This window comes from Trachymyrmex cornetzi, unplaced genomic scaffold (genome assembly GCF_001594075.2).
Source record: "Trachymyrmex cornetzi isolate Tcor2-1 unplaced genomic scaffold, Tcor1.1 scaffold73, whole genome shotgun sequence".
NCBI classification, from domain to species: Eukaryota; Metazoa; Arthropoda; class Insecta; order Hymenoptera; family Formicidae; genus Trachymyrmex; species Trachymyrmex cornetzi.
The window spans coordinates 1215927-1280446 of NW_017300059.1; the positions used below are offsets into that span (position 1 = coordinate 1215927).

At 33.3% G+C, this 64520-nt stretch overlaps 2 protein-coding genes across 3 annotated transcripts; both read right to left on the reverse strand.

Annotated features, from left to right (window-relative positions):
* Window positions 1-2133: 2133 nt before the first annotated feature.
* On the reverse strand, window positions 2134-9415 carry LOC108767829 (choline transporter-like protein 1). Its single transcript, XM_018517897.1, has 15 exons — window positions 9341-9415; window positions 8357-8470; window positions 8144-8286; window positions 7587-7671; window positions 6135-6204; window positions 5652-5760; window positions 5188-5296; window positions 4875-4994; window positions 4637-4791; window positions 4065-4163; window positions 3008-3303; window positions 2684-2844; window positions 2522-2614; window positions 2351-2443; window positions 2134-2261 (listed from the first exon to the last, which is right to left on the reverse strand). Exons 1-15 carry the CDS (start codon window positions 9404-9406, stop codon window positions 2214-2216), a joined length of 1761 nt encoding a protein of 586 aa, XP_018373399.1. The 5' UTR covers window positions 9407-9415; the 3' UTR covers window positions 2134-2213.
* A 5683-nt stretch (window positions 9416-15098) lies between these two features.
* On the reverse strand, window positions 15099-59824 carry LOC108767888 (A disintegrin and metalloproteinase with thrombospondin motifs 9). Of its 2 annotated transcripts, XM_018518020.1 has the most exons (28): window positions 59308-59823; window positions 45978-46109; window positions 45417-45577; window positions 45036-45161; window positions 31772-31970; window positions 30350-30560; window positions 29271-29481; window positions 27526-27740; window positions 26955-27107; window positions 26268-26417; window positions 25172-25323; window positions 24570-24909; window positions 24042-24130; window positions 23565-23912; window positions 23106-23272; window positions 22759-23009; window positions 22050-22428; window positions 21513-21671; window positions 21289-21429; window positions 20952-21077; window positions 20653-20820; window positions 20260-20475; window positions 19640-19831; window positions 18217-18405; window positions 17500-17828; window positions 17233-17369; window positions 16845-17038; window positions 15099-16417 (listed from the first exon to the last, which is right to left on the reverse strand). In XM_018518020.1, the coding sequence occupies exons 1-28, from the start codon at window positions 59561-59563 to the stop codon at window positions 16328-16330; spliced, it is 5481 nt and encodes a 1826-aa protein (XP_018373522.1). In that variant the 5' UTR covers window positions 59564-59823; the 3' UTR covers window positions 15099-16327. The 2 variants fall into 2 exon arrangements, with proteins under 2 accessions (XP_018373522.1, XP_018373523.1); XM_018518021.1 differs by lacking the exon at window positions 19640-19831 and having other exon boundaries at window positions 59308-59824.
* Between the last annotated feature and the right edge of the window lie 4696 nt (window positions 59825-64520).

Genomic DNA, 64520 nt, shown 5'->3' on the forward strand with positions numbered 1-64520 from the left:
GAAGATGAATTGCGTTCGCGAAGACGTCCGAAATTTAATTAACGTCAATCAGAACACTTATGACATTTAATGTACATTATATACGTGATACGTTGTCGGCGATGGAAATGTAAAACAACGAATTCTCACATGTGAGTTTAATTATCGATCAACAACCGACCAATTAGCTGCCTTATACGATATTAGATATGTAAGTTTGCGGCACAGCGTGCCTTTCACGCTCATAAATTGGCCCTGCAGCAGTTATATTGTCTGCAAAGTTGAGGGTGCCGTGAGTTGTGTACTGTTTTACAGTAGGCGTCAATATACTCAGTACGTGCCTCATATAAAATTTGGCACATTCGAAACATATTTAAGGCACAAGCGACATAACGTCGCTATAATAATGCCTCCGCCTTGACAACATACAGTGCTATCTGTAGAACATGTCGCAGTCGATCTGTTAATCGGTGGTAACACCACTAGCTTTGCTAAAGTTAATACAACAATTAAATAAATATCGCGTTCGTTTACACATCGAATTTTTACATTATTGAGACTGTCGCGACTAACGTCGTTAATTCGGCACTTCGGAAATGCTTATCTTAAAAAAAAAAATGCGTGCATCCTCGCGCTTACATATGAGATAGATCGCGCTATCTCTGTCAAATCTTATATTATGCTACAACGTGGCCAAGATTGGCAGGTTATATATTATACTTACAATTACGTATACATATACCATATAATAATATTATGGCAGTCTGTCGAATACGCGTATTTATATATAGTTAACAGGCGTCTGAGTTGTACAGCGTCCAGTAAACTGGTTATAACCTGGGAATATTAACGTCCCACCGTCCCTGATAGCGAGTTTCCATAATTTTAATTTCCTGGTGAAAACGTTCGCCCTGCTCTTCACTAAAGTCTCCATTCAGTGAAGAGCAGGGCGAACGTTTTCACCAGGAAATTAAAATTATGGAAACTCGCTATCAGGGACGGTGGGACGTTAATATGCTGGCAGATTTTTACTGAATGCTCAAAAGAGAAACTCTTGAACAAGACAATAAGCGTAAAAGAAATCCATTGCATAGATCTTTTGAAGAGAAAAGAACTAGATACAGCTCGAAAATAGAGAACAATTGAAGTAATATATTCCTTTTATCCCCAGCTTTCCAAACAGCCCTTTTAAAGGCTACATGATGTACAAAACCCGATCGTGCAACCTCCCCGCGATGTACATCCAAATCCGGTAACGCCAATGCCGACAGTACAATGTTTGAAAAACTCACATTACATGAGTAAACGTAAAAATAGACACTTTTCGGGTGAAAATGTTTCTAGGACACAACAGTATGTTTCAGGTGCTTGAGACAAAAGAAAAATTGTTGCAATGAAAGGTGCAATGACCAGAGTTACGCGGTTATAAATTAAAATAACGTACTTATCAAGATAAAAGTCTGACATACGTGATTATTGGAGTTGACTTACATTATGGCAAAATCCTGATGTGATGGGGTTAAATAGACCTCGGATTCGGATTCAGCGACCCCAAAAACATACAGTAAACATGGTCAGACCCCAAGATCAGAAAAAAAGTTTTTTTTGTGTGGCTGTGTAATTATTGAAATTGAAAATTACTTTAGAGTATATATAATTATTTTATAGGATATATAATTATTTAAATTATTTTATTTAACAATGATTAAAAAATAATCATTTTTAAATCACTGTCAAATAAAATGACTTAAAAACAAGTAAAAAAAGGTTAATTTTACATAAATAAAAAATAATATTTACCACAAGGTTGCTCCATCGGTGCCTGATGTCTCCCAGACCTCCTCCTCTCAGAATATGATGTATGATTCTTATGTGAATTTATATACTACGTATGTAGTCCCCAGAAACGCGCGCCGTTAACTTGATTAGTTAAGATTGTAGGGTTTTAATTTTTCATTTGATACATTAATTTTTTTCAAAGAATAATAATTTTTGACAGAGAATCAAAGTTACCATTACTTGAGTTGTAATAAAAAGTATATGTTACAACAGACCTATCCAAACTTAACTCAATAACTAAATGATTACAATACCATCCGTTAACATTGTATGAAGAACTCCAACGTACATTGTTTATCGCTTATTATACTGACCGATCATCGAATTTTTTAAATTGATATATTTAAAAAAAATCTATTCTTAATGTCTAATGCTTGTTATGTAGCTGCAGCACCTCATTGTTCCAAATGTCTTACAGATTTTTTTCTGTTCTTCACGAATTCCTGAAGACAAGATTTTTGTCTATATACAAATAACTTCATAACGATTAAGAAGTAATAAAGCTGATGCATTTATTATAGCTAATACAAACCATCAAACCACGGCTCATAAAATAAGGTCGGTTGATGCCGTCATTCTTCTCGCAATCCTCGCAGAAGCAAATAAATATTGTGTCAATAATAACCTGCAAAAAATAAACATGTCTATGAAGATTATATTATTTATTTAACATTGAAATTTTTTTACTTTTTATATCACTTACTTCATAGATTGATATAAAACAATGCGAAACCAGGAATGCGAATATCCCCGCGAGAATGATTGGTATCCAAGGTTGATTAAGCCCCTTCTTTTTCTGAAAAGGGATAAAATTAAAATTAGTAAAACATTTGAAATATAAAAATGAATATAGTAATTAATTTACCTGTATCAAGTATACCCCCGAAACGACCGTAAGAATGACAACGAGGATTTTACCCAAAAAAAGGACGAAAACGCCAACGCTGTCAATCGCCGCTTCTCGCAAATTGTTGGTTACCTGCAACTTCTTTTTTCCAGCGGTGTTAAAGTTGCATCCGTATATGGCTGAAAAACATCGATTTTTAGTACATTAATCAATAAAAAAATATTTTTAATTTTTGTTTTTAATTGTTATATATCATATTCAAGGTAGAAAGATGTCAAGGATCAATGAAAAATTAAAATTAAAATATTTATATCATCATAAAAATGTCCTGTTTCGAATTACCTGTTTCGACATAAATATTTTTATTAGCAAGTTTTACAGCGCGATCAGGACACCAAAGACAACATTGACAACAGCATAAGATTCTTTTCACGCATGAGTTGTCATACCCTTTCAGAAACTTTTGGATGAAAGCTATCATGGCTGTGATAACTTTAATTATACCTAATATTAATCTATAAAATTGTAAAATTTCGGTGATAAAATATATTAAAGCTCCGAAAGCCACGGTACCCAAGTGATATCTTATAACATATCCGAAGCTTTTTGCTACTGGTGAAGAGAGACGTCTTTTATCCCTGTTAAAATACAATGCAGTCCTCTATAAAATTCATGCAATACTGTGAAAAAGTATAACATATTTTGAAATATCATGTAAGTATACAAGGTGTTTGACATTAGGTCGAACACCACTTATGAATAGATAATGCAGACTAAATTGACAATTAATAAAAAAATTCAGTATTATTTTACAATTTTCGCAATAATTAATGAGATTTAATTTTTTTTAATTTTCGAATAAGCACGTATTGTCAGTTTAGTCCGCTTTATCTGCTTATAAGCGGTGTTCCTTCTAACGTCAAATACTCTGTATAAACAGAAGATCATTAGCAAGAAATCTAATAGCGCCTCGTGAAAATTTTCTCGATATGTATGTTGACAAACAGTATTTTCGAGTACGTAAAAAAACATACATTTTATTTTTCTATACATAGCTATAATTTGATCAACTAATGACGTACAGATTAAACTTTTCATACTGATTAACTTTTCATTACGCTATTTTTTCTATTAGGTGTTAAACTTAATTCCTGCCGTTTATCGTCTCCAAAATTGATTTGTTTCAAAGGGAAGATGAATGAATACCTTAATCAAAGTAATTGTCTCCATTTTTTACTTTATAATACTTTATTACTTTATAATACATATTCTACTTAATAATACTTTATTAATAATATTTTGATTAAGGTATTTCCCTTCGAAACAAATCAATTTTGGAGACGAAAAATGGCAGGACTATTTTTTATATTTAACTTCGTATATCTAATAAAGATCTCACCTTGTAAAGAACCATTGGGCAACAGCACAAGCAACGATCATATGTTGGCAACCCAAATAGAATGAACACACCACGATGAATAAACATTGATTGTACCATCTTTCCTAAATTAATTCCATTTATTATAAAGATAAACATAAAATAAATATAGTTTAATAAATTAATTAAATAACAATTAATACATATATAATACAAAACAAAAAATAATATTACCATTTTCAGTACTTGATTTATGATTATAATGATTTGTTTAACATTACAATTTTGTAGTTTAAATAAAAATTTTCGTATTTTATCTTAATTACTTTTTATAAATCTGTCATCTCTTCTCGTGAAAATAATTTTTAATCTAACTTCAAATCGCCGTCAAACATTTTATGTCATTTTCAAATACAATATAAAAAAATTTATAACTTTTTTAATTTTTCATTTTATTATTATATTCTTAGGGCAAAATGTATGAAATTCACAAAAACATTATTGGATAACAGATCCCACTTTATAACTGAAAATGTGAATATGTATTTATTCTATGAAATATAATTTTTATCACAGTTGATAAAAAAATATGCTCCCATACAATAAAAAATGCATCTTCCTTGGAATTAACTATCTCGATTTCATTTTCCCAAATCAACTCAATGTTACCACCGTCGTTTTCGGCGCTGCTTATCCATAGCCTACAGTATAACCATGCTATTGCCGTAGATCCAATCAGCAAATAGGTCTGAAATAAAGAATTTCCACGTTCGCGAGATCAGTTCATATGAAATAAACAGAACTTATATAAATGGAACGAGATATACTTACGTAAATAGGCTGAAATAGCAACGCCGGCATTGAATACACAGCTTTACTCGCCTCTCGGAAAAGCTGTATGACTAGTTTGATTCTTTTTCTCATCACTAGAACCACTGGAAAAACAATCACCTGCGGAACATATTAGAGTGTGTTCGAATTCTCACGCGAGTGCTTTCCGGGCGTCATGTCATCCTTTTTTAACGTTCGGTAAATAACAAGGATGGAGTGAAATCTGAACATAGCCTTATATGTTAATATATATGTATATATATATCCGCAAAATTTGTGTAAACATAATGTTGAATATAACGATTTTTCTTACAGAAACAGCAGACATGATAGTAGCGTAGATAAAGTAGGGTTCCACGCTGGAATACTCCTCATAGATCTCGCATCTTTCCACGCTCTCTTTTTCCTGGTACCACGCTAGCCTTTGCATAAAAGATTAAACTTATTTTACTAAATATAAATAATAAATACACGACAAGAATGGTTTCACTGAATTATTTAAAAATGTAGCTAGATATGCATCTAAAAATAATTTTGTCGAAACATAAAAACAATCGTGTAGGATGCTCGTGCTGGAGAATTTAACATAGCTGCTTGGATGGTCGAACAAAATTATTTTTAAATTTGTATCTATTTAAAATTTTAAATACTCTTCAGCGAAAAATTGTTCTTTCTATATAGATATTTTATTCATGCAGAAATTTTTAAATTGAACAATTTAAAATGTGGATTTGCTACATCATTTTAATTATTAAAAATTGAGAGAATTCTCTTTACCAGAGGTACGTTGTGCCACCGTTGCAAGTCAAAACTGTGCCGATCAATATGACATAAATGATATATTGTATCATATAGCGGAAGGCTACCAGGATACCGACGGAAAGTGCTGAAAAATCGTCAGTCGCAATCAATCACGTAAAGCTCCTGTTTTGTATCGCGGAGAGAGAGAGAGAGAGAGAGAGAGAGAGATAGTGTAAGAATTTAAAATTGAAATTTAATATTCAAGAATCAATTGTCGATAAAATAAAAAGGTTATTCTGTTAACATAAAAAAAATACTATTTTTTCAAATTCCAATTACATTTGGCAAACTGTTTGGAATATCATCGAATTTCTTAAATGCTTGAGATTTTATATGTATAGATAAACTGATAAATATGAGGAAGAGAAATTATATTTAAACGTACAGCAAGAAATTGAAAGTTTTAAATGGTATGATATTAAAATAACATATGATAGATATTTATTTCTGAATACCTACTTAAAGCTATAAGCAAAAGGAAAATCAATTCACGCCATACGATTATCACATCAGTAACTGCGTTCTGAAATAATAATACGTTTTATCGATTAATTACTTATTTAATCCAATTGAGAAGATACTGCACACTTAACATATATTGCTTGCAAATTATTGTATTTGAATATCTTAAAATGAATTGATCTGTTTATCTCAAATTTTAATGGACACGTCATGGCAAATCGCGCTATACATATATATAAGAATAAATAAATTTTAAGAAAGAAATTTAAAATAATTTAATTTGAAGCTTAATTTAAAATGTAATATGTTATTAAGTAATATGTTATTAATCATAAATTGTTCAAATTAAGACAGACTATTTCCGAGCTAATTTTAAAATAAATGATTGCCCAGTTTAGTGTACACATAATTTGTCTTTTCAGAATGGATATTTTCTCTTACTATTTCGAATATTGAAAACAATTAGACTCTTTTCCGTTATAAGAACAAGGAACAAGATGACATGAAATTCTCGGAAATTGGAATAAAAACTATTTAAACAAAGTGTCTTAAGACAAATGTGAATATATAACTGAGTAATGAAAACCTCAACAGTCTAAGTTGGATCTTAGTGCTCAAATATTATTTAAGCACTAAATATGAATGTATATACACATCCAGCACTTCTGTAAACTGCGCACTGAAATCATTTTCACTCTTAAAATGCAATCATAAACCGAACTGAAGTATAGTAATACGGTAATATCATAAATTAAATTGAAAAGAAATTTATTAATATTGATGTGTGCTAATATTAGAAGTTTGGCTTATGATTGCGTTTCAAGAAAATAATTTCGGCGTTCAATTTACAGAACTGGAAACGTATATAAGTAAATTCATACTGAAAATATTATTTAAATATTATTTATATACTAAAATCCAGCCCAGACCGTTGAGACTTTCGTTACTCAGTTGTAAAATAACATATTCTAGATTTATTTATAATTGATGTAAACGGAAACATGCACAAAATGGAAAACACCAATAGAAAATAATCTAATGACACTTTTTTTAAATTTAAGATCAGATTCTAACAAAACAATAGGCTAGCAATTTTTACACAAAAGATAATCTCAAAAAATATGCTCACAAACAGAATCACTTACACCGAAAAGACTAGTGTCGAAACTTGTGGAGTTGTCGATTGTCTTATTAATACAGCGCTTTAGGAATAATATTCTACGAGACAGAGAAACGGAAATTGTTGTTAGAAAAAACAATTGGAAGAAAAAATAATTAAGTTTATATTTACTGCATGAAACTTTCTACGATTGCAACTCTAGCAGTCATGACTCTAGCAGTCATTTAGATTAATGTGAAAAGCACAAACAGAAAAGCAAAACATATAACGAGACTCAATTTTACAAACTCGTCCTGTGCACACCACCTCACGCATGTACGGTTTTTTACGTGCACCGATAATCGAGTCATATTGAAATTATTTTCTTCTTTCTCGTACGTGAATACAGTTACATTCAAATCCATCTTGAGATACCTAATAGATACAGAATAGAATTTATCAATGAAGACAATGAGCAATATGATCAATTCTCAAGATCTTTTAGTATATAAAGTAGTACAAATAGTCAATATCAAATCGAGAATTGAATATCATTTTATATTATGATGTTAGCCGTTTTATTGATCCTAGACTACATTAATTTTTTTTAAAGGTACTACTACACAGTGTACACACACAGTTTTTAATTATTTAATTAATTTAATAATAATTTCCTTAATTTATGTAATTTAATTCATAAATTAGTAAAAATAATAGGGCTACGAGTCAGACTCGTAGCCCTATTACTTTTACTAATTTATAATTTATTGAGTCTTATTAATATTGTCAATCATTTAATTCAGGAAAATTATAAAATTTTTACATAAATCCCGTCTTTGATACATGAACTGTACGACTGAATCGCAAAGAAATTTGATTTAATACAATTTCTTCAAAGTGCACTTACGGTTTGTGGGTGTAATCAGCACCCTTACCCTCATGTTCCGGATCGTCTGGAGTTACACGACCACAAACATTTCCATAATCGTCGTATCCATTTATCACGCGGTATATGTCACCCTTTTTCATCACATTCGTCATCATGAAGACCTGCATGTGCAAATTACATTTAGCGAACATATTGGCATTATGACGCGGATAACAGAATAATATTACTTACAAAACCACCCACCAGCATGAATAGGATAATTATAACAAAAAAATCGGTGCATGATCGGTCCTTTACGAATACCTGCTCTGAATTATTCGATAGCGACTTTTGACTATCAGGTGTCTAGAAAGGCAGAATTATATACAATGTTAAAGCTGTTAAAATAAATAAACAGATTTTGAAGAGACTTTATATTGCTTACAAATGAAAAATTTAAAATCAAATACTTTAAAGAAACAAAAGGGTACTAGTCAATACGGAAAAAAACAGTTTTGTTGAACTTATCTAAAAATTTAGTTAATTATAGATCTAAATATTTTGTTAGACTATCAAAATAATTATGTAAGATGCTCAAGTTGATTGTTAGAATGTCAAAATTTTTTGTAACATACTCATCAGCCTGAACTTCCTATATAATTATTTTAATGGACCAACAGAATTATTTTCAAATTTGAATATTTAGTAAAATTTATAAATATTTCAGCAAAACCGTTTTTTCTATGAAGATGTGTAGCTGCAAATCAATTACATTTATTACTGAAAAAATTAGATCGATTAATTTAATGAATAAAACTAATGATATTTCAGTAAAATCGTTGAAAGGACGGTTTTGCTGAAACATCTAAAAACTAGACAAATCTGAAATTAAGTTTGTTGAATCACCAAAATAATTATATAGGATGCTCAAACTGACTGCTAGAATGTCAAAAGTTTTTGCAGCATTGCTCATAGAGCTTGAATTTCCTACGATTTCCTATGATAATTATTGATAATTAGATAAGCCAACGAAATTTTTTCAGATCTATGTCTATCTAAATTTTTAGTTGGACACAGATTTTTATTCCAGCAAAACGTTCTTCTTTTCATGTAAGAATTAATTTGAATTGCGTGTTTGAGAAATATAAACACTTTATGAATGTTATTATTTTTAGGCACGCTACATTCATAAATATGTGGATCCTTTTTTAACTAGCATATAGTGAAAACGTTTACCGTGGAGTCTGTGGGGTCCATAGGCTCCATTTTGGGCGAAGGCTCCACTTTGGACGAAGGCTCCATTTTGGACGAAGACTCCGCTTTGGACGAAGGCTCCATTTTGGACGAATGCTCCACTTTGGATGAAGGCTCCACTTTGGACGAAGGCTCCATTTTGGACGAAGGCTCCACTTTGGACGAAGGCTCCACTTTGGACGAAAGCTTCAGTTTGGACGAAGGCTCGTCCGTTCAACCTATCTCTAAACTAACTGGAGCGACTGACTCTTCCAAACGATCATGCTCGTACTCCTGATCTGATCGCCCTTTGACAAGCCTACCGTTTCCAAACACATACAATTATCAATTCGCTCCTGTCACTATATTTATCGAACCTGCACAAATAATCATCATTACATAATTATACTTCAATACATGTGAGGTTCATGACAACGAACGAGATAATCATGCTTTTTATACATGATATTAATGATTTTATCGCGGAATGTATTAACATTTTTAACGGAATTGATTAAAATACTTCAAGCTATAGATTAAAAATATATAGTGTTTCATAATGTTTATAAACTGCGAATGTACCAATATACAAATCGCTATATTGAATTATTATCAAAATTCAGCCGAGAATATTGAAAGTGACAGAAATTTCCAAATTTAAATTTAATGTGTCAAATTAATTCTTTCTTGATAGTTGACGACTGAATTTTGAACGTGCAGTTTGACGTGTGCGTAAAATGTATTAAAACAATATTTTGATGTAAATGCAACGCGATGGCGATTGCTTTTCCGGAACGCGTTCCTTGAATGAAACCTCTGGATTACGTCGATATCAGTCAATTAATACACTTGAGAAAAGAGTTGCTTGGATAATGTTGTTGCAACGCCGATTAGAATTACGAATCATCCATGATAACACACGTGAAATATAATTGTTCAGAAGTGGAACTTGAGAGAGTTAATTGAAATACAAGTGAAATAATGATTTTATTTGAAATATCTCCAATAAAAAATACACAATATACACATATAATCTAAAATATTAATATTAACGTTTGTATAAAATAATACGTATTTTTAATTTATATTACACTTTTTTTATATATAATATTAACGTATTATATAAATTTAATAGAACATATAAATTTATTTATTATTATTTCTGCAAAAGACACTTTAATTAATTCTTTTGTATCTGTTTTTTGTACTATTTATACTCCTATTACTTTATATAGCAATTACATGAAAGTTTCATCCGCAGCATTTTACCTCGTTGAATTAACCATCATCGGCAAGATGGCATCAATTAAAAATTGACACGGTCTCAATCAAAATTAAACTTTAATATCGCGATAATCAAATTACCTTCCCGTGTCTACTTGCCGAATCGTAGGGAATTCTCTTAGAACATAGATGTAAGACGGATTAACGCTTCCTTGAACCGATCGATATCGAAAGTAGGCGGCATCGTCTTGTGAACACACGGTCCGTAACTACGTTTCGTACATTCAAAAAGGGGACTAAACATGATAACATTCGGCCCAAACAATATGGATGCTTTTCAATTAGTGACACAAGCATCATTTTTCACATCTACGAGCAGGGGTGGGCAAAATACTCAAACAATTGCATTTAAATACAAAATACAAAATACTCTAAAAAAAATATTCAAATTTGAAATACAAAATACTCTTAATAAAATAAAAATGTATTTAAAATACATATTGTATCTAAATACATATTGCATTTCAAATACGCCCACTTCTGGCAGAGATACGACGCTAGAAATCGTTTACCAAATGTAAACAAGGATAAATGATGCATTATGCACATTATGCGTGAAATAGAACTTTAGATTGAGTCAACAATGGCGATTTTAACTTTCATAAAAAAAATTTTTTTGAAAAATATGAAACTCGAATTTAAACTTTGATTTTATTCGTTATTTTTAAATCTAACAGTGCTTAAATTATGCCAATTGAAGCGCATCCGCACTTCGAGGAAAATCGAGTTTTTCAGGGTGATTACCTTTGGATTCATTGCGGCACATATGGCAAATCGTGGTTGTTCAAAACTCATACGGGTTCCATCAGTACGTGTCGGAAATAATGCAACCAAAGTTAAAAACGTGATTATTCGAATGTGACAGATAGAAAATTGAGCTTGAAGGTTCAACTGCTTACTCGTGTCGGCCCTGCACATGGTATCGTCGCATTACTCTCGTTTAAGGTCGTTATCACGTATGGGAACATGCGGGAACGCATTATTGATGCAATTTAACTTGAAGATTCTTAGAATCGGGGAGATGGGAATGTAACGCAGTTGTTGGGGCGTGATCAAATTATAATGTTAATCAGTGCGGATCTTGATAGCGTCTATTTCCATAAAGACGTCTTAACATTATTATTCGATTTCTTAGGATTTTTTATGATTTGGAGAGTCATAGGGAAATTATAAGATTTCCGTTATTTTTTTTTAACTTGAAGAGTATACATATATTTGAAGAATAAGTAGAACAACAAATGTTAATAGTAATTGTTTGAGTTATATTGTATATATAATTTCAGATTTGGTCATTTGTAGATTATTTATATAACATCAAAAAGTACATGTGTTAGAAAAACACAAAATTATTATTTTCATTTGGATTTGTATATGTGATATTCGAGATATGAATGTATGTGCATGTTATATATATATAAAATGTAGATATATTTTTAAAATTATTCCTTTATATTATTTAAGGAAATGAGAGAGAGTGAAGGGGAGAGGGAAGATAATTTGTTTTGGAAAAAGAAACTCTTTATTTCCAAAAAATGTTTTATTGTTAGATAAAAGTTATTTATTTCCAAAAAAAGATGTCAATAGAGATATACATGATTTTATTCTAAATAAACAGGAGAGTTCTGAAGTTTTAAAAATCACTCTTAGTTTTTAAATAAAATATTCTTGTTTTCATAAATGAATTGTTCTTGTATTATTCCGCATATAAAAGTAGGATAAAGAAATTTTAAAAATCAATAGTTTGCGAGATATTTCTTATTTTATTCGGACATATACACTGGTTCACATAAAATCTTTACGATCACACGTCACATATTGCAAAAAGCCGGTATTATATTGGCTTTCTTAAAAATTAACTTTGCTGGAACTACTTTTGCGTTATAAAATAAACAAAAATATATTTCGTGGTTTATTTAAAATTTATATAAAATGTATATACAATTGCCATGTATGTAAAGAAATACTTGGGGAGGGGGAGAGTTGGCAGTAAAGAATTATAATTACTGAAAGGCTAGCAAAGTCGTATGCATACTTACACCATAGACGTTATGTGTCATACGAATATCTATATAATTCACTAAGCGAGTACTTTCTGGATTGTTTCTTGGCATTATACATCAGAAATCATTTAAATATAATGAGTCATTTCCAGATATTTATGTGTGGATGAATTTTCATTGTACCAGGTTTTGTCCCAACTGACAATTAAAATAACTTTTACATTGAAGGGAGTCTTTGAAATTATGCCTTATAAAACGATTCTATTATATATCGATCTACATCTATAGGTTATAATAAAAAACATATAAAAGACGGATGTCAATAATTATATTCTTATTATATCTGATATTTTTATTGCTTTAATACAAACTATCATGATATACAGAAGCGTCACATGTTTTTCCAATAATTCTTCAAGCTAATTCAAGGAAATTGTTGAGATATCAAAAATATTAAATATCTAATAATATGTAGTATCTAATAATATATATCAAATATTGTCGATTATCTCTTTCAATTTTTAATCGTATATATTTGTATACGATTAAATAAAAAAAAAATATCGATTAAGATAAAACACATTAAAACAACTAAAATATTATGACTTTATCATCTATTTTCTCTCGAATGTGAAGTTTATTTTGCTATAAATCTTTTATCTTTAGTCATTAATTATTCAAAAATTGTACGTGTTTTGAAGTTGAAAAGATAAAGTAACAGCAAATTAATCATAAAATCTGTAATAAAAATGATATGGTTCTCTGTATATCATAATAGTGAAGATGAATTGCGTTCGCGAAGACGTCCGAAATTTAATTAACGTCAATCAGAACACTTATGACATTTAATGTACATTATATACGTGATACGTTGTCGGCGATGGAAATGTAAAACAACGAATTCTCACATGTGAGTTTAATTATCGATCAACAACCGACCAATTAGCTGCCTTATACGATATTAGATATGTAAGTTTGCGGCACAGCGTGCCTTTCACGCTGATAAATTGGCCCTGCAGCAGTTATATTGTTTGCAAAGTTGTGGGTGCCGTGAGTTGTGTACTGTTTTACAGTAGGCGTCAATATACTCAGTACGTGCCTCGTATAAAATTTGGCACATTCGAAACGTATTTAGGGCACAAGCGAGATAACGTCGCTATAATAATGCCTCCGCCTTGACAACATACAGTGCAATCTGTAGAACATGTCGCAGTCGATCTGCTAATCGGTGGTAACACCACTCGCTACTAGCTTTGCTAAAGTTAAGACAACAATTAAATAAATATCGCGTTCGTTTACACATCGAATTTTTACATTATCGAGACTGTCGCGACTAATCGTTAATTCGGCACTTCGGAAATGCTTATCTTAAAAAAAAAATGCGTGCATCCTCGCGCTTACATATGAGATAGATCGCGCTATCTCTGTCAAATCTTATATTATGCTACAACGTGGCCAAGATTGGCAGGTTATATACTTACAATTACGTATACATATACCACATAATAATATTAACTATGGCAGTCTGTCGAATACGCGTATTTATATATAGCTAACAGGCGTCTGAGTTGTAAAGCGTCCAGTAAACTGGGCACTTTAACATACACATCTAATAACGCGAGTGTCGCAATCGTTAGAGAAAGGCGTTTTGTTGTACTGACCGTTGGTACAATCTTGTTGGTTGTTTAATAAAAAGACTAATCGACACCGTTCATGACATCGTTCCTAAGTGGTGTGGTGCGATAAAATACAATAAGTTTCCTTAGACTTTATTTACTCTACTACTTTATAGTATAAATATTATTAGTTTTTGTACAAATTTCGCGGATCTACTTCAGTAACATAATACGATATACGATTGTACGTAATAAGTAGATAGAAAACGAATTTTGCGCTTAATCTTCATCCAGATTGCGGATAAGTGCGGAATGTCATAAGTTTCACAAACTTCATATATTTTTTATATATTTTAAGGTCTTGACAAATGTTAATATTTTTATCTCATAAAAGAAGGAGTCGTCCCTGATGAAAATCAGTTCTAATAAATCGTATAAATTTTTTTCAACATTTTTTATATGAATAATTAGAACACTTTTCAGAAATACTGAGAATCTTAGAATTTTTCATATATGTGAATTTTTGTAATATTCTAAGTTTTATCATTCTATAATTTCTGAAAAACTACCTTAAACTTTTTCAGATTTTATAAAATTTTATTTTAATAGAAATTATAGAATAAGAAATCTTTAAATATAATATTTCAGAATTTACATGTATAAATAATTCTAGAAAAGTGCAGATTTTCTTCTGAAAAGTGTTCCAATTTGGATAACATAATGTGAGAAACTTTCTAAAAAATTATAAAAATATTTAGGAAACTGTAAAATTCTGAAAAATTGTATGGAAAACTCCGAAAAAGGATTGAATTTCACCAAGGATTGAATTTCAGTAAATGCATTATCAAGAAATATGTTTGCTAAGCGACAATAAATAAGTTGTGAGATAATCTTTATTAAGGAAGAAATAGAATCGATGCATCCCCTAATTATAAGTAGAAACAGTTTGTGAAACTTCCCGTAGCATCCTACATGATATTCCTTTTTTAGCAATAAGATGAAATTATGTGTGTTAGATATTAACAGACACAGTGTATACTATTTTCAAAGTACTTTACACGCGTACGCTATGAATCTTACTAGTAGATTTATTCATTTTACGCGTGCACGTCTACGCTATGAATGTTACCGCGATATCCTCGAAATAAAACGGACGATATTTTCCTATGCGCGCGCGATGCAAGCAAAAAGGAAAAATTATATCCTACAGAGCTTGTTTAAGAAATTTTAAGTTTGTTTCTACTGTTCACTGCAAGTAAAAAAATGTACAAAATATTCATCATTGTGTAAAAACCATAAACTCGAGTATATTTTTTTCTTTTTATCTGGAAGCTACAAATATTATTAATTGTACTAGTGCCAAGATGTTAATCAAGTTATTCATCTCAGTTACACTTATACATTCTATATGTATAGATACTTTACTATTAAAGTAAAAATAAAGCATCAATCGTTCTTAACGTCTCTTCTTTTTAAAATCGATGGAGCATTGTAGAAAACGGCAGTGTATCACGATAAGAGCAAACTGTAGGATCATAAGATCATCGAGAGAGCATAATATTAATCACGAGGTGAATTCATATATTAGATGTCATTATCGATTACTTTAAGTTTGTACATAAAATGCATGTAACAATTACTATGATATCGTTACATCTGCTGGAAATTCGATTTGTGGCGAGAAAATATCTCTTATATTAATATTTATTTTAGACTAATAAAAATTGCTTTCTTTTTCTTTTTTTCTAGTTGCAAACTTTCTAGTTTTGCATAGAGACACGTTTTCTACAAACACATAATCGTAACTCGTTATTTTTATCTGTATAATAATCGCACATGTGTGACGGCAGTGATAGATTGTACATCGTGTCATGTGCATTCCGCTATATCGATCGCTGGAGTCCATTAGTTTCGATATCGCTATCTTCAATATATACGTATATTGAAAAAATATATATATACTTCTTTCCGGCAGCTACTAAAAAAACTAATCGAATTTAAAGCAAATCGGTGGTTATGATACCGTGGCTTGTAGTCGCGGGATCATAGGACAGATAGATGAAGTACCAAAAAAAAGTTGATGGCTGTGACTAGGGAGGTAATACGTCCAGCTTTAGGCCCGTCGTCGGCTTGCAGAAGCCGCAATAACCGCCGCATTTACCGACGATTCGTTGATTATTCTAGTTCCAAGTAACATGAAAAATATGTATTAGAACATATTTTCAAAAATTAACATAGAAACAAAAACAAAATCTGTCATCATCTTAAAATTTGTCATTTTCCGATTGTCTAAATTAGTCTAAAAGAAATTTGGAATCGGTCTTCTAAGAAAAAAATTGGTAAATTTCTTGCTGAATAAAAAAATACATCAAAACTAAGTGATTGCGTTGATTAATAATTACTTTTCAGAATTTTATTGATTTCATTTTTGATTTTATATATTATATGTGTGCGTGAGATATAAATATAAAATAATAAATAAAGCAATATAAAACAAACGAAAAATGTGTTAAATTTGCAATATAAGTATGTATATAATTTGCAATCTTGAATAAATCGATAACCACTTTCTCTTTTCAATTAACTGATTCTTACAATTCTACTTACAATTCTATTGATTGCGAGAGAAGAGATCGAGGTTTCCTTAACCCAAGTAATTTCTGGCGATAGTCCCAAAGCAGTTCCTCTCAAATCAATACTGAAACGTCCTTGTGGACATTCGACGAGGCTGTAACAATCACCGGCTTTGCCATACTCCACGCGTTGCATTCCTTTTGTCCACGAAAACGTGTAATCATTCGCTAAACATAAAACATTTCCAGAGTATTAAGTGTACAGAACTGCATGGAATGTATATAAAAATGTATAATTAAAAATTAAATGTATATTTCCTCCACTTCTCCCCTTCCCCGTGAAATACAATCGTCTCTGTAAACGTAACTTCTAAGCTTTAATTAAAAATCAAATTCAAAGTATGTATAAACATTGTGCTCACCTATAATAAAAAGTTTCGCTGGATCTATGCGTACCCGCTTAAACATCGTTCTGCCAGACACCGTTCCCAATTCGGACACGCAGTTGCAACTGTCATTTCTTTGACCATTGAACGGACACGTGTGTGGGTTCCTTAATCTGATATATCAAAATCAAATTATTACAAGATATCACACGAAATTATTAAAAAAAAATAAAATTAAAAAAATAAAAAATTGTTGTAAAACTAATGCTGTAAACATCGAGGGTAAAATGATAGTTGGCCAACCTTTTGTCGTAAATTTCCGCGTAGTTCTCGCTATCGCCAGCTGGCAAAGTCAGATATTCTCGCGGCTCGGCGCTCGACATTCCGTGACAATAAATAGTCATATTTCTACCACCGATTAACAACGGATATTCGCCATCCGTAGTAGCTTTGAGTCGTTTCTGGATTTCGAGACAGGTGACCGGACCGCATTTTCTTTGGTTGCACTTGCGCTTTCGTAATGGTTTGTATTCAGCTGGACAATGGAACCGCGCTACTTTCTTGCCAATAATTGCATCGTGGCAATAAAGCCTGCGGATCTGCCGACCTTTGCGTCCGCAAGGATGACTACACTATAGAAACAGAAAAAAAAATAGATATAAAGAGATTTATAGGAGAAGAAATAGAAAATAAAAGCTAGTTAATGCTACAAATAACAATATTATTTATTAAATTAATATTAATTATTATTAATATTAAAAATTAAAGAATCAGACCGGTATAAAATTTTCAAAAAATTGAAAAAAATGTTTTGCTTTAAAAAATAATTAATCCAACTTTTTAAATTGAACTTTATAATCGATTATAAACCATAATTTTTTCTTAAGATATAATTCTTAAGTTACAAGAAATGTTGCAAGTTTTTTTATTTTCATTTAAAATTAATATATTGCTATAATTGCGGATTAGTGATTAGTATGATATATATTGAATTCAATAATATTTCAAAGAGGCACTCACTTTTCTCCAAGGGCCAGTAGTCCAATAATATTTATCGTTACATTCGCGTAGTTTACAAATCTGCTCGCCGACTGGCCTTTGATCCATCGGACAACCTACCGTTGGAGTTGGATCGATCCATCCGTAGCGGTTTACTCGATGACAAGTGATAGCACGACGTTGTATTCCCTTGCCACAGTCCGGCGTACACTTGTGGAAAAATAAACATCTATAAATCTTGATTATGTCAAAAGAAGTAAAAAAGCTCAAGTACGCAGAAATTATTACAATATTTCTATTGATAATCGTGTCTTGATAAAGTTGATTAGAGTCATAAATGAAAGTCATAATAAATTTCATAATGAAAGAACGTATCGGAGAATCAGTATCGCAAATTATTACAAATAATTATTATAACCGCAGTTGCAAAAATTTCATGTCTCTCGACAATTTAATATTCGTTAAAATTACATTTTTATTCATAGTTAAACATTGCAAAAATAGTCTATTTCATTAAAATAGAATATACAATTTCGTTTAACTCTTCTTCTATTGACATTTGCTTAAAGTTCACTTGATACGATAAGATACATTCTCTCATTAAAATATAAAATTATGCAATCAATTAAAAATAAATATATACATGCTCATGCGTAATCTGAAACAAAACTATAATCTGTGATATATTCCAGGCTATTATCATTTTATTAAGACCATGTGGTTGTACGATATTATCTGTACAGTGCATAACGGTTGTATAATATGTGGCGGTTTAATTTCCCAGGATATTTTATATATATTGATATTAGTGTTATGCATAAATATTACAAATCAATAATATTTCCTAAATCTGCTAGATATAGTGCAAGTTATACACACGTTAGTGATTAAACATCTATAATTATCTAATATCTAAATATATATAATTTTACACTCGTTAAGTGGAAAACACTCTGTGTATATACATATTTCTGAATAAATGTGAGATTAATAACATGCAGAAAAGTCCACTGTTTGAAAAAGAAACATTAAATTGTGCAAACATCTCGCACGGATCTCACAATGATCCTATGAGTTATCAAAGGTATCATGCATTTTCCATAATTCACCATGTATTTATGGAAGCCATTTTTCATATGCGATTAATTAGGATTAGTTATTTGTGCCATCGTTGTCAATAATCGTTATTCCCCTTTGCTGTATAGTGTATATACACCAACATTTGCGTGCGTGTAAAACTCAATTTGACTTTCATGTTTTTTTTTTACTTAAGGTTGTGAAATTTTCGTAAAATTTGGGCCTAGTAGCAACCCAGTCAGAAATGATAATGGAATCGACACCGAATCGATATCGATTCGATGTCGAAAGCTTCGAATCGACGTCGATTATCATTTCTGACTGGGAAGATTGTAGCATTGGCGTAAGGTTTGAGGTATAAAGATACCTCCGACCAGGTGCCTTCTTGCCAGATAAAATCGCAGGCAATGCGTTGGCATAATCTCTGCGATTTTGGTTTGCGTGATTTCGATCTTATGCACTGCTCGTCCTTAACGGGTACTTCCGGCCCATGATTGCCTCTTCTCATCATACATTCCACTCTTCGCGTCTGAATCCCGGTGCCGCATGATTTCGAGCACTGCAAAATATTTCGATTCGGTGCAAACTGGCCACACATCCGTAACGATCAAATTTAGCGTTCAACGTCGCTATTGTCAAAATTGGCCCGTTAAAATATCGATTCCGTTGAATTGTTTTAACTGTTTTATTACGTTTATGATTCACTAAAATAAAATGGGGATTAAGAGAAGTTCCGTTCAAGATATTTCGCTTAATAAAAATAGTTTTCCTAAAACGATGTTTCGTTAATATTTTTAAAATGCCTATATATTTCTTTTTCCATTGATTTTCATATAGAGATAAATTCCGATAAAACTTCAACTTTTATTGTTGCCTTCAATTACTATTCAAAAATTAAAGGATAAAAATACAATCTCGTTAATCAATAAACGTTGCTCCATATATCTTTATATTATAATTTTACTAGATAATATACGGTTTACTTACCGGAGTCCAATTAGACATTTTCCATTTACGAATGATGTTAGACTCCAGACTGTTCTCTCTGCTGTTTTTAGGATTATTTCTGCAAGATTCCATCTGACATCTTCGCACATGTTTTGGTTGTTCTTCGCTACACTCCTTGTGCGGCAAAATTTCACCGTCATGCCTTTGGCAGCGGACTTGACGATGTTGGAATCCGTTATCGCACGTTACGTCACACTAAAATCATTAAAATCATCGAAAGCATATCATTAATCAGAAGAATCACTGCATATTTTCGAAACATATTCTAAAAAAAATATTTAATATAATTTTATATCATAATTAATTCTGTACACAAAAAATAGTGTTCATACAAAACATATTAATTTTGTATAACAAAAAATGTTTCAATACCTCACTCCAGTCGCCCGTATTCCAAGCCGGACATGGGTGATGATTGCACGTCGTTCTGACTATCGGTTGTTGATTAGAATCGCAATAATAGTCGGGTACAACCATCCCGATTTTCGATATACATCTCACTATTCTACTTTTGAATCCGATATTGCACTTTTCCGAGCACTATACATAAATGATAAAATAATATGAATTATTCCGAATTATAAATTGCAAAGAATTTGTGGAAGCTGTAAACTATAATGCAAATAAAGCACATTCTAATAAACAATATTGACTATAGTAAATAAACCTACCTCTTCATAAGGTCCTACGTGCCACTTGTGGTGAAATGTAATACCGTTGTTATCAATTTCGTTTTCTTGTGGAGATGAATCTTCACGTGAAGGATTCGTTGAATACGTGGTCGGCGGTACGCTTACCTAAAAAGAAAGCAAGACTTTCTTTTACAAATGTTGTATTATAGAAAAAAAATAAAGATGGAAATGATTTAAAATAACTAATCTCTTTTTTTATGTAAATGCTGAAGAGAATAAATTCTATTCTATTCTATTCGATCTATATTCGAGTCTTGTAATTTTGTATTATTAGCTTCAAAAATTGTTTTTGTCGATAAATATAATGAAAACTTACTACATTGAGACATGGTTTTAGCGTGCAAATAACCGAAGTTTCTGGTTTCTCAGCAATGGAGCATCCGTCACTTGGAGCACCGTCTGCATTCTTGCAAACGACTTTTCTTCGCGACGTCCCCTCGCCACACGTCACTGAACACTGTACAACAAGAGACTAGATTCAACCTGATAACTCTCTCTCTCTTATTAAACGTGTACAAAAAATTGTCCAATGTACTGTACCGGACTCCAATCGCCAGCATGCCATTGATGACAAGGACCAGCATCGCAGGCCTCCGTTACGACCGGCGTACCGCTGCAGAACGTGCGCGATACCACGCGATTCTCGACCTGGCACCAGGAAGCTCTATGTCGTTTTCCCATGCCACAAGTCACGGAACACTAATATTTCATGACATCCATTAATCCAAATTATTAATGAATATTATCCAATAAAATATTTAAAGCATAACAGCTGATCAATTATATTTCGTTATCAGAAAGTACTGATCTTAAGAGAAAGATATTTAAAGTACAAATATGTTTTGTGTTCTGTATAACATATTAAAATGTTTCTATATAGCTAATTTAATAAAAATTTTTTTTAGATTTTTTATTTTTTTCTAAAAAATTATAAAATTATTAAGAAATTTTGAAAAATTCTGAAATTCATATAAAAATTTTGAAAAATTATAATGACAAATTCTAAGAAAAACTATCAACAAGCTAATCTGATTTTAACATCACGTTTTACGTATCTCTGTATAGCGTATATCTTACCTGACTCCACTCTCCCAAATCCCATTTAGGACAAGCCTCTTGATTGCACGTCCGCTTAAGGTGTTTCTCCTGTCTGGCGCAATTCTCATCTCGTACCTGCCTCTCATTTGGACCAACGCATATCGCGCTTCTCAATTGCACACCGCCGCCGCACGAGACACTGCAGACATTCCATTCGCTGTAACTCCAATGAGCATCGTCGCAAGGACCAACACACGGTTGGTGCTCGCTCGGTTTCTCGATGTGCAAGCATGCGTGCGCCGGTATCGGTCGCGGAGGATGCGATGAGTCTAGCAAGATTTGAACGCATCGCGAGGTGACAGTTCGCACGCCTGGACCACAGTGATTCGAGCATTCAGACATGGAAGTCGTTTGCCATCTGAAAGCGATTTAAATATGTAGATTCAGTAATTAGAGTCATCATGAATGCAGAAATACCATTTAAATTTTGCTACACTATGCGCATAAAATCGTGCATATATCCCATTAAACATAAACTAACATTATATCAATATTTGCTATTCAATATGAATATAATATAACTACATATTGTACATAACAGTTACATTATTGAATAGAAAATTGCAATAGTGATATAATGTTACTATTAGTTTGTGTTCAGCAAAATTCCTTTATGTTCTTATTTCATTAATTTTTAATTTTTCCAAGTGGTACATTACTGATCCTTTCGCACGCGTTTCTCACTTACTGCAGCGTACAATGCGCATTGCACATCTGACTCTCCTCTTGCGGTTTTTCCTCGTTTCTGCAATAAGCATCGGGCACCGCTTCCTTGTGCTCAGTACTTCTACATTCAGCTTTACGATACTTCATACCCTGACACATTCGATTGCAGGTTGACCAATCGCTGAGCAACCATGTGTAGCTATTTAGAATTCTTTTGGGTACAGTGTACTCATACGTAATTTGTGGTGGATAAACGTTTCCTACGGATAATACCTGGAATTCCGTATTCTTAGTTGAGCGGAGTCACATAACCAGAGAAACTACTTTTAGCTAAGTGACGTAATTGTAAAATGTAAACGATGAACCTGCCTCCAAAATTAAATCGATGGCAGTAGGCCGGGAACTGTTCAGTCGTTCCACAACCGATTCCGGTCCGCTGTATTCGATAGTGACGCCCGGATGCACGATCACCTTACGATGCATTACCATAAAGTTCCCGTTTAAAATATATTCTCCGTTTTCTCCAATCCGTAGCGCTATATAACAATATGTTCAAATGGTTTAAAAAATAATAAATTAAAAAAACTTTAATAAAAAAGCTGAGATATAAGCTCACATGTACATATTACATTTGATTCACAATAAATCTTTATGTGTAATTTTCTTTACATTAACATGACAATATTTTTATATAAATATCGAACAGAATAGCTTTATATTATCTTCAATTTACTAATTTTATATGATAATATCCTAATTAATTGTTTAGATATAGTACGTTTCTGATTCATTAATTTAAAAAATCTAAACAAGGCAGGAAAATCTTACCGAGATAATTACTATCGTTGTGAGAGTTCAGCCATCCGTGTTGTTTAATATCAATATAGCTGCTGCCTGCAGGAATTTTAGCTACCCTAGTATAACCGTACACGCTAGTGTTGTAGGCGCCCGCGATTCTCTGGCAAGTGGCGTTGTCACCTCTGCAGACCCCGCAGGTATCAAGATCGGCTGTCGAATTCAAGATGTGATCGCATCCAGCGGGCTTACATTGGCCATTAACGCATGTGTGAAAAGTGTCGGGGCCGCAGGGTGTCCCATCGATTACTTTGTCGCGTAACATGTAATACTGATTGCTTTCCACTTGGCAGTATAGTTTGCAACGATCTTGTGGCAATACTATAAAAAAAAGTTCCAAAAATCATATCTTCCTCACATAAATTCCTCCGGAAATTGGGTCAAATCTATCGCATAGATTAAGAAAAAGATGAATTTAGAAATGATAAAAAAATTAATCATTTTGCTTACTTCTTGTATACTTTGCATGCCACTTAACATCTCTAGCAAGATTCTGAATGTTGAAGTTATTATTATCGAATTTCGAGCACTGCTGTTCTCTGTAAATGAAAGAAAAATATAAATACTAATGCATTGAAATGGGTGAATAATCCACTACTAATTAATATATACTAAAGGAACGATGTTGCTGGACCTAAAAATTTAGATGCAGTTAGCGATATAGATCTGAAAATAATTTTGTTATACCATCAAAACAATTATATAGGACGCTCAAGTATAATAAACACTGTAAAAATTCTAACAACCAACTTGAGCATCCATAATTATTTTGGTAGTTCAACAAAATTATTTTTAGATCTGTATTTAACTAGATTTTCAGATACTTTAACAAAAACGTTCTTTCTTCCGTATACATTTTAACGTCGAAGCAATTATATTAACGCTTTATCAGTCGTCTTGCCATTAGAATGCCAGTTAATGGATAAAACTATGTTCTAGCGGATTATGCAGTACATTTTCTTCATACAAGACACGTACCTAAAATCTGGGCTACCTGATGGGCACTCTCTGGTGCCGCAACTGCGGTATTTTACGCGCTCGCCGATACAGTAATTGCCGCCGTTGTTCGGCGCCGGATTATCGCACTCGCGATACTTCCTCTTGACGCCACCACCGCAGGTCCGCGAACATTCGCCGTATCTTCCCCACTCGCCCCATTGACCGTGCACCGGCTCGAGGTTTCTACGCGAGACGCATTCACCGCGATGACACCATTTATCGACGCCGCAAGGTGTACCATCAGCCCAGGGCATGTGCTGAGTGTGACACTGCTGATGATGATCCCACAGTGGCGCGGTGCACCACAGTCTCCTACACACTGCCTGGCCGGTAACCGACCAAGCCCTCAATTTACTTCAATTCTTAAGCGAATTCCGTCGTAATAACGCTACGGAGTAGACAAGTCAAAAGCAAGCTTGAACGTGTATTCCAATAGATAATATCTCCAGTCATTAATAATATTATATAAAGACACAGGCTAAACATAAAATTAAAATAAGCGAGAGGATAGAATGTATTTTGTCTGATACGAACGCAAATACGTCTCCATCAAACGCGTGAAGAGAACGTTTTCGACTTACCATCACTCACCATATGAGGACAGATTCTGGATCCTTGCCCGAAGACGAGTTCGCACTGTTTGTTCTCCGAATAGTCTTCACCGGGTAACCGACCGTTTTGTCTCTCCATCATTTTACTGGGCTCATCAAGCAAACAGTTAGCATATCCGGCTCTGGAACAAAAAATCATTACGAATTAATAACAATTCTCGATCTCATTAATTAAGAGAAAGTTGTCCATTCACCCGAATAGCTTTGAGGATTATATTTCTCGTGACAATGCGTGAAATATATTACGAGCGTATAACAGTCACTTAGAATCTCGTTAAACCGGATTTCTAAGCGACGGCGATGACTCGTTCCGGCCCCTTCGGTGTCATAGAAAAACTCGCGACATTGCCTTTCTCGATCGAAATGAATTTGTCTGGCCGACATCCGTTCCCTGGAAATCGACGTGTTTGACGCAAACGGTTTATTCTCGGCTTTCCTATTTGTGCTTGAATCGTGATTCAAAACGCAATTTTAGAACGCGTTACACTTAAGCCTACAAATGACAATTAATTAATTGCCTTAACTAATTAAGAGAACACGATGTAATTAAATTATTCTGATAGTAAAAACAGAAATAAACCTAATTAACCTGATTAAACCTATTTAAACGCAATACACGCGCCATTAACTTGAGACATATGAAGTGCCTTTCGCTAAATATAGACACAAGAGACATCAAGAGACATTAAAGAGATATCTTTTAAAGAACACGAGAGAACTTTCAAATTAAATACGATTATTTATTTAGAAAAGTTGTAACATATTTACAGAAAGTTAAATGCCAAAAGAACAGAGAAAGAGTTATTTATTTATTAAAAATCAACTTAATAAATCTCTTATTTTAAAGACGGAACATTGCCAATAACTATTAATGAATTAAAGATCCCACGAATTGTACCGCTATGAACAGAAAGGCAAATCAACGCGGTCAACAGACGAAACCTGACATCGCATTGCGTACTGTCTCAAGTAGAGGTCACGAGTCAATTAGTAACGATCTCTTTCCAGAATGCTCCCCGGCACATCGTTTATAACCGAGTCATTCGCCAATTAATGACTGACTCACTCGAGAAATTCGGTGACATAGTGTCGGGAACACTTGGACCACTCCCAGGGAAAAGTATTATCGTCCAACATGCGGGACATTACGTTGTGCACACCCGAACGATTCCTGAAACCAGCGCACTTGGAGTCGTCGTCGTGCGGCATGTTAAGCCTGTAATGCATTTTGAATATTTTCTCTGAGTGGTATGAATGTTTAAAAAAAATCATAGTCATAATATACGCATAAACAAGAAAAGCGAAACAGGATTGGAAAATTAGAGATTTAAAGATTAATTAAAAATGCTTCAAAAAGAAATAGTATGAAATATAAGCCCAGTAAACACAAAGTAACATATAATCAATGCTATAATTTTATACTCAACAATGTAATTTATAACATATGTTATGTTACATTTATACTGTTGAGTATAAAATTATGACATTGATTATTGTTAGTTGGTGTTTACTGGGAAATGTATAATACAAGATCTGTAAAAAGAACAGAGAAAAGAATAAGATTGGAAAATCAAAGATTTGATTATGAAGACACACATCTCATGGCAAATAGATATATATAGCACAGTAACAATCTCATGAAAAAGATACGGCGTATCTTTCAAGAAAGATTTAAATGATCTTATTACATAAATTATGTAACATAAGTTATAAAGAACGCATTGTATACTTTATGACCGATAAATATACTTACACGTGACCAATCTCGTGTGCGATGGTAAACGCTGCGGCTAATCCATTATCCTGCACGATAGCGCACGAAGATCCAGGCGAGCACATTCTACCCAGCTCGGCCAAGCCCAAAGTATCACAACGTTTTTGGCGTGGATTGTGACACAGATTTTCTCTGAAAATTATTTTCAGATTGTACACATGTCACATATTCTTAAACTTCGAATATTTATTTCTATAAGACCATTGTTTCGATAAATTTGAGTTGAAAAATTTTGGCGGAAAGCCATTATTTGCAATTATTTTATATTCATTATTAAACATATTGTCAACATTCTAATTTTTTCTTGAAATTTTAAATTAATGAGGTAATAACTTTACAAATATATTTTAAATAAAGTTTTGTTATTTAATTACATTCTAAAAATTAAATTTAAATGCTTTAGACTTTAGACAAGAAAAATTTTAGTTTCAATCGTCTACTAAACTAACTAAAAACTATTGATGCTTTATAAAAAACAGTAACTTTTACGAAAAATTTCATATTATAGAAAAATGTATATTTTTACAATATAGATTCTTCTAATACAAACCTGGTTAATAGAAGCGCAGCATCGTGGTGTTCCGGTGAGGGTTCGTCGGGATTGTTACGTTTCTGCCATTGGCAGAATCGCTTCAACATTTCAGCCGCCGCGATTCCATCACTTCCGCTATGTTTGACACCGAATATTTCTTCAGTCTTGACGATCTTCATCACTGCAATGCTTACTGGATTGCCGATAGACTGGTCCTTGTAGATCCGTGAAACCTATCCTTCCAAGGGGGCAAATAGAAACATATCCGGTAATTCAGTTGTAATAAATTAAGATACCTGAACCGAATAAGGCACTAAATAAGGACCACTTTTAAATTTATTATTTAAAAAATGCACTTCACGCCAGTAAAGTAAATCCTACAGAATTTTATTTAAAATTAATTTAGAAAAACAATGTTTATTGTTAGTTTCTTTATTATTTTTAATTTATTTTTATTTGAACCTTATTCGATCATGTAAGACTCAAAGTCAGAGTTTATAAAAAAATTATATTTTTTCATTTATTTTCACAAATATTCTATATAGAAAATATATTTTACTTTTGTGAGTGAGTGAAATAAAAGTTTTATTCTCACTTCGTTTATTTCATCATTAAACAGAATTAAAAAATAAATAAATAAATTAGGTGGACCTTATTCGATTCAAGTACCTTAATTACTTTTTAGCTCATTAATTACTTTTTAGCTTTATTTGATACATCCCTATATTTGATTAAAGACTCTATACGTGTATGTGTTAAAAGAGACATCCGATCTATTCTGGGACACTATGCACACAAAGAGTCTATTTTGATCTTTTGTCTGCACTCTTTCGTTCATAAAAAATTCATGAATCTTAAAGTCGATCGATTATTGTTGAGAAACGCGATTGAATCACCGAACGGATGACAAGCGTAGGTTCGTGAAAGCGAACTCCTCGCAGGATGTTGCCCTCCTCGTAAGGTGTGGCCTTCGCGTGGGATACATAACTGGCGTAGCGTACTCGGTAATGACCGCCGTGACGAAGCTAATTGTCGAATTACATTGAATCGACATCTCTCATCCCCTTCCTCTTTTTCTTTATTGGCTCTGTTTTTTTGCTAAGACTTACTTCGAAAGAAACATGCTGGTGGAGCGAGTTTCGTTTTCAAGATGAATAACATCTTACTACGTCCTTGATCTTTATCAATGGATAAACATTGCCATGTTCATGTTGTGACAATGTGAATTATTCTTTTAAGATCTTTTGTAATTTTTTGATTAAACAGACGACTTATTTATTTCATTTTTTTAATTTTTAGTATTATACTTCCATTATAAGAAAGAAACTCTCAACTAAAAGCATATTAAAATCTGTTCAAAATTAAAGCAAGAATATTCTTTCATCATACATTTTTTTCTCATAAAGTTTAGCTCATTGGCAACTTACTATCTTAATTAATTACTCATCAAAGATCATCATTAAAATTAAGCAACAATCCCGCATTGCAGGATATTCGATATATACGTGGATTACTCAGAAAGTAACGTTCCACATTTTTTCTCAATCATTAATATAGAAAAGTGAAATTTTTTTTAAAGTTAAAAAATATGAGGTATTATTTTGTGACCTCATACAAATAAACTCATTAAATGTAGCCACAAATTTTTATGAAAAAAAAAAAAAAATTTTTAAAGGTATCGTGGTACAACATTAACGCAGAAACTTAATTGAAAAGCGGAATTGAATATTTTCAAATTACGTCCAAAGAGTATGTATACCCACCGTGCTCATCAAGACAAGAATGTAGCTGACCAAGCCAGTGCCATGATACTCCACCATTTTCGCATCGGCTACCACCATGATCTCGATGAAATATTCACGCGGTAAGGCACGTCGCGGTCTCCATGTCACGAAGGGATCCGAGTCCATCTCCGAGTCCTGTGCATCTTCGTTCTGATAGCCACGTTCACGTTCACGGTCCATATTATAATACCTGGAATTCATAGAACATGCTCTACAGATTCGTTGACAGAGCGTCCCAGAATATATGCAGAAAGCGTATCGTTGTTCCTCGTGAAGATTAGAGTAAACTCTTCCGCGAAAATATTGCGAGACAAGGCGACAGTTCACAATTTTCAAATTTCAACAATTAAACTTCCTCAAATTCCGTTAAAATTAAAACCCGCTTTAAATTAAACAACAAATAATATGCTGTTTACATACATTACGTTTAAAACTTTCTGAAGATTAAAATTCGAAATAGGTACAAGAAATAACACTGTTTTCAATTTGCGCACAGAAAAATACAGAAGTACGCAAGTAATAATTACTTGTTTCAAGTAGTTCAAAAGTTCATATATCCACAAATTTATCATAAGTTTATCATAAAATTTATTCGAAATATATATTCGAAATCTTAGTAAGTTTAATACTTCAATCAGGATTATTTAATTAAGTTAAATTTAATTTGCTTATTATATAAAATCGCTTCTTCAATCAATTTTATAATATTCTTTAAAAAAATAATTTCTTGTTTTGAATACATAATAATGAGTTTCTAAAATTTATAACAAGTATATCTTTAAGACTATCAAGAAAATAATTTTTGTTAAAGATAACCGATATATAAAGAAAGGAAATAAATCGAGTAATTATTTTTCTCAGCAACAGAATAATATTTTTCCGTGTGTGGAACATTCTTGCGAAGTACTAACACAATATTTAATTCAAAATTTACTCGTTAATTAAGTTTAAGAATAAATTAAGAACAACAGTTGGAAATATCTCGATAATAGATAAATGTATTCTTTTTCAAGACCTTCAAGAATGTACAAAATTTGTGTATTTGTATGTGCCTATACCTGTCGTCATAATCCAATCTCTGAAAAAAATCCCGATGCTCGCTCAGCTCTGTGAATTGTTCGTACCTCTCTTCCTCCTCTCTAGGAAACCGCTCCAACGATGCGGTTTTCCGCGTCAATGATCTACGCTCCCGCGAACGCTCCCCAACGTAAATTCTACGAGCGGAACTATCGTCGGTTAACGGAGAGGGGACGTCGTCTGAGTCATAATCTGTGGGCATCGACAATGCCAATTATAATCAAGTCAATTAATTCGACGTCCAATAGAAGAATTCGCAAGAATATCGCTCGACGGAGTCAACAATTGACACCGTACCATCGCAAACGTAGATCCGAGGTCGGCGTTATTTAAAACGAGAGACCGCAGTTTCGCAATAAATGTGACAAGAGAAGATGAGAAAAATTTCGACGGTGTTAGTATCAACGACGTTGTTTTGTGGGTAGAGAGTACGCGCGTCGCCAAGCTGTCTCGATGGTACATCAGAATCCGCCCGAGGGAAGACGTAAATGCCTGAACCTGTTTTGGTACAGGTGGTCGTGCGAGTATGTGTTGAGTGAAAAAAGACGCGACGCTTTTTCTCCGAAGCCTCGTGAAGCACGTGAACATGCGTATCGGAATTTCATATCAGAATAACCGTGGATATTCGCGAGATCGTGGTCCAGCGCGGTAGCATAAATAAAATGTTTCTTGATTCATCCTTGTTATCTTCGACCAATGCTGGAACCAGTATTAATTTACTATTGCGACCAGTATTAATATGCTATTGATATTTTATGTCGATTTTTCTTAACGATGTGTTTACGAATATATGAGATATTAATGGAATTTTATTGCCAATGCGTGTCAAATCTTAGAAGATATAATTATAATATGAATAAATTATTATAATGTAATATATATTAATTAATTATAATATATTATAATTAATTCTAATGTAATGTAAATAAAGAATAATTCTCAGTTTGTTAAAAATCCACGTTTTATATCAATCCTTTTTAATAATATGTTTAATATACATGAAATGTTAATATAATTTTATTCTCAATGCGCGTCAAATCTCAGATATAATTATAATATAAATAAATAATCAAAATGTAATATATTAATCGTAATACATTATAATTAATTATAATATATTAATATAATATAAATAATTCTCAATCTATTAAAAAACAATAAAATAAACTAAGATTTCTATTTTGTTCAATAAAACATTTATGATTGTTTGTACATTTTGATAGCCACTGTTGAAACAAATTTGACTTGGTTTTATTTTCTTCTGCATTCCTTCGACTTGCTTCTTCGGACAGAATGACCCGCTTTTCCCGACTGTGTCACTAACGAACCACCCCACATACCAAGCGGATAACGCATCGTGATATTGTAAAATAAAATCGAAATAAGTGAAACTTTTCATTTACCTATTAAGCCGCAGTTGCGACTTTTAACGTCATTTTCGGGAGCATCGTAATTGGAGTCATCGTTTAAATTGATCGCAGCCGTAGGTACACGATAGATCGCGTGCTGTAACGAAGACCCAAGAGAATCCTTATCGTCCTCGCGCCAATGCTCGGTAGGTTTAATGAAGTAGTTGCCCATTGACGTCTTCATGTGGCCAGTCTGAAAATAAAATTTACGGAAAAAAAATAATTCTGTTAATTTAATAACAATATTAACGAAATAAATTTGTCATATTCTTGTTTTAATAAAATGTCATTTATTTTATTAAAACACTAAAAGTTTCTTACTGAAAAGATCAAGCGAATAAATTACTACAAAAATTAACAAATATTTAATTAAAAATCAAATGTTTCATTAGTGTAAAAAACATAAAAGTAAATAATTTTCAGACTTGTTTTTTGCACAAAAATATAGATAATATTAATCTAAAAAATAAAAATAATCAATAATGATCACTCAATACTTCTAATGTTTAATAAAGAAAATTATTTTCAATCAAACTGCTGTTTTAGCCAATGTTACAATACAATATTATTTTTTTCCGTGTATAATAATGCATGATAAAATGGAACTAACTGGTAAAATTAATACAACTTGATACAAATTCAGTCGTAAAGTAAGATTTTGCATCATATACGAGACGTAATTTACGTTTCTAAGAAAATTAATTTTACTCGAAAAAAAGAAATCGATTGGAGTTCGCGAACCTTTGGCTCGAGTAAACCATTTCCTAACGGTTAGACAGAATTACGTTGGAATTATTTATAAATGCGACGTTCCATGTAATCAGACGAATTATTACACATTACGCGTTTACGTGAAATAAGAGAAGATTCGGTTCGCGTTTATTTTAAGCAGCGCCAAGTTATAGACAGATGCTATTAGAAGAGCGTTATTTACAAACGAAGCGCTACTCGTTGTTATCCTATCCGCCAACTACGATTAACTTCCTTGATTAAACATTCGGAACGGAGATGAACTCTCTGGATCTATTTATTTTTTCGGAACACAGACTCTCGGCACTCGGCGCACGTGCGCGCCGCGAGAGGAACGAACAGACCGCACCTCCTATTTCAAATACTTGTGACTTATGGCCCGTGAATTTTATTATAGTTACATTATCAAAGATCTCGAGCTACTATAATTCGATTAAATATAAATACGCATTCCGATGCTAGAACCGTACGAGAGCAAGGACGTTCCTCGGCGTACGAGTTAAAACTGGATATTATATAACTTAAAATTTCCTGCCAAACGACTCGAGCAATAAAATTAATAGGGCAACTAATTAACATATAAATAGCACTCAATTTCTCGAGCTCCGGAGCGAATCTTTTGATAACACTGAGGGGATCAATTCAATGGAATAAAAACTTATCTTGCTGTGTCAAATTCCCTGACTTGAGAGTGAAGAAAATTGGAAAGTTATGTGTGTAACATTGAAACGTATATTTTTTAATTAAAAAATACGCCCAGTTTGCAGGATAATTAGGAGATTCAGGAAGTCAGTTGGTGGATCCAGAAATTTATTATGGGGGATGAGGGACCATTGGTGTGCCACGAGTAAAATTTTTTTTTAAATCAAATATGAAAAGATAGAATATTAAATTATTATTTAAATTATTACATGGATTAAGAATATTGCTGAAGAAGATTCCAAAGAGAATCGAAACGTTCGAGACTTTAAATAAAGAAGACATCAACGCATCAAATGGAGTAACAAATTTACTTGTTAAAATTTATTGCGCATCTCCTCTCACGTTGACTCTCATTAGCCCAAATTAATTTTGTTTTTGTTATTTTAAAGAGAGAGAAAGTCTTTGGTTAACATATTTATATCTAAATTATTAGATTGAAAAAGTTTATTTAAATGTATAATTCATAAAATGTTTTGTTTAAAATTATATTAACACAAGAAAAGAATAATATAATAGAATCTATGTTTTTTATATATAGGAGTTACTTAAATTAAGAAATATTTTTGGAATATCAAAATTGTGATTAAGCATTTAAAAAATATTAAAAATATAACATTTTACTATAAATTTTTAAAAAAGGAGACTCGAAAGAAAGGCCATCGCTCTCATGTTTTCCTCCCTCGTGGATTTGTCGGTGCAGGAAGTTGAAATCTTGGCTGAGGTAATATTTTTCGCAATAAGTGTTTGCAGTATTTTAAGCTTATCAATATCTATTTTTGGTCAAAGCGGATCTTGGTGCTTGATTATTCACATGCAAATGTGCGAATACATTTTTCAGTCTTATTAAACTGCGCGCCGATTTGGCTTATCAAACTTGAAACGCAGTAAATTAAGCAAGCAATAATATTACAAATTATACTCATCGTCAAATACACGATTGGCTCAACTATAGATACTAATAGTATGCCTAATAAATACAAAAAATTGTAATTGAACTCTAAATTGTACTTATTCACAATTTTCACATTAAAAAAAGTGTAATCATATATTCATTCAAAATTTTGGGTTTTCAAAAAATGTTTATTTACAAAAAAACTATGAATATTTAACGAGTATTCATATTCATTCAAACAAAATATAAACTGAAAAAAAGCTTCAATAAGCAATCGTTACCCTTAATTATAACTAGCACTTTGATGACTTTAAGTAAAAAAAAAATAAATTTTAATAATTTTTGTCATTGTAATATTCAAATTTTACGAAGAAAACTTAGATATTTTGAAAAATATATTTTAGAAAGTAATACATTTTTAATTTATAAATATCTATTTGCCATACATATTCCGATATAATTCCGGTTACGTCACAGTAATGTCATAAACGTGTTACAAGATATCTTGGGCGCGTCGTTCATTATGGTCTGTGGACATTAAATTCCGAGATATATTATTTATTTCCAATAAAAATATCTTTGTTTAACCTATGGGTTAAGGACGCCTATTGTATGGGTGGCGGACTAAGTGCGTGGTGTAATCGTAGCTATTGTTTTTATAGATTTCTATTTTCTCTTACAGGCTTGCAAGCTATAATGTGCAGACAATATAGAGTAAAAGTGAATACGAAATGAAAATATTCGTAATCATATTCAAAAAATATTCATTCAAATGGAATGAAAAAATATTTATTCGTTTCTTGACGAATAAAAAAGAAATGCATTCGAATAAGTATTTTCATTCATTTTTTATTCGTTTATTCAAATATTAGGTGTATTCACCGGACGCACTAGATACTAATAACTGTCGGATCCAGACAAATTTGCATACCGCATAAACACATGCATAAAGAAAATTATCCAATCACATTGCTGTTATAAACACGCGCGTAAAATGTGATTGGATAATTTTCTTTATGCATTCATATATGCAGATATGCGAGTTTGTCTGGATATATCCTAAGGGTTATAAAATTTACATAGAAATATAATATTATTAGGCATCGAGAACCAGCCTTGACCGCATTTGGAGCTTGTTTCTTACTTATTTATATTATTCACGTACATTGCGATCTAATTTAGCTCATTGTGAAACGTTTTAATGCAAATTCAAGGTATATCTAACGAAGTACGAAAGAGGAGCGTTTCCTAGTGAGATCGTCTCGTCGCGAGGCGATAGTGCAGCGACCGTGTAGATAACGTGAATGAAACTTTACGTGACGCTGGCCGCAAACCATCGGCCGTAAGCGATGGCACGCGGCTCGTATACGCGGCTTCGCTCGATTCGCTTGTGTCTGCGATTTGCATTCTTGCAGACATGCGCCTTCTCTATTCCGCGGCACAAAGACTGACTTGAGAATTACCGAGAACTCTCGGCGGGAACGCCGTTTTTCTCTCCGTCTCTTCTTCCCCGTGTCTCTCGCTCGGTCACTATTTTACCCTTTCCCTCGCTCATCTCCCTTTTTGCCTTTTCGATCGGCCAACGTACAACTACGGCCGCTAACGACCTCGCGATTATCCTGCTGAAGCAATTCATCGACCTTTCGATGAGCGAAGCTGATTCAACGTGCCCCTCACGTCATTCGGTGAAAATGCCGCTCGTTCATTAATAATGCGAAACGTTAAAAATGCAGCCGCTTGGGTTCACGTGGAAAGAAGAATTTTGCTGAAGTATCTAAACATTTAACTAAATATGAAAAATAATTTTGTTGGATTATCCAAATAATTACGTACATTGTTAGATAACAAAACATAATAGTAACCCAATTCCTTGAGTTAAATAACATTTTGTTAATTTTAACGTCTATATGCATCAAAATGTAAATTAATACATTTATGTATGTGTTTATTTTTAAAGTAAACAATATTCATATTAATACGTATGCACTTAATGAATAATAAATTAAATTTGAGTCAATTGTTTTTAATTTAATTGTTTAACTCCACTGTTTTAGTTAAATTAACGATATATTGAATAGGAACTGTGGCGACCTGCAGAAATGATTAAAAATATGTGAAGGTAAATAGCCATGAACAAGCAACAAAATTTAAATCAGATAATAATATACAATTTTATTCATCAGATAATGATAATGACACACTTACGCGATTTAAACTCTCTTACAGACTCTTCTGATTAAAAATAATATAAATTGAATATAATTTGACGTTATGAATTTAACAGTGTAAAAATTTCAAGTATAATGATACTGAGAAGAAGTTAAAAATAAACGAATCAGAAAATTTTGTTTATATCAATCAGCATTCTGATTATCTCAATTAGAATTATAATAGATTCAACCAGAAAATTCTGATTTATCCATTTTCAATTGAAATTCTAATTAATGCAACCAGACTCTTTTTCCAGTGGAATAATGCTGTAAAATGTTTTACATTTTAGCAGTTTGAGCGTCTTACATAATTATTTTGATAGTCTAAAAATTATCTTTAGATACATACAGCTAAATTTAAATACAAAACCGTCCTCTCCATGCAGACATTCGGAACGGCAGAATTTGCAATGAGATTCTTTACCATAATCGTCTTAAGTAAATGTCCCCATTCTCTTCGAAGGTGCGAAAAAATATTTGAAAGAAATTAGAAAAGAGTAAGAGAAAGAGCGAATTCGCACGTGACTTTCTCTCACTTCTAACATCGTGGCTCAGTCGTGGCGGAGGAAACGCGGAAGCCTCGAAAGAATTAAGCAAATTAGCTAGCAATTTTCAAGTATCTCCTCGCGCGGATGTTCCTATCCGTCGCGAGAGCAAACGATGTCAAATCGTGAGCGAGCATACTCCATCCATACAGCGACGACAAGCCGTAAAAACGCTGACCGCATCCTGTATCCTTCGCGCTTTCGTTACAGAACGTGTGCATTATATTTGCGTATTGTCGATTGTTTTGACTCGACACGTCGAATCGACTTCTACGCAGGGGTCCGTGTTTATGCTAAAACATCAAAAAGCATGTCGCGACAACAGAGTGAACCCTTACCGTACCATCTACAATTTAGTGCCTCATCCATACCATCAAGGGTCACTTCAAATCTCTTCGTTTTTTCGCCTCTTCAAAATAATTCAAGAAATCTCTAAAAATTCATCAACATACTTTCAACTTTCTAGAATAAATATTGACTCTTTATTTTGGAAAATAAATAAAATGTAGTATAATTTATAATTACCGAAAGACTCAAAGAAACTTGCACGAACAGGAATCGCTCGGTCACTAGTTACCCATATTAGTACGGTAAGGGTTAAAAAACAGCGCTATCGAGCGCTATAATACTCGGAAAGATGCCCCAAGACGGTACTACCGGGAAGAAAAAATATGCGAAACGCACACCACGTGTGCATGTAACGTTTCGTCGTGCACAGTCGAGCCGGCTTAAATTATAAAGGCAGTTAGGGTACCAGGCCAGGCCAGAGTTATCTTTATTTAGGTTCCGCTTAATACGCGGGGTATAATACATCATAATATAAGGTGCCTGGCTCTGTAACGTGCTTTGCGCGGCCTGTACGAACGGAGACAATAATAGACTATGGTAATTCGATACAAGAACGCGTCTGAATATATTAATATTAAACATAAATTTTAGCTCTTTAAGTTCCTTTAAGACAGCAATCATATTTTTTTTTTTTAATATTTGGGGAGAATCTTTTGTAATACAAAATAAACGGACTTAATACTTCATCTAATTTTGATAATTATTTTTTTAGTCACTTGGCCATCATGATAGCGTCATTTTTGAATCTAAATTATCAAATAAATGAAATAAACAAATAAATAAAAAATTAGAAAAACATGATGAAGAGATGTGCGATTGTTATTATTGTCATTGTTATCTCATATTATTGCTAATAATAATAAGCGTGTAAATATTTCAATCGTTTCTTACTAAAATACGTAATTGCTTTCAACGTCACGAGTTCTTTAAACTTTAAACTTTCAACATTCATTTTTGATATCTGAAAAACGCTAGTGTCTTATCTTAATGTCTTTTATCTTAACAGAAACAGAGTTGAGAGGAAACTTCTTAGAGAAGCATAAATTGGTAGGCGTTATCGTTTACAAATAAATACTTAATTAAACGAATAAATTAATTACGTTTTACACTTGTGCATCGTCTCGTTGTCGGGACACAAATCAAGTTAAGCATTTCTGCAGCCTGTCTTTCATGACGAGGTGATCCTCATTAAGGCGGCCGTACAAAATGTCATCACAGACAAAATATCTCCAATTAATTCCGCCTATTATATTACACATTTCTGTCAAGGTCGTCAGGTCGATCCAAAACTGGTCGTACCGGTCGAGTAGAACTTGCAGATTTGCGTTCTTATGATGCTGTTCCGTGCCGAAAAACAATATCGAGTTTCTTAGCAAATCGGGTGCTTCGGACGCACTGCAAACATCTCATCAATTCAAATGATTGTTCACGGGATACAATTATATGACGTACGTGAGTTTTACATGAAGTCAAGAAATGCAAGAAGTCTTCATAATATTTATGCCAAATAATTACCAACGGATTACGCCGAATGCAACAATTATTCTTTTATCATTTATATCTCTAAGATAAAAACATCAATCAAAATTTTCGTTTGATATATTCTAAACAAAATTATTTTTATAAATTGATATAAAAGAGTTTATCGTTTAAATTTAAAATCGCAAAAAGATGCATGGATTCTAACTAACCTTTCATATCTATAATTATATTTTTACTTCCGTCTGTTTGTAATCTAAGTTTTTTGTCCAGTTCAAGTTTTTACTGTTATAGACTTTCAAGAAACATAGAAAAATTCAGAGTCATTTTTCAATATCTCTGTTACATTACTAAATAGTTTTTTAACTCAAATGTTAAAACTTTTATTTAATAAAAATTAAAATTTGAAAATAAAATTTTGCCTGTACCAAAAAAACCCAGATTATGAAAGGTTATTCAAAATAACACAATACAAAATTTTGACGTAATTATATTAGAATGATGTAAAATGTGAGGTCCTTCCTTTGTTAATACCTGCATTTCACCAGCATGAAGAAAAAAAAGAAATTGGTTCTTGATTTTGTAGGTCGAGTACAATTTTATGTCAAGTATTCATCCACCAACTTTTCCCATATTCATTAGATTGAGATACAAGAATGTTAACATCGTCCCATCCGTTATCACGATCGCCTCGCCAGCAGAATTCCGTACGATTTGTAATAGAGAGCTCCAGTTTGCCTAACAGCGTAATCTGTTATTATGACGATTCGTGACTGAGATTCAAACAAATAAAAAGATACACGATGATTACTGAGCCATGAGAAATTATCTCGAGTTTCTCGCCACGCGCGCGCGTCGGTTCTTGACGGCCGCATATATCATACGTGTCGAAAGACACATAAAATCGGTACATTATGTGCACTTATACTGCTAACGTAAGAACCATCGAAACAAAAATATACCGGAAATATATTTTTCGCTATGGATTCTCTTTACCTCAATTAAATATTTTTTAAAAAAAACGTTGACCTGATGAAATAGTTTTTATAATATTTTTTAGAATTTTTCATATTTTAAATTTATAAAAATATTTTAAATGTTTTTTTTAATTTTATAAATTGTTTTAAATTATAGAATACAAAATCTTAAGAATTATAAAATATTTCAGAATTTATATATATAAACAATTCTAGAAAAAATGTAAACTATCTCATTGTCAGCACTTTTGAACAAAAAAAATCTGAGAACAGATTTTTCCCCAAAAAGTTATATTAGAATTATACAGAAATTTCAGAACAATTCCGAAATTTATATAGAAATTCTGAAAAATGATATGAAGAATTCTAAGAAAAACTTTCACCAGGATACATAAGGTCTGAAATTATGGGATTCTTAACGAGCTGTGCTCAAAAAGGAATACCCGATCATAAACTATATAATTTTCAATTCAGGCATGGAATATCGACGGCAATAAAAAGGATTAGTGGATATCGGAAAATGATGAGGAGAGCGAACGATCGAGATAACGACCGAGATTCACTCGTCTCACGAGCAGGGTCGAATAATTAGGTCGAGTGGCTTGGCTTGCTATCGAGAGTAAAGACATCAAGGCTCAGCTCAACCGGGTGCTTACTTCTTCCTATTTCTATGGCTGAAACAGACGGCCGATTGATCAGTCTAACCTTGTCATGGCTAAATTAAAGCATGACCCAAATCGCTATGAGAAACATTAAATAAGCGAGGAGCAAATTTTTTTATTCCATTTTCGCCTTTCCAGAGCCTTTTTCACAAGGAAGAAGACCCGAGTTTCACATAGGGTCGCGAGAAAGATCCTAACAGAGAAGGTCTGTAAGACCACGAAGGGTCAACAAGACCCGCGAACGCAATTTCTGACGTTCACAAATATACACTACACGGAAAGAATAATTTTGTTGAAGTATCTAAAAATTATGTCAGATACAGATCTGAAAATAATTTTATTAAATCATCGAAATAATTATGTAGGAAACTCAAATATGATAAGCAACGCTGAAAAAGTTTTGATGTTTTCTAGCCACTAGTTTGAGTATCCTACGCAATTATTATATTTTGATCCAATAAAATTGTTCTTTATATGTAATAGCAAATTTAATTGGACGTTCTAGTACGCACTGGTGCGTATTAAAGCTGCTGTAAACTGATTTAATCTGAGTGTAAAAATGAATTGCAAATATTTCGGATTATAAAATGCATATTTTGTCTAGCAATATAATAAAGTGAAGATTTCGTAGTTAATCCGTTTCTATATTGTTTATACTAAACATATACTTTATATCAATCCATATATGATAACTTTATGTGCACCAATGTGATCTGAATGCATCAAATCGAATTTGCTGTAACTAAATTTTTAGACAATTATGAGTGAAATTTTCAGATATTACAGCAAAAGTGTCCTCTCCGTATATATATATATTACTACACTGAAAAAAAAATCTGGTTACATTAATAGAAATTTTAATAGATTTAATCATAAAGCTACAAATCAGACTTACAGTTAAATCTATCAAATTTAACCAGAATTATGTCGTATATTTCAAGATTACGTTTACACGGAAATTTTACGATTTATTTACGTTAAGTTTACACGAATTTTTCTCATGTAAACAATACATGCAATGTAAAATGTGTATAAATTATTATAAATTGGATTACACAATACAGAAAAAAAAGTAATTAAGCTTTATGATTGTTAATGCGTTTAACTTTAGCATTGATAAATAAAAAGTATATAAACGAGATAAAAGCTTTGACGCAATCCAATGCAACGATAAGAAGGCTTCAATAATTCATAGATTGTTTATACAGATGACACATAAAACATAATTTACATAATTTACATTGTGTATAGACATAGATGTAGATTATTTTATTATACGCGTAAATGAACAATCCTGCATTTTTTCTCAGTATACCGATTTTTCTTCTAGAAACCGTTTTGATCCTTTTTGATCGAAATAGTTTCCTTCATCTATCTGAGAACAAAACATCACGATAATCAATCTTATATATCGTATCATCCTGAAAAAACTTGACAAAGGATCTTTATGCATTTTAATGAATCCCAATGGATCTCAATAAATTTCTTATTCAGACTCGCCTAAGATAATCGAAAGAAACGATCTTTGACGAAAATTCTAAAATGTTTCAGAACGAATTTGACGTAAGGAACGATAAAAAAACACTCAAAGGCTTCCACTGACAGTTCGCAACTGGTAACCACGGTGGTGAAGAAATTTCAGACAATCCCTAGACAATCCCAGACGATGAATGCCTCGGACAGTCCCAGATGTCGAAGATTAATTTATTCGACGGGATATACGTTTCGAAGAATCGATTGGAGGACGACAACTAGAATTTCCGCGCGCGTAAAGGTGCCTGTCATTTCCTCGATGTTTCGCAAAAGCGCAGCTTCGCAATCCGCGAGGGACATTGCGACAAACGCGACGTCCACCATCGCGTCCACCATCCGGTCGTGATGTACGGGCTGTCTCGCGCAATAAATCGTGCTCACGAAGCGTCGCAAATAATTCTTCTCTCGATCTCTAACACCTCTTGATATAAAATCCAATCGTATCGCAGGGTCTACGTTCTCATGGAACGTCGTGGTAGGTGTTGTGGATGACCAGCCGTGCATTCCCGCTGAATGGCTCACGGAGTTGCGCGACTCAGACGATTCCGAGATGTTTGATATACGATCGAGAGTCGTATCTTTTTTTTTTTTTCTTTCGGAATCGGCTTTCGGATAGAGGCACAGCCAGACGATTCCACCGGATGTATGTGTGTGCGCGCGCGGCACATGTAATCCAACAAATCACATAAAATGCGTACCATCCCGAGTGATACACGCTGGCTAATGCCTGCAGGTCTATGCGGGCCTTGAACTTTTTGCGTACAAATATTTTCAGACATCCTCGCGTATGTACCATAGAACATACATTTTTCTCCCTTTACCTCTTTTTTTTATTTTTACAACTGATAAATGAAAGAGGATGTTAATATAAGAGCCGATTTTTGCCGAAAAAGGTATAAGTAAAATAAATAATGGTTTTTGAAGGTTTTGATCTCCAAATACTATGAATTTTTTAATAATTTTATCATATTCGGGAAGTCAAAATCTACAAAAAAACACTTATATATTTTTTTTGGCAAAAATAAATCCTTTTTTTAACATCCTCCTTTGTTGTTAAGCTATCTAAACAGAATAAAGTCATGATGACATCAACATAGAACGCATCAAAATAGCTCCAAAGTGATTATTAATAGACATCGAACTTTTTATGCAGACAAAAATATGCAAATATGCACAAATAAATATGCACTTTTAGAATGCTTTCTCAGTAAGACAAATTTCTACTTTGATCTTACTTTCCAAAAAAATATGCAATTATGCACAAGAATCCGATGTCTAATTATTAAAAATCGATTTCTGATCAGCTTCAATCCATTCATTTTGACATTATCGTGATCTGTTGTTTTGCTTGAATATATAAGATTGATCTTATAAGATTAATGCAATTTGTTGTGTAATTCTTGCATTATTATAGTCGATAAGAAGTATTTCATTATGTAAAACTGCAACGTCTCATTTGTCCGAGTGTAAATTAAAAATTTGCGATCTCTCCCGGAAACTCAACGTGACTTTATATACCTACCCATCCTTTTGGAAAGTAGAAGCAAGTATAGCTACAGGTTTTAACGCGAGGACTTCTAGTTTCTCTCCTGATGCCACGTGTGCATATTTATTATGCCTATAAATTAGAGGAAAAGTGAATAAAAGAACGCGACGATATGTTATTTATTATTGTAAATTATCGTCGATTCTTGGCTCATCGCCGATCGTTAACGATACACTACAAATGCCACTTAACAAGACATTTTATAGCGAAGTAGTTTTAAAGAGAAATACTCCGAGCTTCTTACAGAAAAAAGGTCGATGAACTCTGAACCTCGTGATATGATCGTGACACTCAAACGTTATTAATTGAAAAGTATTCTGAAGTTCGAGAAAAGTGTCGAAACTGCACACTAAAAAGAAATTGACTTAAATTTTAATAAATATTTGTTTAAACAGTGCTGACTAAATATTTACTAAATGTAGACATATGTTGGGTGATCCGAAATTCACGAATTCGGAGTACAGGACATGATATTTTATGCTAAAACAAATAACTTTTTTCTTTAGCAAAATTGCATCGGATAAATAATTTTTATGCTTATATGTTAACTTCAATCTGCTCTCCTGCAAAAACTACTTATCAGACGCAATTTTGCTAAAGGTAAAAGTTGTTTTTTGTGCTAAAACGAACAACTTTTTCCTGTAGTAAAATTATATTCGATAAATAATTTTTATGTTTAATTCGTATAACTTCAACCTGCTCTCCTGCAAAAACTACTTGTTAGATGTCATTTTTCAAAAAGAAAAAATTGTTTCTATTAACATAAAATATCATGTCCTGTACTCCGAATTCGTGAATTTCGGATCATCTTGTATTTATTTGTAGTACAAAAACCATTAATTTAATTTAAGTATTTCTTTTATTGAATAAATATTTATTTACCGTAAATAAATATTTCATTAGTACTATTTAAACAAATATTTATTAAAATTTAGTAATTTTTTTTCAGTGCAATGATCAATCTCGAATTTATGGGAAAAGAGAAAATCGGAGACATTTATAAGAAACGATGTTTTCCGATAAGATTAAATAAAAACGTTAATTTAATTTGAACTTTGCATCGAGCAACAATACTTTCTTCATCATTTTACGACGATGTAAAACAATTTAATGTAAACGCACTCGGATAAAAGGGGAGTATTATCCGTCTTCGCGACGGATAATACTCCCTTTTAATATCACTATCTTTCAGCCTCATGTTGCAAGCGTAACGCCACGCGACTCATAAATATTTACGAAATGCGGTGAATCGGTACGCAACCGTGCAGTATTTGACATTTACGATCAATGTACGCTTGATTCGAGAGGCGTTCCTACCCTTTCAATACTTCCGGCATACACCGAAAATCAACTCGTGCCTGCGTGTATTTTTAACAACGATAACAATGCCAACAACTAAAATAACAGCCATAACGATAGCCCGAAGTACATTCATCAAGCGACGGAAAATATACTTAGCTGTCCCAATGCGACTTTATGCTAATCGACTCGCTCGGGAACACAAGCTCCAAGCAGATTTATCATCTTCATAATCGGAATTAACTGGCTTGTGTGCGCGACGCGTATAAAGAATTGCGGAGACGACGATTTTCTGAAGCTTGATCTCTGACTCACCATTCCGTGACAAAGGCTGACACTGACCGCTGAACTTGGATCACCGTCGACTGACCCGCTGTAGAAACAGCCCAAGTGATGACCAGCGTGTTCCCTCCTGGTCGTGTTCTCGCTCATGTGTGTCACCTGCATCAACGTCACCGCGAAGAGGCTAGCTAATTAAGGCTGTCAATTAAGTAGCGAAACGGCCCACCAGAGTTGCGGCCTTAGCTCGTTTCGCTTCAACCCCTCCCTCTCTTTCTCTCTCTCTCTCTCTCTCTCTCTCTCTCTCTCCGATTTTTACATAAAGATACATTGCGATGATAAAGGCAATGTAATGTTTTATAACTTTTTAAATTTTCTCGTATAAGAGAGGAATGTCGCTTGATTGATCCTCCTCACCTTTATGTCAGGAGATACGAAACTGGCGTCGTGTGCCAGTCGCAAGCGAAATCGTCTTCCAAAGGCGGTAAATTCGTATTGAGGATGAGGATCCCAGACTTCAGCCGTCGCGTGTCGGAAGTGACCACTGTGATGCCTCTTCGCTGTGGAAAACTGCTCGGCTGAAAACAAAAAGAGCTTCAACTAAAATAAATTAAATAAAAATTACATGGAATAGTTAAAAACCTTTTAAAATCTTCTGGTTTATATACTTTTCAATCTAGGAACACATTTTGTGTATATCAATACTTTTATATATAATTTCAAACATATGTTCATTTTTCTAAATATTTATTCTAAGTTGATATGACCATCTACGTTAATAATTTATTTTAGTGCTTTCTGGTTTATATCTTCAGATTTGAGAAGGCTGTCGGAGACGAAAAAGGGCCAAGATAAATGAAGAAAGCAAAAATATACTTAAAATGTAAGGACTAAATATTTGTACATTTTCACTTTCAGCTAAAGCCAGATATTTACAGTTTAAAATTGAGGGAGGTTCTATTTACTTCAGATACTTACGTGGATCTTCATATTGATTTTGACTAATTTTTAAAGGTTTGACGTATTCCAGATTGCCCTTAGCGAGCGGTAACACGTTAATCGACGCTGTGCTATTGAATTCCTTCGTTTTTTGTATTCTCTCGGGAAGCACTGAAATGAAAATAAATCTTATGACATTCACATAATTTGCTCGCATCACTTAGAAATTTATATTGTTTGTGCAATAATAAAAACGAAGAAAACATAAATATTAAAAAAAATATTAAAATATTAACGTAAGTTATAAGAGTTATATATATATCCTAAATTTCTTGTAAATTAAATTGTCAATTTAGTTTAATCAAACATATATACTCTTGCATAAAAAATGTTTCTATAATAAGTATATATATATTTTTACAAAGATATTTGATTTTTTAATCAAAATAAAAACAACCAAATTTTTTATAGGAACAGTATATTAATATAAATAATATAAAAATAGTTCGCGGTCATAAGATTAAAAGAATTGAAATAAATAAACGATCAAAGATTCTTAGTCATAAGATTAAAAGAATAAATTAACAATAAATTTTTGTTCGAATTACAATTTACGCTCGGCAACATACACAAGCGTAGATTATAATTCGTACAAAAATTTATTGTTAATTTATTCTTTTAATCTTATGACTTATGACTAAGAATCATTGATCGTTTATTTATTTAAATTCTTTTAATCTTATGACTGCGAACTATTTTTATATTATTTATAATGTATACTGAAAATAGTCTGATATAGGTCGAAACGTCTATAATTTGTTTCTGTAACGTAAGAATTTTAAATATATAACATTCGCTAAAAACACCTTGCGCGTGACTGAATGATTCTTTATAATTTATTTGAAATTCATATTCATACAGATAATTCGATAAAAACTATTCAAGTCTCTTTCAACTTGCAGAAAGAATCGTCGATTCGTTCGAGTCATTTTCCGTATCTCTTAGTTCTTCTCTTAAAAAAGACTCTGAAAAGAAGTAATTTAACCGCTGGAGGTTAGTTAAAATTTTATTATCGATCGCGGATCTTTTTCTTCGATTAGCAAACATTACTGTGACTCATCAAAAGATAAAACAACTTTATACGTTCAAATGTTGACTGACACTAATTACTAACCGGCTGAAGGAGCCAATCTACCGGTATAAACAGAGTAATTGCGCGTAATAATGATCAACCAGCATTGCACGTTCCACGATCACGTTCCTGGCGAGTACCTCACCGATGCCAGACCGGTCGAGCGATTTGCGTTTCTTTATGTTATTACATATGGGGAGTTTATTATACTTACAGGAGCGCGACTAGACGTCTACTAATTTAGATTTAACGGCGGATCGTGGAATACAGTGGGACCTTGAGGAAATGTTTCGCGGAATAAACAGCGAACGCGCGGAATCGCCGCCGCGCCTAATTATATCAGGTTCTACCTATAACTTCGGTCTCCCGGCGTAGTACGCCGTCTGGAGAAACACGTAGCACCACACACATGGGTTCTATAATTACGCACGACAGTTTTTGCGAGACGTATCGAATGTCAGGTCTGAATCACGGGTCATGAGATAAACGCGAACGCCATACAGACCGAATTTACTGTTTTGTTGCGTATATACACGTGCTACCCCGTAGAGCGTGCTTGCGCCGAGAGGTTTTCTTTTTTTATCTCTTCTCAAACGAAATATCAAGAGACATACACATAGAAAAATATACTGTATTTAAATATTAATTATTTGTTCCAAGTATTTCAAAAGTTCATGTATTATATCCGCAAATCTATCAAAGTTCATCACAAACATCAAAATTCAAAATATATTTTGAATTCTAGTAAGTTTAATATTTTACAATCAAGATTATTAGATTGTGTTCGAATATACACTATTAGTTAGTACAGAACAAGACCTAATTAAAAGTTAAAACAAATTCAATTTACTTATTATATAAAGTCACTCTCTTCTTCGATAAAATGTTATAATATTTTTCAAAAGAAAATTAATTCTTGTTTTGATACATGATAATGAGTTTTCTCTAAAATTTATAATAAGTATATTTTAATAAGACTATTATCGAGAAAATATCCTTTGTTAAACATAATCGTTATTTGAAAAAAAATACTGAGTAATCACTGAACTGAGTAATCACTTTTCTTATAATTCCTGCACAAAATATTATCGTATACGGATTGACGTAAAAATTTATATTAATATAAATGCATATGAAAAGAAGTTTTGCCAAAGTATCTAAAAATTTAGCTAGATATAAACCTGAAATTTTATTAGACCATTAAAATAATTATGTAAGACGCTCCAGTGGGTTGCTACAATATTTTCTTGCTGCACTGCTTATTACATTTGAATATCCTGTACATAATAATTTTGATAGTCTAACAAAATTATTTTCAAATCCATATCTAGTTAAATTTTTTAATATTTCAGCAAAATTGTTCTTTCCGTGTAGAAACGAGTTAAATCTTCACTACATTCATACTGTTAGAATATGTCTTATAATTCAAGATATTTACATCTCACTCTTAGGCCCAGTTCCACAACTCACGGTTAACTCTTAACCGAAGTCCAATTTGTTTCCCATCTCTTTCCAATTCAAGAAAGACAATGAATAAGTTGAACCTCGGTTAAGAGTTAACCGTGAGTTGTGGAACTGGGCCTTATTACATTAAAATTAAATCAGTATACGATACAACTTTAATGTACCAGTGTGCTCAACGAAATTCTCTATTCTATCATAGCAATAGAACGACATTTTTCTGTGTGTGTTCTCGCGAAAAGGAATGTTTTAATGCTATACAGCTGCATGTGTGGCACCATGAAAGATTACGAGACAAAGGGACACCGTGTCGCGCGCCAGGATAGATCAAGCCCGGTTGCAAAACGTGGTCGCGAACGATGCAAACACACGTGGGCGATGCTAGTCGAGAGTGCAACGTCGAGTGTTGCACAATCCCAGGACGTTACGCGGATATTCAAATGGGAAGGCGAGACGATCTGGTAAGAGCCAAGTAGAGATCTTAGGTGGAGAACACCGTTGACTACGTAGTTATCCGTTCGTTTGTTGTCAGCATACTCGGCGCGAATGCGTTTAAGATCTTATACCCAGGCGAATTTGCATAGCCGCATCAGCGATACGTGCACGCACAACGAGATCATTCACGTGTGTCTATCATTATGACGCGTTTAACGTAATGGGACGGCAGGAGAACGAGCTTGTCTTCTATATATTAGATGCGATCGGTTTTCTATGCGTACGCATTATGCAACTACGCAAGTTCGTTTGAATAGGTCTTCAACATTAAACGGGGACTTCACGAATCAACGTCACGTTTAGATACTAGATGGATATAAATGGTCTTAGATCAATCGCACTTTGATCCGCGGATGTTCTGAATCGAGTCTTCTCTCATTAAAAATTCGATGCAATTACTCACTTCATTCGTAATCGCGTATATGATGGAATTTGACGATAAGAGATATTCCTTTCTTTATCTTTGTAGAAGAGTGGATGAAACTGAGTATGCTAAATAATAATAATAGCTCAAATTTATACATACATATATTTACGTAATAAAAAAATAATAATTTTGTAGATTTATGTAATGCATTGAGAGAAAAATGTATTAAATTTTAATAAATTTTTATTTGAATAATATTATGTAGTTATAATAAAATATATTTAGTTATAAGAATATTATAATACACAGCTATAAGAATGTTTATTAAATGCAAACATATATTTATTTGAGAGACAAGAATTGTTAATTTGATTTAATTTCTTTTGTTTAGTAAATATTTATTTACTACAAGTAAATAAAGTTAGGTTAGTATTTCTCAAACAAATATTTATTAAAATTTGGTACATTTTTTCTCAGTGTGTATAATAATTTTACTTTATTTTTTAATTTTGTAAAATATGCAACATATATCGAATTTTGAATTACTGTTATCACTGGCTACATTTTCTAATAATTTTTTTTATAGTCCACTTACGAAAAAAAGAACACTGAAATAACAGTCTGCTCACAAAAATAAAATATTGCTCAAAGAACAAGGTCTTCCTTTAAGTATAGGATAAAGTCCTGTACAATAAGAAGAAAAAGAAGATATGCAAATGTAATGCTTTGATACATAAATATCTATCTAATGAACGCTGCGATTTTACAATATAGAACCCTGGTAAAAAATTCTTTCTCATGTTTTTAAGAATTTTTCATATTTTAAATTTATAGATTTCTGAATAAATACTTTAAACTTCAGATTTTTTATAAACTTTCTTTAGAAATTAGAATAAGAATTCTTAAAAATCTTAAAATATTTCAGAATTCATTAATAATGATAAACAAATTCTAGAAAATATGTAGGCTTTTTTTAATACTTCTTAAAAATGCTCCAATTTATATAAAAATATCTAAGAAATTTTCTGATTGTGTGTGTAAGAGAAAAATTATAAAATTATTCAAAAAGTTCTGAAAAATTCCGAAATTTATATAAAAATACTGAGGAATTATATGAAAAATTCTAAGAAAATTTTCCACCAGGAAGTAGCAATCCAAAATAGAAAATAGTCCGAGTACATCAAGAAAGCTCAAAAACACGTGCATGATATGTTATATAGCAACTTGAAATATACGTCACCAAATGCGTTACGATGTTTACATTTTCGTCACGTCGCACCAATGCATTTCGTTGCTACACACGCGGGACTGTTTATCCAAGCCGCAAGGAGTAATAGTAATTATTCGTTTCAACTTCCCCGGCTTAATATTCATCTATAAAGTGTAAAATTCCTGAAAATACCAACGGAAACGTGTCGGACGTGCGCTAACCCTTTTCGAAAACGACACGTTTGTTTTGCGCCCTAAAATTCGCAAAAGGAACCCCTTCCCTGCTAATGGTAACAATAACCGTTTCCGTTCCATTTCTATATGCGAAACGTACAAGTAACGCGCAAGCTATAAATACCTTCTGCATTTTAAGCAGAGTTAAGATTATATCGTAATTTTTCGCAATAATTTCGTGACACAAAAACGTTGCATTTCATATTATCGCAAACAAGTAAATACGCGATAATTACACCCACAACAAGAAGTTAATCGTCGTTTAAAATTTCAACGAAATATCCTATGCTAACGAAGTTGGCAGTTCAGAATTCATTCTTCAAAAACCTTCGAGTGAAGATTTTTTTTAGAAAGAATCCTTGGAAAGACTAAAGAATCCTTGGAACAATTCTTTTGCATACGCTAGAAACGCCAATGCGCTTGTCTAGAACGATACTTAACATTTTTTTGCAATTATCTTAGTAATAACTGCGACAATTCTCGTTGATTGTTCAATTGAAAATTGCACGATAATAGAGCTGTGTCATAAATAGCAGACTTGGCTGGTGTCGACATAGTAACACGATATTAATAATGAGTACTAAATTGCAATGTTACACGCGCGTAATCATATCTTTGCGATTACGTCGACAAAAAGAGAAAATAAAAACTAAATTCACAAAACCAATCATTCACAGCACGCATTATCGCAAAGCAGTTTGACGCCTTGCTTGAAACGCTCTACTTTTTATTCTAATACTAATAAATAAGAAAGTAAAGATGAGGAAGGAACATCCATTTTCCTGTAAAGAGCAAGACTTTCTATTCTATTAATATTTTTAATATGTTTTTCACACATACATATATTTAGAAGAATTTAGAACAACCGTTTAATTAACGTCTGAAGTTGTCAGATTTATACTGCCAGAAGTATAGTAGGATTTAAAGAAATTAAATTTGTCGAGTAAATTATCTTCGTGAACCGACCTACAGCGAAATCTGTAAGTGTCGTTGAACTGTGACGTTTGGGTGACATTGTTTTCCCCGTACAAGAGATCCATTCTCATTATTGCCAGACCGCTCCTCTCGCGTAAACGTTTATACGGTTCAACCGTCTTGACTGTGCCGAGTGACACTCATTTGCCTTCCTCTGCCGTACCACAAGGCGGACACTGTTCGTGAGAGAAAGAATGTCTGTAGTGTCCTGCGTGCGTTGCCGTTTAATTACTGTATCAAAACACGAGCATGGAAGACACACGCGGGAGACGTAAGTTATCCGACAGGAAGAGATGAAAGATGGACTACAAAATAATCGCCACCATAAATCGTATTTTTTCAATTAAGATAACAATCGTACAAAATTCACGAAAGTCCAAATAGAATGTTCAATCATATCGTCTATCGGCTATCTAAGCATCATTAATTCGTATTAATTTAATTGGGGGAAAAAGTTCCTTAATATATCATCGAATTAATTGTTAACATATCGTTAATTTGCTACAACAACGACGCAACTCGAAAAATAAAGTTTTCTAAAAAATTAATTTCTGTAATGCTTTAAACCATACAAATTTTATAATATAAACTTTGAAGTGTAATTTTGGTGTAATAACTAACTGTACAGGAATAAAAGTACGTATGTTCTTTTAAGGATGTATGTGTTACATCTTAAAACATTCAAAAATACCATTCAACATTTCATTTGGGTCCACTTACTCGATACTTTAGAAATTATTCATCTAAAATGTAATATTTCATTGCGCTGCATAAGTCATTATAAACCAAATTGTTTATTTTTTTATTTCGGAGTATATTTATGATCAGAATTATTTTACTGATATTAGCTTCTCTTGCTGATCTTTTATCTCTTATTTTTAGCTGATATCGTACAGCCAAAACATTCTTAAAACAATTAAAATTTCTTCTTTATATTTTTTTCTGCAAATAATCAAAAAATGAAAATTTTTTAATTACGTCGTTATTGTAGCAAATAAGTGATATGTATAAGTACTTAATTTACCATACATGTGGCATAATTTGCTTTTGTAAGGATAAAATATTCGCATCTCATTAATTACTTACTTTTAAGGTAATATAAAAGAAAAAGATCCAAAAGGAATAAGAAAAATCTTTTCTCGGTTCGAACTAGAAACTGCAGGATTTAAATTAGACGCACTGCTCTTACGCAAGTAAGTGGTAACTTGTTGTACCTAGTTTCATCGACAAACACGATTTCATGTTAATAACTTTTAATCAGACACGTTTCAAGAAGGCAGTAAATTATATCTCACTTCGCAGAGTTAACTGCAACGTCAACTTGACAAGTAAATTTGGAGTATAGCAGTTTATTCTGAATAGTGGCAATAAAAAACACTTGCTATAGTATTATTATTGAACTAATTAGATACTGCAGAAATTATGCAACCGATCGCGAGTATGCTAATATCAATGGCTATCAGTTTAATTACTTACTCAAAGTATATATTAAATATTGCAATTAATAAATAGATTTATCTTTTTCTTATCTTTTTCTTTGTCGACTCTCAAAAGTATTCGAAGCAACAAAAAATTGACTTTGCACAACTCAATTATTATAAGAAAAAATTCGAATTTTCAATTAAAAGAGAAAATAAAAATTTAAAAATAAAAAGAAATCAAATCATATCACAGAATGCAGAGGAAGAGAAATCATATGAAAATCAAATAATATAAAAAAAAAATTCATTTCTTATTCTTTACTTAAGGAAGATATAATGATAGTTATATTATCAGAAATCTATCTATTTGTCTTCAATCCATCTATCATAATTTAAAGAAACTATAATCATAGGTGTGTTATCAGAAATCTATCTTCGATCATCTATCATGCAGCAACTGCAAAAACATGTAATAATACATTAAGAGGAAAAACGGCAAATATGAGTAGCAGCGCTGTAACTGGTGCTCGAATAAAATACAATATAGTTAATTAATTGTAAATAAAAATTATATATTATATATATATATATATATGAAGTCTGAAACTCAAATATTATGGCCATATAGAAAAGATGGCCATATTATAGGCTGTAATTTTTCTAATAATTGCTATAAATAGAGCATTTTTGTAGTCATTTTGAAAGCCATTTTTTATCCGAGTTTATGATGTAATCCTATTCTGTCAGAGTGATTCAGGCCATCATTTAAAACGAAATTTCGATCCGTAATGAATACAAAACAATAGTACTAGTCACAAAGAACATATAGATAATAAGAACTGAGTCAGCAAATTAAAATATTTCTTTTGTGTCTAACATATCTGAAAGAAGTGTCAATAACAAAATAAGAAGATAAAAGTGTCTTTAATGTTGCAAGAAAAGTTTGTTTAAAAAATAAAGATTCGGAGGGATTATATTTTGTCCAAAATATAAATAACAGATGTAAGCATGTAACAAAGTTTGTCCAGACTGAAATCAATTGAAAATCGAACCGAGCGGGATAACGGAGCAAAAGTGGCATAAAATTGCGAGCGGCATTGATGCCGTTAAGGTTCAAGACCATCGAACGTTACCGTATCATCCCGGAGTACCAGCTGGCTTTGGCTATTTTAACTCGAAAATATAATCTCAGACGTAAATTATGACCGATGCGACCGATATATCCTGCGGCAAAGCACAGCAATCCAAATTCTGTGGATCAACCAAAATGTTTATGGACGAGGGCTTTAAACGTCTGGCAGCAATATCGCATCCTGTGCATTCGCAGTCTCTCATCAACAGCCAAGTCTTTCCAAGATGTTTCAAATATCAGTTGGTTCTTAGGCCAATCAAAGATGCGACGTTTCGTAGATCTACCTGCCTGTTTAAGCTAATCCCCGTTCAGTCCAACCAAACAACGAATTCTCTCCCATCTGTCGAAACAAATTATCAGTCTATTTCAATCTTCGTTTATAGCTTCCGAGTATCTAAATACACAAACGTGTTAAATGTTAATACGCAATCCAAATACACGAAGACACATTGCTCAATCAAGATCTTCGACAATACGAGAAATTTTTTTACGTCTTATGTTTTATGCAAAAATCTAAAATCCTTTCACACAAGATACGTGCGCTTCCTTTAGAATTTCATTAAGCTTGTGTGTGGTATTAAGTCAAAATTATTCAGACACGACGCGTAAAAGCAGCGTAACAAATTCTCTTCAACGTCTTCGTACAAATTTATCGATGTCGCCTTCTAATAGCCGGCTGGCCTGTTAAGAAAGAAGGATGTTCCACCGCGTGGGAGCTAAAAGAATGGTGCTTTCTCATCAAACACCTTCGTCCCAGATGACGAACCAGCGGATGCTTTTATACGGGAATGTGGATAGATAAGATTATTCTTTCCCCTCGATCATTGGACATCTACTACGAATTCGAGCTCGTCTTTGGATGTCAGAGGTTAAATTGGAAGAGCCGGAGATCTCGAGAACGAAGTTTGCACATGTAAACACGTCGAGAAATACGTCGATTACATTCAAATGCTACGTCGAGATGACTTGGGCAAGCTCGTTAATAAAGAATTTCCGTAGGTGCGTTTCATTCGTGCGTTACTCCGGACATTTACGGAGAGACGGTGCGTTAGCACGTTGCTGCATCATGCTAGCTAATATGGATTAACAATCAAGGTCTCGCTCGAACGGCACGCAACACTTTAGAGCGTATAGTCCAAGAGCGACTACATAGTATATGGAACTCGGGGAAACGGTGCGAACAATTAAAGTATACCCCAGGGGGAAATTGCAAAATTGATATTATGCAAACGAACGATTGCGGAAGATAACTTTGACAGCGTTTCACAAAGATGTAAACAATATAATTTATAAATAAATATAGGCATAAAGATATGTCAGCGATTTATAAAATATTAAATCAGTTAATGATACACAATGTAAATTTTTTAATAAACACGTCTGCCTCTCATAAAACTTTTAAATCTAGCTATAAATTATTTCTTTCTCAAATCTTTACTTTGAAAATTAAATTGTAAAGTTCCTTCATAAAGTCTGAAAGACACAGAACAGATTATTAAATTTACATTCGATTTATGAAGATTTAATTATATTGGTAACAAATGATTGCAATTATCATAATTTAACTATAATTTATAATCATTTCCGATGCCAACTATTCTTTATTCTTCGTACAACTAAAACTAAAATTATTGTTAACTGACGTTACAGCAATAATAACTATATAAATAGAGCTCCTAACTATAATTATTTTATTATGCAATTATAGTCGCAAACACTTTTCTGAAATAAAAAAAAATACTAAATTTTAATAAATATTTGTTCGAATAGTCCTAACGAGTAAATATTTATTTATTGTAAATAAATGTTTCCTTAGTATTATTCAAAGAAATATGTATTAAAATTTAATAGGTTCTTTTCGGTATACCTTTTATAAGACTTTTAAATCAAGTTATTAATTTCTTTTTCAAAAACTACCTCTAAAACTAGATCGTAAAGTTTACTTTTAAAAATAGATTGTAAAGTTTCTTTATGACTGATTATTAAATTGATATTCCGTCCCTATAAATATTCAGGCTACATCGAGAGAAAAAAATTCAATGCATCGCATCTGGGCCTCGCAAATAATTGTTTCGTTCCGCGCGTACGAGCCGAACTCGTCGACAAGGAGCTCGAAAAGGTGTTCGAATGCGAATGCGGTAAAAAGATGCTTCATGAGGACGACGTTGTGCTTAGTTGAACGCGTGATACCCGCGTCTGCTGACCCTGGCAGAAATACGAGCCTTCACAACGTACGCACTTTTAGTGGCGTCCGCCACTCGAACGCGGCCTGCACTTTTAGTTACATCAACGTTCCTCTCCTCGTTTCTCCCTTCTACGAGCTGCCTGTATTTGTATCATACGTATGCCTATTCTGCGCTCGTGTAGGCGCGATGTTTTGTGTCAGGATGCCAACGTGGCTATGCGAAGAATATGTCTTATCAACGCGCGCGCGCGCGCACGCGATGTCACACGAGGCAGCCGCGATTATGCGTTGTATGCGTTTTAATGAACGAGCTTGCCGGTAAATTCGCGAAAACGTATCTACCTCATTACAACGATATCGCTTCTCGGAACGTTTGCTTGGGAACGGAGGAGGAGGATAGGATTTCGTAACAGCCGAAAAAGATACTTGAATTTCCGAGTCTCGGACGTACGCTCCTCGGAAGCCTTGCATCCGCACGATATTACACTGGAAAAAATTTCTAGAAGAAAATAATATAGCAGTAGATTCTAATCATATCAATCAGAATTCTGATTATCTCAACTCAAATTATAATATTTAATAAAAAAAAAACTCTTTAATTTATCCATTTTCAGTCAGAATTTTAATTAGTCAATACTGAGACAAAAGTGTTTGTATTATAATTGTACGGGAAAATAATTAAGAGCTTCATTTTTACGATTGTTATTGCTATAATGTTAGTAACAATAACTATACATATAAATCTATCAACAAATATATATAGTTGCATCGAAAATATGGTTGGTCTAAAAGCTGAATTATAAATTATGGTAATTGTAATCATTTTTATGATAATAATAATTATAATTTGTGTGTGTAATTATTTTCAAAGCCAATTATTACATATATTTGTTGATAAAATTTATAGTTATTATTACTTATAGTATAATAATCATAATTAGTAACGTATATTTATGATCACAAAAACTTTTCTCTCATATTTAGTGAAGGTTTTATAGTGAAACTGTGAAAAAAAAATTTATATGTGTGAATAAAAATTTATCTTTTTAGAAAAAAAGACGTCATTGATTAAAGAAAAGAGTTACATAAGTTATTAAAAACAATCTTTTTTATAGGCTTCGTATCTTTCGTGCGGATAATTATTTTTGCATAAGCAAATTACAAGCTGTGCAAAAGAAGGATGCACGGAAACCGCGGAGGCTGAGCTGGCAAAGTGCGTGTAACGAGATGGGACATCTCTGTATGGAACACGGATGTTGGCATTATATGTGCAATTTTATATACACTCGCGTCTATGTATTTACGCGTAATATAATGCACGGCGCACATTCTATTATACGCTGCGCATTAAGAATATCGAAAGCATCCAAGTTCTAAGACTTCCCAAGGCGGCTGAATATTGACACAGCACCTTATCATAGCTTATTAGAATTTTAACGATTCGACATGCACGTGTTTTTGTAGAAGAAAAAAATCTTAGCTGTCTAACCCCTTAGGATTCCATTGTACATACATAAATGATATATATATATATATATATATATATATATATATACTAGCACCTTTAAAAAAATCATATTTTTAATAAATATTAAACTATTTAATTCAACTATATAGGATTTGTTTTAAAAGAAATTATTTATTATATATTAATGTATAAACAAACGTAATTTTTAAATCTTTCATATTTCAATGATAGCAAAAATAACTATTGACGAAAAAATTCTAAATTGATGCTCATATGTAGATGCTAGGAAAACTTTTAAATTTTTCTACATAGTTTTTACTAATATATATTTTGTTATCAATAAATATCTAATTTTATTTGTAATAAAATATTAATTAATATTATTTAGTAATATATTATAAAACTATAACAATACCTCAATTTATTTTTACACAGCATTTTATGTCTGACAGTGTATTTGTTTTTTAACTAATTTTCTTGCAAAACCACATAATAAACAATTTTATAATATACAATTAGGTAATATTTTATTTCTTGGATTCACCGTATATTGGATATGCCATTATAATTCGTCAATTTTTATATTTCAATCTCAATTTTTGTATTCGCGATTCCTCAAATCTTTAAAAATAATTACATAATATATGTCCCATTTCTAAAAAATCAGACCTCAAAGGGTTAATACAATGACATACTTAAATAAGCTTATAAAAATAAACGCGATTATCTCTCAATCTATCTATAATTAAAATCTAATAGTATCTAAGCACATCTCAGGCCGTCATTCCTGAAGTCAAACTCGATGGAAGTATTCTTAGTGCAAATTACAGAATTCTACCTCTCACAGTAAACGATACTGAGAATGCAGGAAAAGCTGCAGATAAATAGAAAGTCTATGTACGTATGAAGGAACAAACGCAGCTACAAAGAACAAACACGGCTCTATAAGGGTATAAGAAGGGCTTTATACTGTTTCATTTTATAATCTTACAATTAGTAATGAATATATCTTAATTATTTATAATTATTGAGTACCCAGGCAGCAAGCTGATGTTATTTTTCATCATTTTGATGTCAAAATAACGCCTTTAGTATCATTTTCACATTAAATAACGTCAATTATCTGAGTATGACAGAAGTTAAAATGAAATAGTAATATATGTATATTCAGGGAAGAAATGTATATAAATATCTTTTTCTCTCTTGGATTTTGACAAAATCGCTCATGGCCAGATTGTATTATATGAGCTCTAATAAAATAAATAGGCGAATAAATGAATAGAGACTTACCCTCGTTCGTGAGATTCTGCTCAATAGACTCGAACGTCGTAACCAGATCCGTCGTGGGGATGTGCAGGCCGCCGACCTGCTGCTTCCTCGTTTCATTGACGACAGGATCGATCGTTGAATTCTTTCGTATCCGGCCGAAACTCTCAATCTTGTCTACATTGCGCACGTCCGACCAGAGGATTACTAGAAGTATCACGAGCAAAACGATGACGAGAATCGCGCCAATTGTGGCAACGCGATTTGAAATTCGCGACATCTCTGCGATTCCCACTGGTGCACGCGCATCTATTCGCCCGTTCTAAGTTTCGTGTTCAGCGTTTTCTCACGCTATTCGAAAGCTATCACTAGTGTACTCGGTATATATATATATATATATGTATATATAAGAAGTATATATATCACCGAGAGACCGATCTCGCATCGATCTCACCGCGCGTCAATCGATCATCCCGAGCGCGCCATTGGACGACGATTATCGCGGATACTCCGAAGCATTCGAGAGCCGAGAGAGAGCCTCCGGTACCTTCGCGTATCCATAAAACCCTCCGCAACCGGCGGAGATCTCAAGGTCCCTCTGCCTCCTCTCGAATCTTGTTTTCCTCACGAACGACTCACCAGCAGAATGCAACGAGGATCGGCGCAACGTCCATTAAAGAACGCGCGGATCTCGTCCCGCGTCCTAGTCTTATCTCTCTCGAAGGACCTCGACCATACCGCTTCTACCTGCTTGTGCGTACCGTGCTGATTACTCGGAGAGTGGCCGGCTGGAAGAATGGAAACGCATAGCGCTTATTGTACGCTCAGGAGCGGATATCATAGCTCAGATTTCTAGTCCAGCATCCGACAAGATCATTCCTCCTGCTTTGTCTTGCGCTTCTTCTCCTTCTTTTCTCTTCCTTCTTCTTCTTCTGTCTTCAAGTCGCCTTATAAATTTCCGGACCTACTAAGGTCAAAGTACCACTGTTTAGTTTGAGCTGAAGGTCCAACAGATTACCCCCTCGGGAATCTTGTGCTTCACACCACCGGAAGCTTACGTCTATCGCGCCAACTTCGTCGCACTCCTTCTCTCGACGATCCCCCGAGAAGCATTTCCGAGTTGAAGCGACGAAAGCGTGCGTAATGGGGTCGATGATCGACGATGACGACAACGAGGACTGAGACGATCGAAACCCTCGGTTTTCACGTGGGGCGAGGAGCTTTAGGAGCACGTGATTGGAGAGTTTATATACGCGCTGATGTACGGTTCAATCTTCTCTTTCGAACTGTGCTGAGCAACGCTTTCCTGAAACCAAACAAACGATTCTTCATCAGCTAGAGATTAAATCGACGCGCCGCAGCCTTGTCTCGTATTTATTTTCTGTCTTTCCTTGAGGGATAATGCATTCTGTCAAGATTTGGAGCTTAAATCTCCACCGCGACGTTTCGTCAAGGCTGAGGCGAGAGAAAATATAAATATAGCTTTTTACTCCTCGACTTTCTTAGACGATATTCTTAGAGATTTGTCCAGGTTTCGGAAGGAGAAGCTTAAATCCACGCCGCGTCATCAAGGCCAGGAACGATTGAAATATAAAAGCTGCTCGGCGAACGGCTGCCGACCTCGGGGAATCTCTTAAGGTCTGGGTCAAACTATTCTCGTCGCATATCGCATGCACTCAGTTTGATCAATCGGTTGGGCGATCGATACATCTTTGTCTCGAAATTTCACGCAATCTACCGTCCTGTTCTCTCGCTCAAACAAGCATAGTCTGCTGTACAGCATTTCCACGACGGCCACTTTCTCCATCGATCAAAGACAACTGATTGACGATATTGAATATATTAATATGTATATTTAAGTGCACGATAATATCTAAGAGGAATACATAAGAGGATAATTGCCGTTTATTTCTTTTTGCACAGTTATTATTTATATCCATTTCTACCAATGTAAATTAACTTTAATCTCGATCCAACTTATTCTTCATATTTTTCTTGTTTTTAGAGGAAGACGAAAAGTAAGCTGAACTGAGATTAAAATCAATCTACATTGATGAAAATGAACCTTGAAGGAACAAATACCTTATGATGGATGTAAAAAAACATTCATTCCATCAATAAATTATATTAAGCATTTCCATCAATAAATTATATTGAATTATATGGAAAAATCCATAAAATATGTTTAACGTATAAAGTCTATTTGAAATTAGTTAAGTGATGTGGATTCTCTCCAAAGTTTGATTCGCAAAGTTCTTTTATGTCTCAAAAGCTAGTAGTTTCTTGATAATTTTCAAAAAAACGTATATGTCCAAATTCGTCAAGAAATTTCTCACTAAAGTTGTGAATAAGTCGTGCAAATTGACAATGTATTTAAAAAATTCTCACACAGCATGAGACGTCGCATGGACGTCGTATAGGTATTACTGTCCTTCGGACAAGACGTGTGGGTTATTTATTGATGCAATGATCGAGACAAAAGATCGTTTCCGATGAACAAAGAAGAAGGATGTTTCACAAAATAATTCCTGGCTTCGCTGCAATTAATGATTAACGACATGGGTGAAAGAGTGGACCTAAATTACGTTATCGTCTCGTCGTGCCGAAACTCCATTTCAGAAACAAATACTTTGATTAAAAGATTGATGATGAGCGTCACGCCGCCTTACAATGTCGCGGAATGTAAAATCAACATCGCACACTCCGTCGCGTTCCTTATCAAAGCTCCATCGTATAATGCTTGATTCATGTCATACGCAGTCGCCGACAAAAATGAATCGGAGGAACAAATTGCTCGTTTATTGACGCTATCCGCTCGGTAGATCTATATTAATAGCGCGACGGTGAATTTAATATTAAACACGGTAGTTGGAAGGTTTTTAATTTAACAACTTTTATTGCTTCGGGGGAAAGTCATAAACGCAAGGAAGAACAAAACGTTACAAAGCGTTGCGCAATAACTGCACAGAAAAAGTGAATCCTTTGTCGGTATCCAAGGAAATACTTGAATACGAACCGCAGAGGGAAGTATCGAATATTTTGGAGTGTTCAACTTCACAGTTTCTTCTATGATTTACGAGAATTCCTTGCGTTGAGCAAGAAAATATGCAAATACGGATCATAAAGTGAGATTTCAGGATATTTTGGAGTGTTCACCTCACCGTTTTCTTCATGATTTATAAGAATCGTTTACGTTGTGCAAGGAAATGCGCGAATGAGGGTCGTGAGATAAGGTTTTAAGATATTTTGGAATGTCCAGCTCCATAGTTTTCTCCGTGATTTATAAGAATTCTTCGCATTGTATAAGGAAATGTGCGAGTATAAACCGCGAAACGAAATTTTAAGATAAGTTTGAAGTATCCCGCACTACAAAATTATCTGTGTTGTTTATAAGAACCGTGCGATGTAAAAAAAAAAAATAGGTAAATGTGGCTCGCAAAGCGAAATTTTGAATATTTTGGAATATTCAAAGAAAGAGAGGAGCTCCATATATAGTTTCCTCTATAATTTAAATCCTTCATGTTATGTAAGGAAACATGCAAATACGGATAGTAAAAAGAAGAGTTTGAATATTTTGAAGCATCTAATTGCACGATTAATTTATCATTTATAAGAATTCTTTGCGTTGTACAAAGAAACATGCGAATACAGATCATGAAATAAAGTTTTGAATATTTTGAAGGATCCAGCTCCACAATTTTCTCCAAGATTTATGAGAATATATCCTTCACATTGTATAAAGAAATGCACGAATGCGGGCTGCAAAGCTAAGTTTTGAATTTGTTGGAGCATTCAGCTCCACGATTTTCTCGATCATTCATACGACTTCCTCGCGTACAACAAAATACGCGAATGCAGATTATAAAATAAGATTTTGAGTATTTTGGAATGTCTACAATTTTCTCCTTGATTTATATGTAAGAATCCATCGCGTTGTACAAAGAAATACGTAAATGCGGAATGAAGTTTAAATATTTTGGAGTGTCCACACAACTTCACAATTTTCTTTATAATTTGTGAGAAACTCTCATGTTGTGTGCACAGAAATATGCGAGTGCGAATCACTACGCAAAGTTTCAAGATCCTTTGGGATCTCCGACTTTCACAGTTTTCCCTGTAGGATTTACGAGCATCCCCTGCGTTTTGCAAGAAAATACGTGAATGTCAATCGTGAAGCAATCAAGATTACTCCAAGATACTTCGAAGGTTCCGAATTTCTGCCGCAATTTTCTCCTGATCTACGAAAAAAGCAGCTATTGTTAAAAATGAACAGTATCTCCACTCGGGAAAGTAATGGCAACCAGAAAATTGAACGTATCAAAGAGGATTAATTCCTCATTGTCGTATCTTACTTTTCGGAGCATTCAATTTGACGGGGATTGAGTGGGCTGGTGAAGCATGAATTAGAACCCGACGATACCGATTCCCTCCCACCTGTCTGTCATCGGTACGTCGATCCGTATACCGGTGACTGTTAGCAGAGTTATCTCTACGCCCATAAATCACATTGTATAACGTTCCTGCCGGCGGCTGCGTGAATCAGGCTTAACATCGGGCGCCTGCAGACAAGACCGGGCGCGGCGAAGGGAGTGCAAACTAGATGGAAACCGGTAGTGTGCATTTTCAACTTGCGCGCACATACACACACACACACACAACATACACACACACAAACACACACACACACAAAGTGCATACACATACGCCTGATTTTAAACCAGTGTTAAATTTACACTGGCCGTACACATGTTACCACCTGCCTTGTCACGTACCGCTACGAGCGTTGACTCCAAATCTTGGTTTAATGCAAATAGCAGCCGCACGGCTTACCGATAACTCCACCTTCAAAGTAGACGGTCCGATGTACTTGTAAGCCGACGTAAGGAGAGTCAACGAGGACGCAATACGGCAGGACGCGGTTTTGAACGCCGCGATTTTACTCGGGGGAGTCAATCGGAAATTCCGCTTCTGCCCCGCCGTCCTTTTAATTGAAAACCGATCAATCCTTAAGATCTCACGGGAAAGCAGATCAGAGATTTCCGCGACTTCCCGATCCGCGCCTCACAAGACCTGATCTTCCGAACGAGAGCTCATCAGGCGAGCGTATCACTGGCAGGCGGACAGGCACGCGCGCATGCGGTTCCTAAGCCTAAAAATACGAATTTAAATATTGCGTAATGCGTCTCGGTGCCGGCGTTAACTCATTTTCGCTGGCGAGGGTCGCTCGCGGGAGGCGG

Excerpts from the sequence above, each read along its gene's own strand:
- LOC108767829 (XM_018517897.1), bottom strand. The coding sequence starts at position 9,406 with ATGGAGCCTTCGTCCAAAGTGGAGCCTTCGCCCAAAATGGAGCCTATG. Across the intron at positions 5,761-6,134 it reads CCTTTTGCTTATAGCTTTAA|CACTTTCCGTCGGTATCCTG; the intron begins GTAGGTATTCAG and ends ACGATTTTTCAG. Across the intron at positions 3,304-4,064 it reads GCCCAATGGTTCTTTACAAG|GGATAAAAGACGTCTCTCTT; the intron begins GTGAGATCTTTA and ends GTATTTTAACAG.
- LOC108767888 (XM_018518020.1), bottom strand. The coding sequence starts at position 59,563 with ATGTCGCGAATTTCAAATCGCGTTGCCACAATTGGCGCGATTCTCGTC. Across the intron at positions 20,476-20,652 it reads ATACGGGCGACTGGAGTGAG|TGTGACGTAACGTGCGATAA; the intron begins GTATTGAAACAT and ends TAATGATTTTAG. Across the intron at positions 16,418-16,844 it reads CTCTCGCAATCAATAGAATT|AATAATCAACGAATCGTCGG; the intron begins GTAAGTAGAATT and ends ACTTGGAACTAG.